We start from the raw sequence: 72,089 nt of genomic DNA on the forward strand, positions 1-72,089 counted from the left end.
TTTTTACTCTGAATCAAAAATAAAAATCTATTGATATCAAATTTCTTTGTAGCCAAAATGCATAGTGTGTCATGGTCAATGTATTTGTGTTTATAGATAATGTGTAGGGCTTAAATCAGGCACATAATTCCTAACCTCTCTGACTGAAAAATAGGGATGATTTAACTCAAATATAGGAGAAAGAGCGGTTCCCATAGGAGTGTGTTGTAAAATTATCAATTTACGTGTAGAAAAATGGGGAAGCTCTTATTGTAGTCCAGGTGCAGCGACCCAGAAAAAATGACTTCGTTCAACCCACCCCGCAGAAAAGGTTTGACTGCATACGTACCACTAGCACTGCTACAGGCGCCAATGCCAGTGGTGCGTGTTATAGTCTTAGCGTACAAAGACTTTTTCCGCGACAAACATCGGTTTTTGCCTGCAAACTAACTTTTCACGCTAAGCTGGGGTCGGTGTAGTGTAGTTTCCGGACGTTTTTATTTCGTCTTTATTTCTCCGAGTTGAAGCAAGCCAAGTGAGAGTGCATACCCAGGGATTGTGACGCCCGAACCGTTTTTTGTGGCAATCATTGAGCATGCACCCTCACTCGGCTTAGCGCAATACAGCGGGTTTCTGCACAACACACAAGCTGTAACTCAGAGAAATAAAGGCGAAATAAAAACAGCTAGAAATTATGACTAGGGTCGGTAACGCTTGTCGCTATTGGGGCACTGAAAATGACAAAATTATCACAGTTTTTGCATTTATTTCACGAAGGATTCATCGAAACGCCTTAAAACTATATATGTGCATGTTGCTAGAGATGTCAGCAATACAATGGGATACATTGTAAGGTATAATATTGTGCATGGTTACCATGGTAACCGGATGCCTACAGGTGATTGGTAACTCCCAAAAATATCTGGAATTTAGACAGGTTTGTTTCTTTTGCCTTTCGTGCACATCACTCATTGTAGATGAGCTCTACACTGTAAAATTAGTCTGGATAAAAAGGGAAAAGATGCCCAAGATTTTTCCCTCATTCTCTCCTCAGCATTAATTCATTACTGCACTTTTTGAATAAAATTTACATATCATGATATTTCATTTTGTTCTATATATATATTTTTACAATAGCTAACGAACACAAAAGTACGCTTAATTCTTTGATGAATAATCCAGCGCACGTCTATATTCCTTCTTTAGAAAGGAATTTATCGGTATTCTTGAATAAACTTCCTTTAAGAACATAAACAATCAATTGCTTTCCTCAGCTCTTTTCCAGGATTGTTTTGAATAACCATCGCTCTGTAAACACTCGAAAGAGCTACTATAGAATATTGGCTTTGCTTTCTGTATTCATCTTATTTTTAAGGGAAATTTGTGTCCATATATTATTAAAAACTATATACATTTGCCTATGCTTTGAAGTCAAATTTGTGTTGAAAGTACGACGGATGCAACTTTTTCATGCATTTTACTATTCGAGAATGATATCTTTCTTTCAATGGCCGTTTATTATGCCTTTGCTTACAAATTTTGCTGTAACTTGATAATGCTTCAAAATATTCTTCACATATACCTGATGTCGTACACTTTATGCAGAAGGAAGGACATGCTTATCGAGCTTTTTGAAATTATGGGCTTTAGTTTTTGAGTTATTGACAACTAAATTCTGATTGGATAATACTGGTTGCTATGGCAACAGGGAAAACTTTTTTAACGAAAATCAATTAAAAATTGTGTTTTTTTTTTATTGCATCTATAAGAGCAGCAGCAGCAGGCATTTTGGGGGTTACCAGTCACCTTTAGGTATCCGGTTACCATGGTAACTATGCACAATATTACAACTTACAATGAATCCCACTGTATGGATGACATCTCTAGCAACATGTACATATATACTTTTATGCAGTTTTGATGAATTCTTCATGTAATAAATGCAAAAACTGTGCGAGTTTGTCGTTTTCAGTGCCCCAAATAGCGACAAGCGTTTACCGACCCTAGTCTTAATTTCTAGCCATTTTTTTGTCTTTATTTCTCTGACTTGCAGCTTGTGTATTATGCAGAAGCCCGCTGTATATATTGCGCTAAGTGGAGTGAGAGCACACACCCAGTGATTGCGATTCGGTCGTCACAATCACCGGGTATGCGCTCTCACTCGGCTTGCTTGAACTCTTGAAATAAAGACGAAATAAAAACGGCTAGAAACTACACTACACCGAACCCAGCTTGGTGTGAAAAGTTAGTTTGCAGGCAAAACCCTTGTTTATCGAAGAAAAAGTATATGCGCGCTAAGACTACTACACGCAGCACTGGCACTGGCGCCTGTAGCAGTGTTAGTGGTGCGTGTAATAGTCTTGGCGTGCGCAGACTCTTTTATGTTTGTTCCAACAAATCATGATGAAAAGTGGCCAGTAAAATTCTACTGACACCACAATTTGGAACCACATACTACCTGGGGATGTTCACAGAGGTCCCATCTACCACCTTGTTTCGTCAAACCTTTTCTGCGGGGTGGGTTGAATGAACTCCTTAATTAAGCCTCTTACAGGAATTAGCGCCTTGACTATTGAAACAAGAGCTGGGAATTGTCATAATTCAGATTCTTTCCTCCAAATTCAGAATGCTTGGGAGCAAAACATACTCAGATATGAAACAAGCTTTGTTTGAGTGTATTGCAATACCTGTAGGTTTTATATCAAATCTCACATTTCAAAATCAAATTGTATACCATATATAATTACTACGTATACAATATTTATTTCTTACATGATACCAAGATAGATGGAAGGGCAGGAAGCCCATTCTCTGTTTCACCTCCATGAACACGTAAAATTATGATTCTAGCAATAAATTAATCCCATTATCAATCAAAATTTAAATTACATTAATATTCATTGGTGACAATCACATTACACCAGCAGTGGTACATGTATACAGTGCACTCCTGTTATAACGAATATGGTTATAACGAAATTCCCGTTACAACGAAGTAAAAATTCAGGCCGCGACATTGTCAACTCTATGTATTTTTATTGTTTATTTGTTCAGTTATAACAAAATTTCGATATAACGAAAGAAAATTGCCGGTCCAGAGGACTTCGTTGTAAGGGGAGTCCACTGTATATGTCTAACTTGCATTGTGGTCAAGACGGGGAGGGGGCATTTGTGTAATGCCATTAAACTAGCTAAAAGGGGTGTGGGAAAGAGTCACGTGTTGTGCCCATTTTGGCAGGAATGTGCAAAATATCATCTAGAAATGAGATGTGGTATCAGAGGGCATAGCTGTTAATAGTTGCATGTGGCAAGTCTTCGCTGAAGTTGACTTGGGAGGAATCGCCAAAAAGCGATATCCACGGGTCTGGTAATTTTCCTCTTAAACGCTTGAGACATCTTCCACTTATTTTGAGATATCAGGGTCTCATCAGTATGTTGCGGTTACATCATGATCATTACTGAATGTTGCAGCACTTTTACTGCATGAGTTGATAATCCCAGTTACACATGAACACATACAAACTGTATGTTGGTTATATTTCCTTTGGACTTTTGCAATGATTAGCTGAGGGAACTACCCCCATTCCTTCAAAGAGAGACAGAGACAGAGAGAGAGAGGGAGGGAGAGAGGGAAGCCTTTTCAAGGACATTTCTGCCTTATGACTTTCTCTCGTATTGATATTCCCTCTTTACATTGCAGCCACGCAGTCCCTTTTCTCCATTGACCATCAACAAATCTATTGTCCATACATGGCAAGAGAAGCCCTTTAGTGCAGCAGACGTAGAAAGTGTGTTCACCAAGTTTCAAACTCCACATAATTCATGTACTACTACACCACATTATATTCAACTTCCTTTACTCGGATCTGTTCTCATGAAAATTCCACTGTCCCTCCATGAGAATTGCCTCTCTCTGATGTTACAAGCCCACTGGCGAGAAAACGAAAAGGGAAGCACAAGTAGTGTTTACTTGCATGAACTTCTCTATCCTGAGGTTAGGCACCTGTGTGTGACTTCCGGCACCTGCAACCAAGGATTGGATATTTAACCAATCCTCTACCAGATTCTGGGATCTCCATAGACCTTGGTTCCCGAGGCAGTGGGTGGGTTAAGTCAAATCACTCGTCTGCTGTGAGTCACTCGTGTCATCATAAGATGCCGGTCAGTTTCTTCACCACCACTTCTTGCTCTGCCTGCGACATCTTGGCGTAGGATGAGAACTCCAGGGAGCAAGACGCGGTGCCAGACGTGAGTGACCGCAGCGTCGTGGAGTAGCCCTGGTAGGGATGGGAGTGTGAGGCAAAACACATCAGATGCCGTCTTCAATCCACTGACAAACACATGCACACACACAAACACAAGCACAAAGTGGGAACTAAGGCTACAAAAAGAAGTTGTGGTTGTTGTTGTTTGTGTTGTTGTTGTTGTTTTGTTATTGTTTGTGTTGTTGTCATCATCGTTGTTGTTGTCCTATCAAGAAAGAAACTAGAAATGTCGCTACGGCGACTGGTATGCCTCCGCCATAATGCATGGTTCTCTTAATAGGTCTATAGTACAATGTATTGACAATGTGTGATGACAGTTTCACACAACTGACAAAATATTAAAATGACAGGTTTGCCACAAATGTGCTGAATGTTCACTTTCCTAGAACAAGGTTCAATTGGATGAATGATTAAAACGTCAGAGTGCAGGTATTTGGGGAACTGATGATTTTTACTTGACTTTTGACCCTTTTATAAGTTTATGCATTGAGTAATTTTCAAGGTATTGAGAAAAAGTATAATTTCAGTATCAAATGGTAAAATAGTATTATCTAAACCTGGCCTTTGACCTTTGACCTCACAGTTCCACAAAGAGAATCACTGTTAGGTAGAACATGCATAAATATGTAAGTTTCATGATGATACCTTGAGTTACTTTTGAGATATGGAGGAAAAAGTGCAATTTAGCACTTTCACTTGACCTTTGACCTTTTGGCAAGGAACTTCCCACAGAATATATATTGGGTAATACATGCATACATGTACATCAAGTTAAAAAAAAATCCTTCAGGCATTGCATAAATGTAAGGAAAGTAGTGATATTTGGAGGAGATGACCTTGACCTTTGACCCCCTGACCTTTGACCCATGACCCCCAACTTCCCTAGATAATCACTGCCCATCGGTACATGCATATATACTAAGTTCCATGAAGATACCTTTAACCATTTGCGAGATATGGAGAAAAACATGAAATTTCAACCTTTTTTTCACAAAATAACCTGTGACCTTTGACCTTTGACCCCATGACCCTAAAATCCAAACAAAGTATTATCCCCCCAGGATATACCCTCATACCAAGTTTGATGTAAAACCACCACACGGTTCTTGAGATATCGACAAAAACAAAACAGGACGGACGTACGGACGGACGGACGGACGACCCGAAAACATAATGCCTCCGGCCACTTCGTTGGCGGAAAAAAAAAAAAATGCAAAAGATGGGGGACTGCTGGGAATGTGTTAACACAACAATTAAGCCTGTGACAATAAACACGGATAATACCAGAGGTTTTCTTTTATACTGTGTTACAATCAGAGCAAACATAATCATCAAAAAAGCAGAGACAGTGCTCTTCAGAGCTACATGTAACACCTCCAGCAAAGCAGAGCAGCCTGTATCTACCACAGGGGTCACAAAAATTAATCTCCCAATCTTGTGATGAACAGAACAAGAGAACAAAGACACAGCAATCTCTATCACCAACAAATTCTACTCATCTCTACCTTTCCCAGCTCTGCTTGCCACTCTAAATGTCCTTAAAAGTCCATCAAAATTGCTTGTACCGGTGTAGGTGTAGAGCAGCTAAAGCTCTGGTTTTCTGTGCAGAATCTAACTATGCCCTCTAATGATATCAGTTACTGAATGCAAAGCTTCACATTCTAAAAACAACAACAAAAAACTATTAATATGGAAACCAATCAACTAGCATACAAACATTAACCAGTAAAGAGCAATACAGACTCCCTTGTTTTAATATTTCAGTGATGTATTTCATTTTTGATTAGATCCTTGTCTTAATCCTGTGACAAATGCCATTATGCATGACACCAGTGATCATCCGGTATTATTATACTAACCATCATTTCTGCCAAGGGTGTGGTTGCTATGACAACCCTGCTGTCCATCCTGTTCTCCACATCCAGGACATGACCTCTTCTCCTTGCCATGTCACCTAGGACCGCGTGAAGTCTCTCTTCATCTGTGGTGATCTGAAACATTTTTAACCCATTGAGGACAGTTTGATTATGCAACAACATGCATTTCACATAGACGCTTGCCCGCGTATACTTGGGACTCATCCCCAACCGGTTAAAGTGAAAGCATAGCTCTCATATGCCTGCAAACTGTCAAAATTTGCTCTCAAAATGTAAACATATATGTATAAGAAATATGTAAAAGAACAACATAATATCATTCAAGTTGGGAAATGACAAAAATATGAAATATCATGACAAAAAGGTTCAATGGAAGTACTACTGTCTCAGAGCATGACAAATCGTGGTTGCTACATAATTTTTTAATCATCAAGTTAATTATCAATAATAAACACATCAGGCCACAACAGTATCCCCCAATCTTCAGTGCTGGAATAAGTCACATGCAGCTTGAAGGGACATATTATTGCTAAGGCACAATTGCTCATCTGGTTACATTCTACCTACCCACTACTGAATGGGGAGGGCCCTTCAGGAATAAAAGTCAAATGCATATGATCAAAATTATCTTTTGATCTCAAAATACTCCAAAACAAATCATTATCCCATCAGCCAGACAAATTTCTTGGTAGACCCTTGTGATATAGAGCAAGCAAAGTCCAAATGGTGGAAGATATATTGTGGGCCCTTCTGAAAACTATGTTTTAGATTGAAGTCACACAACTTTCAGAGACACAGCTGAAATTATAGTCAGACCTGTATTAGTGGCCACCTGCTTATAGCGGCCACTACATGAAAAATCCCTCGCACAACATTGCTGTATTATAGATCCTTTATATAGGGGTCACCTGCCTAACATGGCCACTCATTTTGTATCCCATGGTGAATATCTAACTACATATAAAGCAGCCTCAAAACTTTAGCTGAACAGTTAAATCAGCCATAAAGATGTTAGCTTTTACGTTCATGGCGTGAATTCTTACCGAGTTTGTCAAAAGAACAGAAGTGGGCTATAGGAAAATTTAAAATGAAGTAAATTGTAAAAAAAACCTTTTATAATAGCTGCTCAAATAAACTTATTTGCTGTTTGTTTGTTTGTTCTTTTAACAAAATGCAGTATTTTATGCTATTATACAATGCAAGTGTTGAAATTCAAAATGGCCATCGACCTGTCTATAGCGGCCACTTTTGTCATTTCCCTTGGGTGGCCACTTAAGGCAGGTTTGACTGTATAAATCTTTACATTGTTACTTTTAAGGGATAAACCATCTTGATAGAGTACTGCTTTGTATGACAACAGAAATATCAGAGAAGTAGAGCACAGAAAATTTGGGGGGAAAAATGACAGGCACACAACACAGTTATTACAGTACCTAAAAGTTGTGACTGGTAAGGTGTACATGTAAATTGTCACCTCTGTGTGATCTAGGTGTTCAGCAGCTCTCAATTCAGTTGGTGCACAAAAGTTCCCCATTTTCACTTTTCTCCCTTAACCCGTTGAGGACGAGTCCCGAGTATACTCGGGCAAGCGTCTATGGGAAATGCGTGTTGTAGCAAAATCAAACCGTCCTCAACGGGTTAAGAACCCCTTTTCAGATCTGTTCTTGGTATAAAAAGTGTAATACATTTTTCATGTCCTCCTCAATGGAAAAGTTCTGTCTGTGCCCAAATGTTTGCGAAAAGGAATGCAATATGGCAATACGGCCTTGAGATGGCAAAAACAATGTACATCGAAAATTCATGAAAATTGACTTAGTCACATATTTCAGCTTATTTTAGTACAATCTAACTCTTGACCAAATCTTGAAATCAGAACCCATTCTGTCACTGAGATAGTGTACATTGTATGACGCTTCCTCCCAATTGGAATTTTTCAAAGTATGTTCAACTTGGCAAAGCAATGTAAGCGACGATATGTTTGCCCCTGCTCAACACACTACAGGCATGGACTTGGCAAAACAACGTATCTACATGCGATGTGTTGTTTTGCCATCTAGTACATGTTTACACAGTAATAGGTTGCGCGCCACGCGCGACTGCAGAAGCGCACACATATTGACATTGTTATACATTATATGCATGCAAGTGATCAAGACTTACGTACATTGTTTTGCCGTATCAATGGCAATAGAGTGGTTATGTTGAGATGGCAAAACAATGTATATTTTGATTAAATGCAAATTATTCTAAAAATAAAAGGTCTAGTGAAATAAATCTGCATGCACTGCATTACTGATTCTGTTTGTCCTTCTAGGGTAAGATATGAAGTGTTGAACGAAAACAGAAAAAGAACTGTAGGTTTGCGAAACTTCAAGCTCGATTGGTAATGGAAATGAGGTTGGATGTACATGTAGATACATGATTTTGCCATCTCAAGGCTGAATATGAGAATTCTAAGCATGGAGAGAATGACAGTCAGACAGACAGACAACCAGAAGACAACTTTGAATGACAACTTTTGAATACAATGCCTCTTGGAACATCAACCAATTGATGTATGAAAAGACAGCTTTAGAAATGACTTTGGAAAGGTAACAAACCTCCACATTCATGACCGGCTCAAGGACGGAGCCGCCAGCCTGAAGCAATGCATTGTGGACTGCCTGAGAAGTGCATGCTGCCACCATTGCCAAAGATGTACCAGGCGCAACAGAGAGACTCTCGACCGTCACGCAGATGCCTAAAACGGGGAAACCGATGACTGGACCTGTAAAATAACAACAATTACAATCCATATCAGGATGCAACAAAGAAAATTAACTCAAAAGGAAAATGCATGCAATATAATGCTGCTTAATCTCAAGTACTGTAAAACAAGAAACATTCGCAGCATAGAACTTCCACACATCGCCTCTAGCAGTCAATACATTGTGTAGATAAACACATTCGCATTCATTTTACTTCCACATATCTTGGCTCCACAAGAAACTCTCAAAAGTTTCGGGCACACACACAAAAAAGTTTGGTTTTACAGTAATGATTCTGCATAAGGAAGTGTGCTGCTCTATATGCTAGTCCTTACCACCTAAATGAAGTACAAAGGACTGTACTTGGTTAGCTGCACATGTGTTATCAGATCTTCATATAAAACTCCATTGACTCACTGTTCGTAATAAGGTCACTATATCCTACCCTGTCTGCACGCAGCGAGTGCCCCTTCACTGGCCGCTTGCTCAATCTCGTCCAGCATCTTCTTCGCTCCCCCTTCCTCATTGACCACTCGCACCTGAACGGGAACGTTATGGTCATCCATGGGCTGGATAGAGACGGTCACTGTTGCCTGGTGACGCTTGCTGCCCAGGACCTTGTCCAGTGAAGCTGTCCATTAAAGCAGGAATAGTGTATGTCACACACAGGAATTCTCTACTCTGCAGCAACGCATACTTGTTATCACTACAGTGACTGTATGGAAAATACATTCTAATGCACGGATAGTATTTTGTAGTAAACATAACCTAGAAACTTCTTTTGCAATTAATACATAAAGATTGTACCATACGCATCTTGCACATTACTATTGTTCTGTAGTTTCGAAACCTTCTGCAGGATCTTCGTGCAAGGTCACATGATCTTTTTGAAGTATAGATTATTCAGTAAGCATATGAAGCCATTTTGAGCTTGTATTGTCCCAAAGAAAAGCACAGAGCGAGGTACATGTGGTACTTGTAAATCACATGCATGGGGGTAGGGGGTAGAGGTAGGGGGTAGGGGTAGGGGTAGGGGTAGCGGGTAGGGGTAGAGGGTAGCAAAATGATACTGAATCCTACCAGATCCAGACCCTGAGGCAGTGCTTGTCTCCCTGTAGCTGATCTGCAGGGGACCCAGCTCCACGTCAATCTTGTACTCCTTGCGTATCCTGTCCTGGATGATATCTAGGTGCAGCTCCCCCATTCCAGACAGAATTAACTGGTGGAAGCATCGCATGGGTGGGAGGCAGAAGATTGGGGACAAATTCAGTTGATAACAGGTGTCAATTATACTACATATCATCCTTGGGGTGACAAGACCTTATTGTTCAGTTGACAATGATATACTGTATACGCTATAATTTTCGCGTACATAAATTTTCGCGAATTGCCGCTGTCACACATTTTCGCGAGTGGTTAAATTCACGATTGGGGAACCAGAGAAAATATGAGGTGGCAAAGAAAGTGTGAATTTTCAACTTACTAGCAAATAAGAATGATACTAGTTATACACTGCATGAAAAAAAAAAACTTACCAAACTCTGCGAACTAGTAAGTTAGAATTCAACATTTTTGAAGTGGTTAAGTCCATCGCGCTAGATTTCTGAGTCTGACGAGTGGTCCCCTTGCGATAATGGATTGGCTCTCTACAGTATTCGTAAGTAGACGTGGACGTGTGTAAACAAGCTTAGCCAGTATGGTCTGTTCGGCAAGCCATGACATGGTATACAGTACTAGTACTACAATGTTCGTATCATCAAGGCAAGGGATTCATTTTGGAAGGTAATATTTTCGCGTGTTGTTAAAACCCCCGCGAAATATATAGCATATACAGTACTCAAAACCTCCTAACTCAATGAATTTTGAATATCCAAAATACTAATATGAGTTTAAAAACATTACACTTTATCAATGCCCAACATACATCGTGTAATTGAAAACAATGTTTCTACATTATTCATCTTATGAATGTCAACACTGATATTATTTTGCAAAAAAAAAAATATTGTGAAATTGAAGATTAAAGCTTTTTTGCCCTCTTAATGAAAATCAATGTATTTTTTATACTGAGGTCTTGTCATCCCAAGGACAATATGCTCTTTCTCCCAAATTTATTGAGAATAGGCAAGAATTAGCATACTGAATAGGAAAAGACAAACTGATAAGATTTTCCACATAAATTTCCCAACCCATTAGTGTGGTTTAGAATCATCTTTAAAGCATCTACTTATGATTACTGAAAAAGAAAGTGGGCAGTCTTTCTGTTATACTTCAATTAATTTCCACCTTATCCTCCAGACACCATACCATGCATCAAAGACATATTCCATGTCTCGTGATCATGACTTGAGCCCTGGACAGATGCCAAGTTACACAGGTTATCTCATTATTGAAATACATATCACTGATATAAAAATTGCAACTCCAATGCATACAAAAAAACTAATACGGTTTTATTCAGAGCAGATTTCAAATTTCAAGGCATTCAATCCATCAGCCCCGAGGCATTCTACAGTTTGGGGGAATCATTGATATGAACTATTAAAGTACACTTCGCTTGCATTCTTCTTGCACAAATGAGTGAAGTAGTTATCTGTCTAGACGGCATAGGTGAATTCTATTCAAGAAAGCTAGAGCCACACGATTTTTTGTTCTTTTTTGTTCTTTTTTTTAAAACTATGACAATCATTATACTAGTCCCATTAACTCACATCAGGCATACAATCATTTCAGCTGCACATCTTCAGCAAATATTTAACTCAACTTTACTTGCTATAACTTGATGATGAACGAGTGGGAACGTGCCAAATTATTGATCGTGATCAGGTTATCTTATACCAACACTGAGATGCTACATTGGGGCAGTAACCTCACATATTACTGTTCTCTGGTAAACTAAACAAAGATATTTCCTAACAACGAACATGCAGATGATATTGCAAATCTTTCAAAGAGAAGACGTCATACCTGGCCTGTGTCCTCATCCATCTTGACTTGCAAGCTGGGATCTTCTCTCTGCAAGCACTCCAAGGCAGCTTCAAGATCTGTAAATATATGGTATGGTTGATATACTTCACTTTCGTCAAGGCAAGGTGAGAGCCAACTCTTTTAATGTGCACTCTCTCCTTCTCTCTCTCTATTCCTATACATGTATCTTTGTCTCTGTCTCTCTCTCTATCTATCTGTTAATCCATCTTTCTTTTCACTAACATTGTGTGCTCTCTCTCTCTCTCTCTCTCTCTCTGTCTCTCTCTCTTTCTCTATTTATACATTATATGCTTTAATATCTACATATCATTTTTTGCATAATCAGCTTTCATCTTACTCTCTGTCTTAATAATGCTCATCTTACTTTTTTCTACTTTTTCTAGCTGTGTCAGCATTCACTGGTACTCTTTTTTTCTCTCTCTATCTCTTTGCTTTTTAAGATTTCAATATCTTTAATGCATACTTCAATATGTGGAAGTCTTGCTAACCATCAAGCTCATTACTTTTAGATATAACATACTGGTGATAAGAAAAGGAGTTGTGTTTTTTTTTTTACATTGATATTTATATGCTCAAGGTTTGATATATATATTCTATACATTTTGATTGAGCATATATCATGTGCAAGAAGTTTTGGAAAAATGTTATTACACTTTGCAATGCTTGTAAAATGACACCCATGAGCATTGTAGCCACCAGTAGGAAATCAATCTTTGAAAGTGACAGTAACTCAAGATGTACAGTCATCATCACAAATGGATCACGTGACCAAGAGTGAAGAACGCAGAGTTGTCACTCCACGTGTTACTTGATTGTATGAGGTGCAATATTCCTTCATGCAAAGTCATGACCACCACCAATCACTCCCAACAGATGCTGTTTTATGTGGTAACATATTATCTATTATGCCAAACCTGTTTTTGTTTTTTGTTTGATTTGACTGATTTGTTACTGTTGTGTTATTTCATTCTAGTAACAATGTATTTGCAGCCTCTCAGTAAAACAGCCTTATACATGTACAAATGTACCTGGCTGATCGAGGGCATTTTAGCATGTGATTGAATAAAATAAAACAAACGAACAAACAAACAAATCCCCTCACCCGCTTGGTAGGCCTGGGATGGGGGCTCAATGGTACAGAAGAAGACAGGATCAGGGATGTTGACCGCCTCCAGGAGAGGTAGACGAGAAGTCTCATCCTCATCTCCATCCTCACCACCATCATCCCGCCCCACCCTCTCCTTGGACTGGGACTCCTGATGTTGCTGTCTGAGGCTCTTTCGGGCAGTGTTGTAAGAGGCTTTGGATGCAACCAGTGTGTCTCCAGTTACAGTCTTATCGTCATGAGGAAAAGAACGACAACAGCAGTATTTACTATTACAGTGCACTCCCGTTATAACGAACACGGTTATAACGAAATTCCCGTTACAACGAAATAACAAGGCAAGTGCCATAATGTGTCTCAGGTATTCGCGTACGAGAAATTGTACGCGAATGGGATATAACAGATTTTAAAAAAAGATATACATGTAACAGATAAAAAGAGATATAAAAGGGTAAAAATTTATGGCAAAAAAGAAACGTGCCATAAAAACTTAACAGTGGGCCCTTAAAGTTTCTTGACCCCTGCCTGTGACCTTTGACCTTGTGTTGACCATCCACTCCCCAAGGGACATCTACCATCCAAGTTTGGTCACAAACGGACCTATGGATCAAAAGTTATGACCCATAATAGAAACGCGCCATAAAAACTTAACATTGGGCTCTAAAAGTTCATTGACCGATGCTTGTGACCATTGACCTTGTGGTGACCACCCACTCCCCAAGGGACATCTACCATCCAAGTTTGGTCACAAATGGAGTTATGGATCAAAAGTTATGACCCATAATAGAAACATGCCATAAAAACTTAACATTGGGCCCTTAAAGTTTCTTGACCCCTGCCTGTGACCTTTGACCTTGTGGTGACCATCCACTCCCCAAGGGACATCTACCATCCAAGTTTGGTCACAAACGGACCTATGGATCAAAAGTTATGACCCATAATAGAAACGCGCCATAAAAACTTAACATTGGGCTCTAAAAGTTTGTTGACCCATGCTTGTGACCATTGACCTTGTGGTGACCATCCACTCCCCAAGGGACATCTACCATCCAAGTTTGGTCACAAATGGAGTTATGGATCAAAAGTAATGACCCATAATAGAAACGCGCCATAAAAATTTAACATTGGGCTCTAAAAGTTTGATGACCCCTGCTTGTGACCTTTGACCTTGTGGTGATCATCCACTTCTCAAGGGACATCGATCTACCACCCAAGTTTGGTCACAAACGGACCTATGGATCAAAAGTTATGACCCATAATAGAAACGCGCCATAAAAACTTAACATTGGGCTCTAAAAGTTTGTTGACCCATGCTTGTGACCATTGATCTTGTGGTGACCATCCACTCCCCAAGGGACATCTACCATCCAAGTTTGGTCACAAATGGAGTTATGGATCAAAAGTTATGACCCATAATAGAAACGTGCCATAAAAACTTAACATTGGGCCCTAAAGTTCATTGACCCCTGCCTGTGAGCTTTGACCTTGAGGTGACCTTCATATATGGTAAAATGTGAAACTTTGTATGACCCCTCTTCCCTCGAAGTTTGATTGCAATTGAAGCCAAGAGTAAAGAGTTTAGTTGAAGTTTTTGTAGCGTTACGGACAGACGACGGACAGACAGACGACGGACGGACAGACGACGGACGGACAGACGACAGACGGACAGACGCCGCGGACGATCCCTTAGTCTCCCCTCACCTCCAGTGGGCTCGACAAAAATGGAGACCGCAACATTATCGGCTCTATTTTTTTACTGTTTATTTGTTCTGTTATAATGAAATTTTGTTATAATGAAAGAAAACTGCTGGTCCCAAGGACTTTGTTATAATGGGAGTCCACTGTAGTGATAACCCTAAAAGAAACTAAAACAAAAACAATACAAAAAACACCATGGCCCGAATTCACGAAGGTGGTACAAATGAAACCATAGTTTAAACCATGGACAAAAACCATGGAGCGCCAAGTGTCGCACGGAATATTTCATTGTGAAATCAGTCATTTCGTCGATGAAATGATTATTTTGTAACGAAATGACAACATTTTGTAAACTAAATGAATATTTCGTCAACGAAATGATAAATTCGTTAACGAAACGGTCATTTTGTTGACGAAATGACCAATTTCGTAACGAAATATTCCATGCGACACTTGGCGCTCCATGGTTTTTGGCCATGGTTTAAACCACGGTTTCATTTGTACCACCTTCGTGAATTCGGGCCGATTAGTATAGAAATTAGAAATAATCACCATCATACACACACAAAGAAAATGCTTAATACATGACAATTTGTAAAGCAGATGAATATTTAACTTGAATAGATTTTCTGCAGTGAGATAGACCTTCAAGGTCTCAACTGATAAAACATTTCTCTGATCTTCATGTGTTGGCCACACAATGCAAGATGTTAACTCCTACTACTGCTGATCCCTTTCCTCTTTGAGTACAGTTTGATTGGAACCTTTCTAAAAGAAACACTCCTCATGGCATCTCCTTTTAATAGCATTAAACATCCTGTGTCTGAAAACTGCTACTATCAATATTGATGGAACCACTGAGCTTGAATAATGTTTTATAGTAAATGCTTGGGGAAAAAAAAACAACAACCACAGCATAAACTCAATACAATCATATTGAGTACAAAGTCCAAGATGACCATATTGTGTGAGTGTCCATGTCCTATATATGAACTCAAGTTTCAATCGTCTGCTTTCATCATTTGATATAAATATAGCCAATCCTTGTCTCTAAAAGGAAAGCATATACACCATTAAAGATCAATTGAAGAGTTACACAAAGCATCTCTTTCCCCACCTGCTTGAGACCAACAGCCACAGCTATATTGCCTGCAGACATACTGGACACTTCTTGGAAGCTGTCTGCCAGTACATACAATAACCGACTCACTCTCTCCCTGCATGGGGGGATAATCAGTATTAAAACAGTACTAAAAATTCCATATATTTGGAAGACAATGCATATACCCAGTATAAGCAAACAAAATTATACAAGGCAAACCAAGCAGACTGTTCCAGGACAGGTAAGAACAGGAGGCATATAATCTTATCAATAAAACTTTTAATTTCATAGACCTACTTTTAGGTAGCAAACCTTCACTCCAGAAATGCAATGCTGATGGAAAGTTGTATTGTTTAAAGACGCTCGGTCGTCGATTTCAATGGGGATATATATCTGTTTGCTGATGCTGCAACACAATTCGCGCAAGCATGAATATGTCTTGTCAAAAGTATTTTGAGGATCAGCGAAATGTTCCCTCATAGCATCCTAGCAGGCCGAGCGGAGACAAGTCTTTGGCACAAGTTCGGATGTGGGTGTGTGCACCACTCACATTCACGTCGGTAATTGTTCGGTTTTGCGTGAGCTGCTCATTGACTCGTATACATTTCGCAAGTGCCGTAAAGTTTTTCACAAGCGATTCCAACTTGCTAGCTCGAGCTCTAACGTTGTTAGCTAGCTACCTAACAATACCACTGTATGTACACACTGTACTAGCTAGCTGTACATGCAGTCGGCTGGTCGGCCGGGCGGTCCTACCTACAGCTGTACCTGCGCCGGCCGAGAGATACAGATATGCACAGGTAGTAACATCTTCGACTCGACCCTCGTAATAAATAGACAATTTGTAATTGTGTTACGATTTTCATCTTTGCGACGAAGAAGAATATCACGTCTAAGGGCCTACGGCTATGGCCTCAGATGGATCTAGAGGACATAATTATCATTCGCAGATTTGTCTATTGCTGACAATGAGTGACATTGAAGTGGTAGATCCCACAGGCTGCAAATGCTCTGGTTCGTGCTGGTATCGACGGGGCGAGATTGCTGCCCCTTGCCCTGCAAGAGCGGGGGCAGAGCTGCACTGCAAGCGGCACCTCTGGTAAATGGCGAGGGTCCCTGTACCAACAATAGGGAACCAGCTGTGTCAACTTCAGTAAGTAGAAAACCTAGACCTAGGGGTGGGCAGTAGTATGCCTCAAGTCCAAACTTATTGATTCATTATTGTTCTAACAGTTAATAGACCTAGAGTATTCACTTAATTTTTCGGCCTCCTAGAAGATTTTAAATCGTATTTAGGCCTAACGTTACATTTAGTAATCAGGTAAAATAATTGGGTCTGGCAATCCTTCATCAGTTTAGCGGGATATTTTTTTTGGTTGCTTGTCTAACCAGGGAGGTCTCACCTCCCTGGTCTAACTTACTTAGTCTGATCTATACTCAGATCTAGATCTATTTCTAAAGTGCTATAGGTAGGTCTAGAACTTCAGGCTTTATTCCGGGTATATCTTGGCTTTGATACATGGCCATGGTAGAATGAAGTTAGCAACCCAAAAATAATGTACCTATCCCGCTAAAGTGAATGAACGTCTAACACGTACCATCAAAGAGGTCTCAGAAATGGAGTTCCAACTGGCTGTAAACATTTAAACAGCTTCCAGTTTTCTTTTGACGTACACAAAAATTCCAAAGGTGCATTTGTGACTTTGATGATTGGGGTTCAGTGAGTCATCCCGGTCACAGAGCAGTGCAATTCAATATGTGTTGTCTTCATTTAGCAACCAAAAATGATAAATTTCCACATGTCCATTTACAGTGAATGCATTATGACCAAAATTTCCCCTGCCTCACCCACAGGTACATGTACATACTGTACAATACACGTTTTGTATCATTGATTATTGCTGATGATTCTTTTTTTTTTCTCTCTCTCTCTCTCTCTCTCTCTTTTATTTTCTCTGTAGAAGGTTCTATTTTATGCCGGAATCTAGTGTGTAGTGATGATAAAAATTTGCTGAACTGTCAGCAAAATCCGGACGAAAAACAACACCACTGGAAGCCACCCAGGATCTTCAAACTGAGAATGTGCGGGTATGTATTCTTTTTTTGAATAACAAAGCAGTACCCGCTGCATGCTATACGGATTAGAACCAACACTTGCTGTCAGGCGAAAGCTCGGTGGTCTAGTGGAGATGACGCCTGTCCGGTGATCAGGAGGTCGTAGGTTCGAATCCTGCTCGAGTATGTACACCCATGATTTTTTATCATGGCTACTACTAAAACACTGATTAATTTAGTGCTTATTTACGTCGATGTAGGGTAAATTGTCAATTAGTTGCTATGTACGAGTATTCTTTGTCATGTACTATTCTTTGTCATGCACTATTCCCAAAATTTAATACTTAATAGTTTTGAGCAAGAAATTGTGACAGTGACATGAAGAGGAACCTCAATAAACCAAGGAGTCAAAGACTGTGATTGCCTTTTCACATGTACAGTACAATACATACATGTGTGTGATCAGATATTCTTTTTATAATGCACTCCCACTAAAATACTGCTTATAGCAAAATTTTAGGAAAAAGTTCCTTATGTCCCCCCCCCCCCTCCCACTAATTTGTTCGCAGCATTATTGGAGGATATTTCTGAACTTTACAGCCCTGTCACAAACTAAAGGTAAATATCAAAGATCTTATTACAATTTGTTTAAATTAAAATTTTACGACAGCCACCGTCCACCTAAAGCCTTTTTCATATTATTTTAAACCCTAGTACTGACCCTAACACTAAACCCTAATCACAGGGGTCCCGCGTACCCTAATGGGTGGCTGTCTCAAAAGGAAGTCTTCCATAAATGGCATAACCTTTATTTAGTTCATTATTAGTAAAAAAAAATAGTAATTATTTTGTGCAAATTAGTGGGGGGGGGGGGGAACATGAGGAACTCTTCCCAAATTTTATCATGAGGTAAAACTAAGTCTCACAAGTGATCAATTACAGTATAAAATGATAAATTTAATAATTATGACTTAATAAAATTTAGATAACATGTATGTAAAATTAATGATCCTATTAAGTGTTTCATTATAATGGGGATCAACTGTACTGGTGCAGGACTGAAATATAGAAGAGCTACTGTAGGACCAGCATACACTACGTATGTGATGAAAGGGGCTTGTTAGCCAACTATCCATGTGCATGAAGGTTGAAGGTTCAAAATGTCAAGCTGTGTATTGTGTGGAGTGATTTTTTTGTTTGCGTAGCACTGTGAAATTTTATCTCAGGATAAGATGGCATGGTAACAGACTAAAGAAAATAATTAGATGATGTGCAATGTTGCAATTTTTTTCCATGATGTTTTTCCTTTTTTTTTTTGCACTTCTTATTTTGTACAAGACTATAGGATAGACGTAGCCACCTAACCACTGCAGTCTGCAGCCAACGCAATGTGTCAGGGTTTCAGATGTTTTGAGATCCAGATCATCTTTAAACCTTTTTTTTTTAATTTGTTTACTTTTTTTTGGGGGGGGTAGGGATGATTTTTTTACCTTGAGTATTAAACAAAAGACAAAGTATTCATTACTTTTCAAATGGAAGACGTGCAATTCCTCAATTGCATAAATTTGTCAATAAAAAATATGTGTCCAACCCATCTATCTTGTCTATCAATGGGTGAGGCAAACACGTACCTAAATTTAACCCCAGTTTATCCTGAATTGCTCTAATTGAGTGATTGCAGCTGGAGTTCGTCAGGTGGGGCGTTTTTGCGGTGAAAAACGCCGTCTGGATGCTTGTTCAATACCCTTGAGAGCGAGGGCGAACGTTCCGGACGTACGACATTAGCCTCCGGTAGACAACATCACGGACGCACACTCTCGCTGCTCCATGGGTGTTGGAAGTTTTGTGGTTGATGACCTGAAGTGAAATTATCCATGAGGAAATAGTCTTTTGAGTTGTAATATCAAAAGGGCATTTAAACAGTCTAACAGGTAATAATTACTACACTGTGAGGTATACATTGCACTCTGTTTCACTCCATGTAAAACAGAGTGCAATGTACTCCTCATACTCAGAAATTTGTGCAATTAATCACACACTGAACTCCAAAGGGAAGCATAATGCTATACTGCATAGGTGTCATGCAAAATTTTTCACCAATATCAAAACCAATCAGTTGACATCAAGGGTGTCCCTGCCACCACACGTAAGCATTGTTTTCGGTCCTTTGTTCCATTCTACTCTTGTAATGGACCGTTTGTAATTTCTCTGATGACAGTGCCAATGTGTGTTATGGAATAATGATGTGATTAGATTATGGGAGTCTGTAAATGACAGGACAAAGGTCTGTTTTGAAAAATAAAGAAACACGAGGTGTGCCTGATGCAGAAGCAGGACAAAATAGAACCTTCTACTTATTACGTGTTATGCATGTATTAAGCATGTATGTATGTTTAAATTTCACTTTACCTTGATTACATGACTGTTGGTGTGAGGGTCCTCCTGGGCCTGGAGGACCCAATCCACCACCATGTTCATGGCTTGCGAGGCCCTTGTGCCATTTCGCAGGGCTATTGATAACATAAAGTAGCCCCGAAACAGCGCTGCTTCATGGCTGGAAATTTGTCCAGTTGCATCGACGAGAGGGAGGAGTTGACTGTTATAGAACTCCTCCAACCTCTCGTCGATGTTCCTGGCATCATTGTCTTGGAGGCTTGTTACTGTAAAATATATGAATAAAACAAAGAAATATATCATATTTAAAATGTAGTTCTAATGACCCACATCAGCTCAACCATGTAGTAGTCAAATTTTCCTAGTTGCGTTTAAAGTCAATGCATCAGGTAGAAACACTGTGGGTATGTAACAAAAGTTCATCATGCAATGATCATACCTATCTGACTTCTCTAACTTTAGTTTTAAAAAATGGCCATTGACAGCTATTATAGGAGATATTCAAGACTAGCTTAGGCAGAAATGGGCAAATATAGAATAACCATTCACCCATATCTCCACACATGCTGTGATTAATGCCATGTCTATACCGTCTATATTAGAGCATTACGTGTGTAGTAATCCAGTTTTAATCTGGGTTTGTCCCCGATATCAGAGGTGACCGGATTATCTCACTCTTACAGCAAGCTGTCAGGAGGATTTATTGGACCTTGGTTTTCTATGGGCCAAATTATTTTTGACATGTGAAAGACACACATTTCAGTAATCCATTGCACCATCTTTCAGAGAAAATGGGTCATTAATTAGTGAAATAATGCATCTCAAAGTTTCCAAACACACTGTGTCTGGGAGATTCAGGAACCGCTGAGGTTCCGTAACCCAGTGCAACAATAGGGTTTGCTGTAGTCTTGCCTCCCAGACCCATTGTGTTTAGAAACTTTCAGATGCATTATTTCACTAATTAATGACCCATTTTCTCTGAAAGTTGGTGCAATGGACTCCTGAAATGTGTCTCTTTCACATATCAAAAATAATTTTTGGGGCAAAGATACACTTTAACCTCAGTTTCTAGACTGTGAGGCCTCCACCACGATTTTTAAGAAATGTGAAAAACTAGTTCAGGGATGCTACTCTCTGAGACATCTTACAAAGCCCCATATCCTATTTGTGGTTTTACCAATATGCACCATGGTGTGGTAAGGCTATTGAATCCCCCACCACATTTAAATATAGGGATAAGAAGTAGACAAAAGAATGTTATTGATAGAAAATAAATAATAACAAAGTTATTAGGTGTTACATATTAGAAAAGGTATAATCACATGTACTTTCTTTATGGAGAGATGACTTACGTAACTCTCTCTCTTCCCTCTCTGTCTGACGCAATTTGTGTTCCTCTGCAGGGAGGCAGCCAGCTTTCTCCATGCCACCGAACCGTGTTTTAGTGCATCGACCCCCTGGTACGACGAAAAGGCATGGCGATCTCGAGACAGAGAGAGAAAGTCAAGGAAAGAAGCCACACTGTGGCAATAACTTGCCGGAGTGCCCTCAGCCTTCGACCTCTTCTCAGAATCCACCCAGAACATCAACGCCCTTTCATAGTCCAGGAGGCCGTCGAGCTCCCCCTGCAGAGTCCAGACATCAGTATCTTTGTAACTTGGGCTCCATGTTGTTGGGTGTTTTTATGGCTCTTCATGGAGCCCACCCACCTGAGAAAACAGGAATTTCTTAAATATCTCTATGTAGTGTTCTGAGGAATAACGGGAAAAAATTATCCTTCTCTGGAGCATTACACAGATTAATATTATCTTGTAAGAACTTAATAAAATTGAGGTGCCATTTTGCACCCACACCCAGTGGTTAACTTAAATAGTTTGGATGAATTGATACAGATCTTCTAAGGTAAACAAAGTGTTGTATGTGCTGTTTATATTGAGCATTACATAACTCATTTTAAAATCATATGAGAATTGATGAGGTTGCTATTCTTGCAGGTTTTGGGGGGGTTTTTTTGGCTGTACTTATTTCAATCAGTCAGACCTTGTTTTGCAAAGTGTTAAACTTTATATATATATATAGAGAGAGTATAACATAAAAGAGAGAAAGAAATGAAATCAGAATACACAATTATATACATACATATATATATATATATATATATATATATATATATATATATATATATATATATAATATACTGTATATATATATATATATATATGTTTTACTAGAAGCCTAACTAGTGCAAAGCACAATAATGCAGTTTATTTCGTCGTAATAAAAACTGAGCATTAGGGAAACTGAGATGGTGCTAAGGTAGAGAAGTATAATAGAAGTGAACAAAAGAACTTACCCTAATGGCACATGTAGAGTTTATATTTATATATAAATCAACAATGCATTACGTGGAATTTCTGCCAAATTTTCATGAAAACTTGAAATGCCGTTTTTGTGTATTGATGTGCTTGTCTTACTAAATTTGTCTGTGAGAAGGAAGATTTCATTTTGCAGGTCCATTTTGTGGGTCTCTCTGCTGTTGTCCTGGTATGATGTCTCATTGTCCTGATCACTTTCTTCATCCTCATCTGTCGCCATTTGAACTTCTGGTGGGATCACCTCGTGTTGGGGCACCGTGCGAACATACATTCGCAAACATCCCTCCAGTTCTTTTTAATATGTAAATTGAATTATGACAAAAACTTTAAGGATAGCATCACATTTTCGTCATCACATTGTCATACAAAAATACCTGACATATATATGCTCTCTCTCCAAATTGTAGGAAAAGTCTCAGACTTACACATTATTGGACACTCCATACATGAATAAACACCTGTGGAACACCAACAGATACTGCTGGAGGTCACCGCTGATACTTGTAGACCCAGATAAGTGGCATCATGGTTGATCACCTCTGTTTGAATGTGTCTTTTACAATACATGATATTAAGTTGTTTAAAGGCAGTGTTCTTGATTTGCAAATGTGAGGAGAACATTGGCTTGGGTGTCAAAAGGTAGCAAGGAACTTACAACATAACTACAGTTGATTTCATGCTCATCCAACTAACTGTTACAAACTATTGCGAGCAATTGTGTTTATTTCCCAAATGGGGTCCATTTAATCTCATGAAAATCCAAAATGATATATAACTCCTCGTAGGTCATCAGTGTCAAATTTAAATTGCATTCTAATCAACAAATCTCATCTGATGAAGTTGTCTGCACCCAACAACACTGTTGTCTGTGTAAAACTTGAAATATGTGCAATAATAACGGCTATTCCACTTCAACTATAAAAAAGAACGTGATTTAATAACTTGAATTTTGACGTTCACTATTTCTGTTGAAATGCAGTCTCCTTTTCTAGAACTTGGTGGGAGGTAAAGAATTATATTAATGTTCACATTAAAATTATTTTTAGCTTATTTCTTTAATGTACCCTTTTGACAGTGAGCAAATTAAAAACAGTCTTTAAAAAGAATACAAATTTCGTTGTTCAATTAATATAATGACATCAAACTTTATTTCTGTGTCATTGCAATGTGTACACACGGCGTATTGTGTTTTCAACAAAATACGCTCATGCATGACATCATTTATCTATCGTTCTTAAATCATCCGACATATGTTTATAACATGCTCATGACAGCCACCATGGAATTCTTGTGATATACTATTACATTATGTTGGGGACTTCAATTTACAGCTATTAGAAGTATTGCAATGCAAACTGAAATAAGTGTGTTCCTTACCAAAAAGTTCTTCTGGAATTTCTTCCTTATACTTTCGCATGTGCACAATTTTTCCTGGCCACTGTAAAAAGAAACCAAAAATCAATGACATAATATTGTAAAAGGTCTGTTCATGTACATTTTTGTATACAGTAATGGAGTAGTACAACCTTGTCACAACTCAATACAAGGTACTTAAACATTTATTCTTGTATCTGAAATACATTATGAGTCCAGTTATGAGTCATTGAACTTGCCTATACAAAACTCAGTAATAGTTACCTGTGTTATTCTGTGCCACTTTGGAGACATATAAATGTTACTAGTTTTAATGTAGGTATTGCTGCCAAGAAGGTCGTCTTTATATTGCAAGGATAACACCTCCCCCCCCCCCAAAAAAAAAAAAAAAAAAAAAAAAAAAATCTTTTGAACTGGTATATCAAATCACAAATCATTGGTTATTACTTACCAATTGGGTGTCTTTTGTGAACTTTCTTCAGGTGGCGATTTAAATCGATCATTGCTGCTTCGCAGGAAGGAAATGGACAAGTTGGTATATTGGGTTTAGGGTGACCACCCCTACCTTGCCCGTCTTCACGACTAAGGCAGCGAGACATAGTGGTGGCATCTTCGTGCCATATGCAATGGACCTCACATAGATGCCGGGGCAGTTGTCGTACATACTTCTTGCAGCGGGGGCATTTCCTCCTCCTCCGCTGCTGTTTTGGATGTTGGATGCAATCCATACTGTCAAATAATGGGAATAATGTGTAATTTTCATTACATGTAGGTTGCTATGAATGCATAAGATTATTGGAGCAGAAAAAGAATATCTGGAAAATTGTAAGCTAAACCTTAATTATACTGAGGCTGGGCTGTAACAAAATTATAGCAACCCATTCTACCCCCCCCCCCCCCCCACGAAAAAAAAAAAAATCCACCTTGTGTATAGGATATCTGAACTGTTAGAATGTATTCAGGAACAGGAGAGCGCTGTTTGTTTGTTATTTTCATATCATGTTAATGTTATCAATTTGTGTAATGAGTGCTATTCAACATGCCGTTGTCATTATTTTTGTTTTTCAATGACATAGTTTTAATTTTCCACATTCATGTTTCAATCATCATGTGTAATACAGTTATGAAAACAGTAAGTAGGCTATAGGGACCATAGGCCTACTAGCTCAACATCATTTTGTTAATGGGTATGAACAGTTAATGCTCACATAGTGATATGCCTTTCTCAGATAATGAAAATTCTGTTAAAATTGGTATAAAGAGGAAAAGAAAACTGCAAGATCAATTCTTAAAACAGGGGTGCACACACTCTTCATACATCTCTTGGATCTGCTACTGAAACGGACACTCCCAATTTTAATTGGAATGATTGATTGTGGTTTGTATTAACACTTTGCTTTGTCTGACAACTTGGTATGATGTCTGATTCATATTTAACCACAAAAGCAAAACCAAAACACTGTAGATTTGAATAATTTTACCAGGGTCCACACTTTAATATCGTCTGTGATTAGTACGTGAAAGACGGGTTATTCAGACAATACAAGAAATCCGTTCTCAACGCATTATTTGTTTATCTTAAAATTGAAACTTGAACTGTAGTCCTGAATAAACACTTCACATTACCACCCAAAGGAAGTTTCCCTTCATTTATATTATTGCTTTAGTGTGCAGTTGACTGTAAAAGTTGTAGCGTACAGACTATCTTCTAGTGACGATTTTTACTCTTACTAGTCATCGTATTGCCTGACGAATGCTGTACAAGCGATACTACGCGTATACTAGCGGTTGAATGGAATGAAAGAGTAATTTACAGGGTCAATCCACGTCAAATCATCCAATTTTCAGAAAAGTTGTCACCTGACCCCCTCCGATTTTCTTAAAAATCGCACCAAATGTTTCCTAGAGTGTCTGACAAAAATTCTGAAAATGTTTTGCCCCAAGGTCAATTGGTTGCTAAGATACAGCCTCACATAGCAACCAATGCGCATTCCAAAATATCAGTTAAAAGAAAATTAGGCATTTTTGATTGACTGTTTTAGCATGGATATTTATGCAAAAGTGTTCATTATCTGTAAATTGAGAGAACTTTATAGTCTTTGCAAGAAAAACTGACTGTGACACGAAGTTGACTTTTCGTTAACGTGCATGAGGTCATCAAAAATGGTGTTAAATGTTAATTTCGAAAATTTAAATGCATATTTAGAGGCTAGTATCTTCCACATTTCATCACCTTACGTTCTAAAATATTATGCTGTTGAAGGCTTTGACTTGCTCAGTAATTTTGAAATATATATCCCCATTGAAATCGACGACCGAGCATCTTTAAGATATCTCAAAATTTGCCTGAAATTTTACTCACATGTAAAGAAATTAAATACAGTACATGTATTACTATGAATTCACAAGCCCGCATAAAAAATGCAATTTGCTGAGGGTACACGCTCCAAGATAACTGCTTCAAACGCGTAGGTTCTTATTTTGATGCATTCATTTGTACTGCTGATGGCCACAACTGATGGATTGCATGCTTGCACGCAATGTTTATGCGATCATGTAGACGCTAGGCGAAGAGGCTGCGTACTACATACTGGTACTTGGTGTGTGGTGGTACGGTGAGAACGGACTAGGTTGCTGTCTGTGCGAGAAACGAATGCCTATGAGTGCAAGCTAGTTTTGTTAAATTGCAATGATTTGACATTCCTATGCAACTGAACATAAATCAACGTCCCTTTGACACATATTGTTCTTGCTGGTTTTTTTTTCTACAACCCTACCTCACTTTTTACTAGACGATGCAGTAGTTAAATAATGTTGCACAAGATGAATGCAGATGCCACAGAGAGTGTATATCAAATATACACTGTATTTCATTGTGGTAAGAAGAAATATGTATACAGTGCACTCCCGTTATAACGAAATACTCGGGACCGGCAGTTTTCTTTCGTTAAAACGAAATTTCGTTATAACCGAACATCTACAATATACATAACAAAAACAAGGAAACCATGTATATTCTGTTTGTTGAATATTCATCATACACTAGAAAGCTTTGTGAAATGGGATCGTACCTTTTCATTTGGTCTGAATATCACATTTAAAAGAGAGCATAAAGTTGTTTGTATTGTCACGCATGTATAGAAAATGACGGTTTAGGATTCGGATACAGTTAGCTATTCCAAAGGTTCTTTTCTCACTAAAGTTCGTTACTCCGAAGGCTCCTTATTCTGAAGTTTCGCCATTCCCGGGATTTCGACGGTTTGTTTGAAGCTTCATTCTTCCGAAGATTCGTTATTCCGAAAAATCATAATTTTAATATAAACCTTAACAACGAACCTTTGAAATAGCGCCAGAATGTTTGTAAAAACAAACGCCATTTCATTTCCGAACTAACGGACATTTAGGTGTATCAGAATCTGTGTGTTTTGTTATAAAGAACCTTCGAAACAATAAATGAACCTTATTTGATTTCAGATTATTATGTTACAATAACGCAAGTTCCCCTCGGAAACTGCGTGACACATGGAGCAAACACACAGTGATGTGAAGCGTCATGCACAGACGCTATAAAAATACAATGCTTGTTCCGCTATGCATTTTCAGAAGTGATTCGTATTTCATTACAACGGAGAACAGATCTTCTGTTTTTCTTTGTCAGTGGCACTCGGAAAAGACTACGTTATAAAATTTTGCTTTATCCGTGTTCCTTATAAGCAAATTTTGTACCATAGACTTTCACGGTTATAATTTTGGGACCAGAAGTTTTACTTCGTTAAAACGAAATTTCGGGTTATAACCGTGTTCATTGTAACAGGGGTGACAGGGTAACAATCATAGCAATGGATTCATACGAAATATAGGAGAAGTATGAATTAAAGTTTTTTTCCATACCAAAGTCAATGATCTCTTCTGTACGAATCGAAGGTATTTGTTGATCAGATCGCTGGGAGGAAGCTGGGAGAGTGGTTGAATCCACGCTCCTGAAAACAAAACCAGAGAAAATATTGACTTGAAAATGAGTGATTAGTCTTTTGGTTTGAGTGATGAAAATAACAGTAATAATTCAGTGTTTTAAAAGCTTAATTAACTCATAATGTGCCATTGTGGAAACCCCCTGTGTGCCACATTACTCTGAGACTGCAACGTAGTCACGTTTTGGGAAAACATTGTTTTTCAAATCTATGTTACCCTGAACATGTAGTCAGCAAAGATGTAGAGAAAATGCCAAGCTTTGCTTTGATGTATATTGTATGACAAATGAATGATTGCTTTTCTTTCACATTGCCAGTAGCTGCATGATTGCAGAGGCATAACTTTTGCACACAAAACAGTTACATAAACTTAGAATTTACTCACAAATCTAGTAAGGAACAATGCTTGTGACAGTCAATCACCACTTAAACTGCAAGGTAAATTTAAATGGAACAGAATTGCAAGAAACACTTTCATTGCATTGTGGCATTTGGCGATTATCAATTAGTTTAGGCAGGTTTGTGTGTTTGAGCAGAATATGCTAACTTGGCACGCCGTCGACTGAGTCATGCGTGCGAAAATGGCACATAAAGAGTTGAAGTTCTATTGCAACCAATAGCAAACTTTAAAATTCCTTATTTAATTGTTCGGGACAGTAGAAGGAAAATATTGGACACAAACCTGGAGTATGTGTGGTCTTGCAGCTGCCTAGTGAGAACTGCACTACTGTCACCATGTGAGGTTCTGAAGGTACCTGAAAGAGTGTCCAAGATATCCGATGGCTTAGCACACCCAAGAGATGGATCTGAAGAAGAATATGTTCAATGATGAAAAAAGTACACAATCAAAAAACAAGATGAATTTGACATTGTTTTGAAACAAAGGATTACATAGGACATTACAATGTAGATTATCTCATGGATGGTTCAAAAATTTGGTATGTAGGTAGAAAAGTAAATGATATTACTGCGCATAAGCAAGTTGCATTACCTATATTTTTTTTTTCTGTTTCATTCAATTCTTTTGAAAAGCACACACTTGTCAATTTCCTGCAGTCTATTGATACATTTTGTCTTATAGAGTATTTTTTTTTTTCACGATGTCATCATGGGTGATACAAATCCTTAAAAGCTAGAATTTACACAAAGGATGAAAAGAGCCTTTTGTACAAATGTAGTACAATGATTTGACTTTTTTCCCATTATATTTGAAACTTTCTTTTCAGAAATGACATTCTTCAAATTTGTAATGAACTCCATCAAAAATGGTACCCAATGACTGCATGCAATATGACTAACGGTCATAGCAAACACAAGCAATACCTGAAGTGCTGGAACCACTGCAATCAGATGCCTTTTGAGAACAATCCTGTCGGTGTGTGCTTCCTCCTGGATGCTCAGGCCTCTGAGAGCTTTAGAAACGGAAATAAAATATATAAATACTGTTAATTTCATGGACTCATGGCTCTTTAAAAATCATACTCAGTAATTGATACATTTGTCCATGGTAATAAACACTTCATGAATTTATTGACCAGCAAGAAATTGTGCAGGTTATTACGTTCCATATAGTGGTAGACAAAAAAAAAGGGACAAACAAGTAATGAACTGAAAAAAAAAAATCTATTTTATCTGCACTCAGCCTCTTCAACGCTGATATGGTCATTGACATAATACATGTGCCCTACTTTTACATGAAATTACCTTTTCAAAAATCAGAGATTAAATTTGGGTAGAAGTGGATCAATAAACTTGAAGAACAGTAGAGGTTTATACAAGTACATCAATAGTTATTTCATGAATATGACCAGGAAGTAGTGCCTGATTTGGGTTTAATAAAAAAATGCACATGAGGACATAGTAAAAAGTTATATATTTTTCGATCACATACCACTACAAGAAGAAACTCATTTCAAATGCGGATCAAGAAACCATGGAACAGTTTACCAAGAAATGTAATAGATGCACCTAGTGTCTTCAGTTTTGAAGTTGGTTTGGACAAATTCTGGGACAATGAACCCATAAAATTTAAGCTTTACACCACTCCACCTGGCCTTAACCCAGCTCATCTCAAGGACTAAACCTGGATCTGAATACAGAGGCCAAGCATGCGTTCAGAATCTTCCATAGGTATCCATACTGACCATAGCATAGGTAGGTAGGTAATACTTGTAAATCTATAACCTTTTTCGGTAAGTTGAAGTTGATTTTATTCAAAATAAGTGGAGGTTTTTCCTGGCTAAACTTTTGTATTGCTCAAGGAATGATAATCAAATTGGTGCTCTAAAAAAAAAAATCAATCTTTGCAAAATTGCATCACGCCATCAGTCATTAACTTCTGGAGGTAAATATTTCTGGTACACTACGACAATGTAGGCCCTACTTGTTGTAGGCCTACGACATTAGGCCTAACGTTAAAGAGTAGCCTACTTCACATTTTGACAATATTGAATTCTTAATTTTAGAGCATAACACACAGCACAGCAGCAGTCTGTAGCGAGGTTCTAAATCTAACCTGACAACATTAATTAGGCCTACGTTTACAGACAGGTAGAAAAACGTTAGAAGCAGACTTTCTACGCTATAAACACTAACAGTCTCAATCTCCTCATGCAGTCTCACCAAGTCCAAGTAAGACACTGTTATTATTCTAACAACGTCAGGCTTACTAGGCGCCTACATTCTGCAACTATGTTCTAATTAGGCCTATTAAAACTAACAGTTAGTAGTCTAGAAACTCTAGATCTAACACTAGGTCTAGACCTCTATACAATTCTAACGTTAACGTGTTACGCTAGAACGTCTAACGTTACACATAACTCTATCAATCTTTTAGAAGTAAAATTCTAAACGAACGGTCTTGCTTCTATGGTTAGTTACTAGAAATCACCTAGGCCTAACTGTTACAGAGTGTTTAATAATAATAGAACTTAGAAGAGAACAATAGCTTCTACACAACAAAAATGTCACTTACACAATAAATTTATCTTTGTCTTTGATAGGAGTTAGGCGAGGCATCGGTAATTGTGGTTGCATAGGGAGAGGACTAGCTTGATGGAATTGGAAGGGATGTGTTGCTGGAAGTGGAACATCTGGTCTGACCCTAGATCCTGGCAGTGGATGTGGCGCAGCGGCTGAGCTTGGATTTGCCTGCCAACACCGACTGCTCAGCTTGTGCAGCTCTAGTGGGTGACGGGCAAAATTGGCATTGCTACGACGGTACTGATCGGGACCCAAGAAGAGTGTTTTCTGGACTTTCCAATCAGTGTAAACATTGTGCAAATAGATCCGGCGATGTTCTGCATGATCGGAGCGCTTCCGATTTCTCCTCATTTTCACGGATCCTGCATCATCACCTTCCTCGTCCATTTCGATCGTTTCTTGCACAGACAGCAACCTAGTCCGTTCTCACCGTACCACCACACACCAAGTACCAGTATGTAGTACACAGCCTCCTCGCCTAGCATCTACATGATCGCATAAACATTGCATGCAAGCATGCAATCCATCAGTTGTGGCCATCAGCAGTACAAATGGCCAGGCCAGGCCAGGCCAGCGTACGCGTAGGCACGTACGTATTCGCACATACTCCTTTGCTGAGATCACTGAGCAAACGAAAGATCCCGAATGCTCCAAAACTGTGAGCCGAACGACAGAGAATGACGTCATTACATGTGTTCGGCTTAGGAGAGAGCAACTTCGGCCGCTTTCGTGTATTCAGAACCGGTCTAGTTCGTACGTGATACTCGATCTCTCAATAACACACAGGTGAATGGGAATTTTGCACGGAACGCGCGGCGTGTGCACGATTCAGAATTACCATTGTGAGCTTATTCTCACGACGACCGAGCATCTTTAAAAAATAAAAAATAAAAAAATAAAAAACCTAAAATAAAAGACTTTTTCTGGCACAACATCTTGGAAAGTTGGAAAAAATAATGCAACTAGGCTTAGAAATTAAGAGAAAGAACCATCAACAGTCCAAGCTGTTGTTTCACCTCTAAAACAAAGTACACCGTGTACTGTATATGCCATATATTTTTATAGCGAGTCTAAGTTTTCACGAATGAAGACGTTTAGACAATTTTGCGAGTGGTTAAATTCACGATCGGGGAGTACTGTACTGAATGAATAAATGTTTACCTTTGGTACGTGTGTGTCACATTCATATCAGGATCAGAATCATTATTTTTGCATGTCTTTAATTTTGCAAATAGCACCTGACTCACAAAATTTGTGAAAATAAAAACTTTGCAAAATATCTGGTGCATGCAGAAATGCCTCACACACTTGTAGTCAATGTATTTGGCATGTCACAGTCACGGCTCACGAAAATATGGTTCCCTGTTAACTGTCTATCGTGTGCTCTGCAATATTTGCAGAACACATCAGTGACAGTTTGAGGAAAATTGGGCAATCAATTCAAAAGTAATGAAGTAATGTAGTTTCAATGCCATCATTGCTGGATAAGGAGACTACTATACTTCATGACGTCAATGCGGACAACAATAGAATTTTAACTCTGCCCTTGGCATGTCATCAAATTATCATCAAAATAGGGCACATTTCAGATCAAAGTCACAGAGCTTGTTAAGACCCAGCAAACCAATGAATGAGCAACGCTCTCTGAATATCCAGCTTACGTGCAGTTTCTACTGGCATTGTAGATGGCGGACTGCGGCTTCAGAGTTCCTGAGTAGATCCTAAGGAAGACGAGGGCACCCCGCTGTCTATCATGGATGACCTTGAAGGCGTAGACACACATATCTGTGCCATAGATCTGACTGGGTGGGAGATTGACATTGCCGATCAGAGGAAGGTAAGATGAAACCTCATCAAAAATCATTCTTCATCTGTGAAAATCTTCATTCATCGGAAGAAAAAAAAAAAGGAATTTCAAAACCAGATTTCTTCCAGCAGAGCATGACATACTGTATACATGCGCAGGGAAGTAATATTGGTGAAGCATAACTAGGAATGGACAATAACCTCCCATATCTCTGAAATCTCCAATGTATATTGTTTAAAGAAATCAATAGCCAGCCTGCTTATGGCATCAAAAATTGTGGATGTAGCTTTAAGTGTATTGGCAATTTCGCGAGCAATTCTGTAGAATCAAATATACAGAATGATTTCATGCTTAATTGCATATCTTGGCCATTAAAATACACACCTACTTCACACCTGAACATGGTGGCCTTACACATACTTGGAGGATTAATGCATAAAAATAGCTGAATTTCTATCTTCATGCTTGGTTCTACGGGATTACAACTGTGTAAAGCGGTGTAAAGCGGCTCTTGTATCGCAGGATACATAGACTGTAATACAACTTCAAAACAAGAGAAGTGGAAATGTGTGGTGAAGTTTGCACCAACGATCCACATTAAAGGGATGGTACAGTATTGGTGGAGATGAGAATTGAGCTTTTAATTTTTTGCGAGATACCAAGAAAACACTTCTGAAATAGTACAGAGCATACCATTTTAAGAGGAATTCACAGTTTATTTGATGAAAATCGGATTTGGAATGACTGGAACATCCAAAAACAAAGTAAACCAAAACGATCGTAATAAAAGGTGGGTCCCACACTTTATTAGAATCGCCCTGTTTTGGATATCTCGGCCATTTCAAAACTAATTTTCATCAAACAAACGTTGAATTACTCATTGAATTACATGCTCTTTCATATTTCATTAGAGGTTTTTCATTATCTCACCAAAAAATGTTAGAAACCTGAAATTAGGTCTCAACCAAAACAATATGATCCCTTTAAAGGCAAAACTGCAAAATTCTCCCAGATATTTAACCCTCTATGAAACCTTGGTGATTAGTTGTACCTGCCGAGCTTTTACATCAGCATTTAGTACATCCATCCCAACTTCACCTCTTTGCAAAATTAGCAAGCCTAGTCAGGTGTAGCAATGCGCCTCAGGCTATTAAAGGACAAGTTCACCTTCATAGACATGTGGGTTGAGTGAATGCAGCAATATTAGTAGAACACATCAGTGAGAGTTTGAGCAAAATCGGACAATCCCTTAAAAAGTTATGAATTTTTGAAGTTTCTGCTCAGTCACGGCTGGATGAAAAGACTACTATAGCTTGTGATGTCACATGAGTACAACGATATAAAGAAAGAATAAAGAAAATTCAACATATTTCCATTTTTCTCGCATAACAAAAGAACACTCGACTTCTCTCTTTCAGAAGGCAGGGGGAATAATATTACCCTTAACATACGTCAGTAGCAAGTCGAAGAACTGTGCACTTTATTCAAAAAGTAAAGTTTTGTGAAATTCTCTTTTTATTTTCCTTATATAGTTGTACGCATGTGACATCATACACTGTAGTAGTCTTCTCCTCCAGCAGTGACTGCGCAGATATTTAAAATATTCGTAACTTTTGAACGGATTGTCCAATTTTCCTCAAACTTTCACTGATGTGTTCTACTAATATTGCTGCATTCTGTCAATCCTTATGTATATGAAGGTGGACTTGTCCTTTAATAGGAAGGCCATCATGACACAAAAGGGATTAGGATTAGGTAATCTCTATTCACAATCAATTTCCAGACACCTATGCCAAATGGAGGAGAAATACTCCAGCATGCATGCCAATTAGCAAACAGACTACATTATCCCGTTGAGGACGGACTGATTTTGCTACAACACGCATTTCCCATAGACACCTGCCCGAGTATACTCAGGACAGCTGCTGTAAAAGGCACTTATGCCTTTAACATAAGCCTTTGTGAGCTTTCGAGTGCTAATTGGCACAGAAAAACCCATTGTCCTTTGTACACACTGTCCAAAGCCCATGGCACCGAAAGGGTTAATCAAAGGTTAGTCCACATTGTAGTGGGTATCAAGAATAGATTGCTACTATTCAGGAAGTATAAAACTTACACATGAGGCTCTTTCCTGAATGTTGGTGATGGCAAGAAACTGTTGACAGAGTCCATGAGTAGCTGCACCCCTTTGTTCTTCAGTGAGCTTCCACAGAGGACGGGAATGCCTGTCTGTGCCAACGTGATACGTCTTATTGCACTGTTGAGCTAGGTGAATGGAACAGAGATAAATAGATCATCTAGATGTTGAATGCTTGTTTTAAGGATTCCAATGTATTGCTTTTAAAACATCTTGACTTTCAATTTTGTAGCTTTGCCGTCTAACAATTGTATCAACACAAAGTGATGAAGTCTCAACCTCTATTAAAGACGGATATATGGCACATTACTGTTGTCCTAGACCTTGGCGACCATGTCATAGGTCAGGCCAATAAGACGTGTACATTGTCGGGGGGGGGGGGGGAGTAGCCAGGGTCATTCTTGGTTCTGGTCATAGTGGTCATCATAGTTGTAGCTGTATGATGTTCTGGTATCATTGATGTCACAGTCATTCAATATCATTTTTGTATGATGACTTGAAAAGTGAGATAGAACAATTATTTATATGAGCCATTTCCATGCCCTGTAGAAACCAGAGAGTGGTTTTGTGCCTCCTTTTTATCATGAAAAACAGGATTACAAGCCACTTTGGAAATGTGATTCAACAATATCAAAATCATCCTTTCCTCAATTAATACTGGCTGCAGGCATAACCTCTTCTTAGTATTTTCACATTTTACTCTTATGCCAATGTCTGCGAGAAATATCATTTAAAAGATAAACACCTCATTGAGAAATATAAATTGTGCAGAGAAACTCCGTAATTATTCCAAAGTGTGACAAACCAAATTCTAAAGAAAAAAAACAACAACAACAAACAAACAAACATTAGATAAGAATGGAATTAGTGGAAATGAAACATTGTAATCTGATTGACTTGATTGACATATGAAACAGAGAAAGAAAAGATATCTTACTTCTGCTGCTGAGACTTGTAGTGGATCAAATGCCTCGTCGCTCAGCATTTTGTTGGCAAACTCATCATCCAGGTCAGCTACCTATCCACAAAAAAAAAAAAAAAAAATCATTTAACTCAGAAACTATGCATGCCAAGAAACGCAGTGCATGGTTGACTTCGTGCCTTGAGTCCTCCATCAGGCAAAGGACAGATGAGGTAATGATGTTCATAGCAATATTAAACAGAATATTCACTTTCCTTTTTTTTTCTTTTTTCTTTTTTGATTACTGGTAGTCAAAAACCTTTCAAACCAAAGAATGTCAAACATGTTACAAACTATTCCAGTATAAGCAACAGATGTGAAAATATCTTCACATTTTCAAATTTGATGAGCCTTCGCTGACTTGATACACACTAGTGTGACGCGGCTTTAACACACATCATAGCATTTCTTTTTATTTTGTTACAGGTCTTTTTTTTGTGGGGAAGGGGTTAAAGCATCAAATTTTGTGCTCTAGCTGTATTCACACACAGTAGAAATTAACAGTTTTTGCAAAGTGATGCAAAAACCATTAATTCTTGCGTGTGGACACACACACACAAATTAACTTTCGTGATATGTATCACAATGCAAAATCAGTCCTGCATGATTTTGTTTTCAACCTCCCAGGATACTTTGCCCGCATAGTGTGCATGAACAGCACACAGAGACATCAAGGATTTTTTAACCCCATAATGCAACAACTCCTGTGTGTGAATGCAGCTTTCCATTTTGTCAGCCAGAACACATCACTAGCTGTGATTAACCCTCTCTGCACTCAGACACTTAATAGCTTACTAATTACTTGCTTTTTTAATCAGAATTTTGTATACTGGCATTCATACGCTTTGTACTTGAACAAGTTGTAAAGTTAGCAAGCCCACTCAGGTAAAACGATGTGCCCCAGTCTAATAGGAAGGCTGTTTTGACACAATAGGGATCAGGGGATTAGTTAATTTCCATTACTTGACAATTGGTTTCCATACATCTATGCCAATGGGCACACAAAGCACTCCAGTGTGTGTGCCAATCAGTGTACATTGTACAAAGCAGAGTAAGGGTTAAGGAAGTGTCCCAGCAAACTATTTAGTATAGCTGTAATCAGGTCCTAATTCTGCCATTAGAAAATGAATAGCGTGCATGACTTGAAATGTTTCAATGTAGTTGTTCAGCTACGGGACAAATATTCACCGTCATGACATGGTGTGGATCCACAACTTCGTAGATCTTCTTACAGTCTAATATTTCATTATCAGATGATAGCAGCTCCACATACCACACCTGCTGCCTCTGTGGGCATGGCTCCTCTTACCTGCTCCACCAACTCCACCCTGGCATTCTGGGCTCGTGTCGCAAGATGGGGATCATCACAGCTGGCAAGAGGGGACTGCTGAAATGTGCTGCCATCATCTGGGCCTTTGTCTGGTGGTCGCCATGTCACAGTATCCATGGCAACCAGATCAGCAACACCCGAGAACTTCTGTGATATGCCAATTGGTACCTGGATAAAAATCAGAATTGAAGGCACATACTGTATCATGGACCCAAGGTAAAAAGAAATTACAATTATCACAACTTTTTCTCTTTTTTTTGCAGTTACCATAGTGATAACACATACAGCTGATTGGTAGACAATTCTCATCTGCTGCTACAGTAAATAAACTCCCTACAGTCAACACTGCTCTAAGGTACACAGTGAAATACTGTAGTACTTATGTTGTTGTTGTTGTTGTTGTTCATTTCCATCTCTGAAGATGGCTGGATAGCCCATATTCAGCTACACTAAGCTGGTCTTCCATGGGGTCCAGTTGGATGTGGGGTGGGACCACTTCACCGGGTTAGACACCCTGCTCTTTGCGATGAATGAATGAAGCGGGATCTTTTACGTGCATGAGCTGTGACTCTCTCATACACGGGACCTCCATTTTATGTCCTATCCGAGGGACAGAGTGTTTTGCCTCTTGCTAGAGGGGACGGTATGTTTACACACAACATTGCTCAGTCCAGACTCGGGTTCGAACCCGGGCCGCGTGATCGTGAGGCAGACGCGCTACCGACTGAGCCAACTCACCGCCCTACCAATGTGATGTATATCCTATGATAAAGCTATGGCTATGGCGCTTTCAATATTTTGCGGCATATTGTAATTTATCAATCAGTTTGTACGCGGTTACGCGTTAGAGCAAAACATGTAAAGTTGGCAAGACGTCAACTGAGATGGCTGTGTGATCATCGCATACAGAGAGTTAATTTGGTCAATGCCTTCCATGTTATCTGTGAAGGATGACTTGTGACATTTGGCTCTTTTTCATGAGGATATTTTGTGATGACAACTGTGAGGATCAAATTTACAGTAAGGTTAACCCGTTGATGATGGGCTGATTTTGCTACAAGATGCAGTTCCCATAGACACTTGCCTGAGTATACTCGAGAACTCATCCTCAACCGGTTATGGTGCTCTCACCTGCAGAAGTAATGGTTTTACTTTCAGTTTGTCCCTGATGGAAGCCAGACACATGTCCAGGTTAGCTCTCGGCTTGTCCATCTTGTTGAGGAATGCTATCCGAGGGATCTTGTAGCGATTGGCTTGCTGCCACACCGTCAGAGTCTGTGCCTGAGAGGGGTGCAGAGAAGAGGTATCATAGCATATGGAAACTTTTAAAACTACTAATATGGGTAAGGCAGCAGGGGAATGAATGTTTGACAGCTTTTGCCTGGTGAAAACATGGGACAAAGTTACAGGTCATAAGGATACTCCTCTCCCACAAGCATTCACATGGTTCATCTTGCCATCTGCTGTGTACAAGTTTAACCCTGGTATTGCATTTAGCACATTCCACCAAGATATCTACACCAATTCCTGAAACTGGGGCACTTTCTACCATGTGGGGGAGGGGACTTCGTCCACTGCATGCCGCCTTACTAAAACCTATCGATGGGGTACTGTTTTTAGAATACTGTAACACAAGGAATTTTCACGTGCATTTTAATTTCGCGAATTTCGCGAGCACCAAAATTCGCGAAATTAAAATGCACGCACAAGCTTTTGTCTACACTACATGCATTGAATGCCAGTAGCAATTCGCGAAAATTTCATGCCGCGAATATATCATGTTTTACAGTATTTGACTCACAAAAAGAAAACATTGGAAGCAAGATGTTAGTCATGGATTCGGAAGTGATCATTATATTCATATCAACTCATGCACAAACAGGAAAACATACTATAAAGGGAGTATATAAAATGCAGCAGCTGCACTGCACACTGCTATACCCCTGGTATTAAAATGCATTCTTGCTGCAGTCTTTTCAGGAGCAAATTCAAACAGCAATCAGTGATGTTACATAAATGTGTGTGTACTTGTACTCAATCATGTTGAAGTTAAAATGTAATCTACTCATTTCCAAACCTCATGAATTCAATTTTGAACCAGTCACCGTACCACAGGTCGCATCCAGCTTGTCATCCAGCCTCCACAGCAGTACCCATGCAAACCATTTTGAATTTGTAAGAAAAAGAATGTGTGTTCACGTCAGACTCAGGAAAGTCAGAATCTCACCTCAACACCAGCTGACGCATCGAATACAGTGACTGCTCCATCTAGCACACGTAAGCATCTCTCCACCTCGACAGTAAAGTCAACATGTCCTGTTACATTCCATATCCACAGAACATTCAGAGGAGACAAAAAAGGGGGATTCCATCACATTTTGTATACTGTAAAACGAGGAATGTTCATGTGCATTTTAATTTTGCGAATTTTGCGAGCGCCAAGATTCGCAAAATTAAAATGCATGCGAAATTTCTTGTCTACACTACATGCATTGAACGCCAGTGGCAATTTCCGAAAATTTCATGCCACGAAAAAGGCTGTCGGCTCAAATTCGCGAAAATTTCATGCCGCAAATATATCATGTTTTACAGTAGTTTCTTGATTATGAACTTTGCGGTAATGTTAGAATTGCTGGGAAGTCAGAAGCTTTCACAATTGGTAGACCAAATAGGCAGTCATTTAGTTCTAGAGCATCATAGATTTTGTTTGGTTTGTTTGATAGTGAACCCCTCAATCAGGCTGTCCAAGATAGGATGCAAAATGACATTGCCCTATAAGGTAAGAGAAAGAAATGTGTATACAATATCACCTTTCATGTTGTGCTGTAATGGAGTTAAAAAACAACAAAACAAAAACAAAATGAAAGTAAAAAATGAGGCTATATATGAAGGATTAGTGTAACTCACATGACAAGACAGTGATTATGTTCCTGTTTTGGGTCCTTTACTTAAAATCTATGATTGATTGCACATGGAGAATCACACACAAGCCACCAAATGCACAATTCTGGCTGCGTGCTGGCAAACCTTGGCGGCCATCAGTGCTGATATCAGTCACAATTTTCGATAAAGAGCCACCAGTCTTGCAAACCAGGTCAAAACACATTCAAGCACAAATAGTTGAACCTTCATGTAGTTTGATGGGAGACTTCAGTGTCTGAGATGCCCTCACATGAATACTTTCACCCATCATCTATTGGCAAGCAGGCTGGATAGCTTTGTTTGCTGATTGCCACTAATGCTTGGAGCTAATTGTCAATGAATAGAGATTACCTAATCTCCCTTATCCCTATTGTGTCACCATGGCCTCCCTGCTGGACTGAGGTACACTGTTACACCTGAGTGGGTTTCCCAAGGTGGATGGATTACTGAATGCTGATGAAAAAGCTTGGCCAGTTAATGTAATGAATGGGCAAGTTATATATCATCAATTTCCACATATAATTGTTTGGCATTTGTTTTTAATCTGTGCTTGACAATGTGACAGTGCTGATTAAAAACGCCAAATAAATTGGTGCACTACAGTTTACCAAACTTTAATTTCAGGGCAGTACACAATGAGGAAAGTAATAAGGAGAACATGAATACATCAGTGCATAAGTGACAACCAAGATGTATCCAATGCCATTATTTTCAGAAAGAGTGTTCAGTTGATCTTAAGTTCCACCTGACTCAATATCCCGTTTACAAATTGGACAGAAAGAACATCTTTATCCTCCTAATGTTTGAAATTAATTTTCTCTCACAAAAATTATCATGATCAGTGGAAATGCAAAATAGCTTGTAAGATGAGATGGTAGGCTGCATGCTGTGACCATTGTGTTACATTCACTCTCAATCCCATGTAGCTGCACTGTCCTGAAATTGCTCTGCAAGCTCTGAGGAACTGTATACGCCAAATATTTCGCAAGGTTTTATTTTCACGAATTTTGCAAGTCAGGTGCTCTTCGGGAAATTAAAGACACGCGCAAAAATTGACTCTGATCTCGATATGAATGTGGCGTATTAGCATGCACATTTCTCTGTTCAGTTCAGTACTCCACGATTGCAAATTTAACCACTCGCGAAATCATGGGAAATCCCGATTCGCGAAAATTTAGACTCACTAAATATATGACGTATACGGTATTGGTGGAGTTCTGAAGGATGGAGATCCTACTACAATGATGCTGGTACTATCTTCCACTTTTCTGAGGAACTCACCTGGTGTATCAATGAGATTGATCCTATGCTCCTTCCAGAAGAATGTGACAGCAGCAGAGGTAATGGTGATCCCCCGGTCCCTCTCCTGGGGCAGGTAGTCGGTGACGGTGTCACCATCATCCACATCTAGAGAATGGCAATTACAAAACTGAGGGCACTCATTCCTAGAAACTCTTTCATCTCAAAGCATCCAATTATTCAAATTCATGAAATTCTTCCGTCAAGGTGTTTTTATTGATTGACAAATTGCTCTACAACGACGTAAATAAGACTTAAATAAGACTTATTTACATCGATGTAGGGCAATTTGTCAATCAGTTCTTGCATCCAATTATTGTCTGCAAACAGGGCACTTGTACTCTACCAAATGTTTCTTTTTGAACATCTCCTAAAACAGTGGCTTTGAATTATAACCACAAGATTAATATCATGGAAGACAGCACTCTGGTGTATTGAAAAAAGATAGAGGGAGGATTAATTTGCTTTTTGTTCTGTCTTCATCCAGAGAAGAATAGCCTTAGGGAAACCACTCAAGTGCAGTATCAAATATTTAGCATTATCCGACCAGCTGAATATATCTTTTCAAGTAGGCCTATATTGTTTGATGAGTGAACAAAAGTGATGATATTCTCTCATTTATCTTACCATACTATTGCTATTGCCTCCAACGTACAGTAACAGGGATACAAGTATGTTTACCTCCTAGATGTCGAGTGGTTCCAGAGTAATACAGCATGCGCTCTGTTGTCGTGGTCTTCCCGGCATCAATGTGTGCCATGATGCCAATGTTGCGAGTCTTTTCCAGATCTCCTGCTTCATTGCGGCCTAGAATGGGTGCAATTTCAAGAATTAAACGAACAGGAAATATCACACACATCTAAAAGACCAAGGGTTAAATAAAATAGTCCAGTGCTACTTCATCCAAGTTCATCTAGAATGTACTATACAGGACTCACAAATTGTGGCCATTGCCATATTGCGCATCTATTCTGCATTTATTGCAAGCAGGGTTCTCTTTCCAAGTACCGTACACCTGTATCAATTAAATGGTTGACACAGTATTAAATGGCAGATAGAATTTATAGAATTTTGTACATATCATAATAGTGCCTAACCCTGTGGCGCTCCGTAACAGTTATACGTCTTCGGGCTGGTCCTAGTTAAATGGTGCCAGGTGGCTATTACACAAACTGATTTTGATTGTATACCAAACAATACAAAAAGTGTACCTACAGATTTGCAGTGGAAAACCCCAGCAGCATCACTACAATACACTTGAGAAAGTTAACATAATTATAGCAACCATGATCATGAACTTTAGATCAAAAAGACTTGGAGGATAATCTACAAATATTTATATGTATAAATTTAGATCTGCGTATAGTGGCGGATCCAGGGAAGACCGCATCAAGCGCATGTCCCCCCCCCCCCCTTTATTTTTTGTTGAAACGAAAGAAATAAAAAGAAAAAAATGGGGGAGGGGTGCATGTGCCCCCCTCTTTACAGAATTCCTGGATCTGCCCCTGTAAGTATAATGTAGACTGGAGTATTTATAAAAGAATAATGTCACAGAAGACCTACCAGATTTAGTCCTCTGCTGACAACAAAGGGTGCATTTGACCTTTCTCCTTGCAACCTGCAGGAAAGCATGAAGACCATTAGGAATTTAAAAAGAAGAAGAAGAAAACCATAAGAAGCAATTTACCATAAACACCACCATAAACACAACTGAAGCACAAATATTGGTGCTAATCTAGCACCCATACCTCATGACCAGTAGCATTCAAGCATGGTGCACATCTTCTACAGTCTATCCACTGGCAATGTAACTGGTGACCACTTTTTTGATAAATCATGGCGATGGGCTACAACTATGCCTATCTAAATTTAAGTATTTATTTTAGATCTAGAGCAAGAGCTTTTTGCATACAGTCTTGTACTTACAGGCTGTAATGTAGTAAAAATAGATTACAGGGTCATTCTTTGAAGAGTATAAAAACTAATTTTTGAAAAATGAAGTTGTTTTTTTTTTTTTTTTTGAGTTGAATATTCATACAGGGCATTGTCCAAAGTTAGATGAATGATATTAATTTTTCAATTTAAGGCCAATAATGTGCTCATTTGAATATATTTACATAGGCATTGATCATTATAAACGAAATATGAAGCATTTTTGCTCTATTTTGGACGATGAAAAGGTGTGTCTATTAACTTCCCTTGTGTGATTTATGTTATATAGCATGTTTGTCCACACCTACTCAAACGTATTCAGCCTAAAATATTTAATAATAATCACAGGCAAGTAATTCATATACAGATAAACCCTAAAAAGCCTGAGAGGAGCACATTGTGCCCCACCCCCCATAAATTTTCATTTGCCACTCCTTAATCCAATTAATTTCAACCAAATTTGGTGAATTTTCCTCAAATTTCATTCAGAACATTTTAATACACAATTTGGCCTCATTCCAATATTGCCGGTTGCCATGGAAACTGTAAAATGACAGTTCTACTTTATCATGTCAGTCAGATTTTGCGTGTTTCTCTGTTCCAGTTTCAGTAAACAATAAAATAGTGGATGAAATGGGGGTTCTCTTGGCTGTAATTTGCTGAAGTAGCAAAACATGAAGTAACTATGGTTTTGAATGGCTCGGAATGTTATTCTTAATATGTCTTTGAGTTTTCATGTGACATACAACGTGTGTACATTGTACTGTAGGCATCAAAACAACATACCTAGTATAAAAAGAGATAATTGACAAAACAATATTTTTCAAAAATTACCACTTTTGCATATTAAAGCTTTGAATACCTACAAAAGTTCTGACTGGGTATCATTTGTTTATCATACACTACCAATCCACAAACTTATGATTCTCAAAATAATTAATATAATATCAAATACTATTTTACATATGTCTTACTCTTATATTAACTCCAGTATGATAACAAAATCATAATTCCACAATTTAGTAAATTTGTTTTAAATTACTTTATCATAATTCATAGTGATAGTCTAACGGTTAGCTTTGCTTTTGAAAAGTTTTAGGCATTTCATGCAGTATTAATTTCCACACACGTGTAGTATTCAAGTATTATTAAACCAGTAAAACTTTATACTTGCAAGATTAGAATTTAGTGCTAATTTCATATGGGATGTTCTTCCCAATTTGCAATTTTCATACGAGATGTTCTTCCCAATTTTGCCCGCAGTAAATTTAACTGCAACTGTTCACACACTAACATTACACAGTCAATGCAATCCCACGACTACGTCATCGCCATCACAGCATCTGGCCATTCATTAGCATTGCATTTGCCATACGCATTGGCATTGCATTATTGATTCGATTGCATATAATACAAAAGTAGTGGGAGGACTAACTCTTTTACTTTACCAGTGACTTGACTTTGATGCGATAAAGCCGGAGCATAGCGACCGTGATCGTGAAAGAGACTTGTCTGTCACCCGTTTGAGAACAAGATCATGAGATTCACTCGAATTTTGTTACGCAATCAACCCACACACAGCTAGCCATCTCAGCATGCATGCACCATACTTGCGGAACCATAATTGCGGAACCATGTAAGCAGACATATTCTGGCTTTCCAAAATTTGAAATAATAATGAATAAATGTAGAAGTGTTAACGTAATATTTCATACATTTACGTTGTTAATGAAACAATTACTTTTGTATAATATTTTTGTACTTTTAAATATATTGAGATTTCGATATTTACTGGATAATCTAATCTCATTTTGCACAATTACTTTAATTATTCTGAGTCAGCCTGAAGTTTTCTACCCGCGCGCTGTTGAACTTTACGGAACTTGATGACGACGTGACGAGTATACAAGTTTATCTTACAAAACCGTGCGTGTAATTCATCATCAAGACTTTGAAATGGCTGGAAGAGATGGAAATATCAGCGATATGCACAGAGAGGTACAGGTTTTGACGACATTTTGACGTTGTTTTTCAGAACAATCGTGGTGCGTAATAAAATCCGTTCGCTTGGTAATGGTCCCACATATGATAATTTGTGTGTGATATGATTCCCCATCGTTCCACTAGACGTGTATAGTGCAGTTCGGATCGGGAAACCCACTCACAAGGGGGGCCCCTCCTTATAAGTAACCCGTCCCCCTTATAAGTAACCCCGTCCCCCTTATAAGTAACCCCCGGGGCACCCCTTATAAGGAGTCTCCACGCTTTTTTGCAATGCAACGCGAAAATGAAAGGACTGCCGCAATTCGCTTGATTATGTCCATAAAGCTTCACAAGTTTCCTAGTTACTCACGAAATTTGAGCAAAATCGGTTCGAGGCATCATATCTAAAATCATGGATTTAAATGCGATGTCAAACGACCCATGCGAATGCTGAAATGCGAGCGATTACTGGCGTGAGTGTCGCCAGGCGCGGCGGCGCGGCAATGCTTGAGTGGAGACGTGGCGACTGAGTACGGAGACTTTCGTTCATTCAGGTGGCTTTAAATGAAGGAAAAATAACAAAAGTATTACGAAATAGTCAACCACCTACCTTTGCAATTGGTATGCATATATACAAAAGGATACGTTCCCATAGGGTTGTCCAGTTGAAGTCGTCCCTAAACAAAAATTTTAAGTTGAAACTTGCAAGTTTCGCCGATGAAGCTTGAAATTTCCAACAGCTCCCGCATTCAGCAAGTTGTTCAGCGCAACATATGCATACCAATTGCAAAGGTAGGTGGTTGACTATTTCATTACTTTTGTTATTTTTCCTTCATTTAAAGCCACCTGAATGAACGAAAGTCTCCGTACTCAGTCGCCACGTCTGCACTCAAGCATTGCCGTGCCGCCGCGCCTGGCGACACTCACGCCAGTAATCGCTCGCATTTCAGCATTCGCATGGGTCGTTTGACATCGCATTTAAATCCATGATTTTAGATATGATGCCTCGAACCGATTTTGCTCAAATTTTGTGAGTAACTAGGAAACTTGTGAAGCTTTATGGACATAATCAAGCGAATTGCGGCAGTCCTTTCATTTTCGCGTTGCATTGCAAAAAAGCGTGGAGACTCCTTATAGGGGTGCCCCGGGGGTTACTTATAAGGGGGACAGGGTACTTATAAGGGGCACGGGTTACTTATAAGGAGGGGCCCCCCTTGTGAGTGGGTTTCCCGAACTGAGTGAGGTGCCCGCACCTCGTCAGGGGCCCGAATACCGTCACCCCGCTTAACAATTGTTTTAAGCGCACTAAACAAAACTTTATGCCCGGGACTGTGTTCAGTACGCTTGAAAATTGGCAGGGCTACCACATCCAAGCAAATTTTGGTGAAAACCGAACAGTTTTTCGCGAAAATCTGAAATTCTAATCGGAATAGGACCCTACGTGTTAAGTATCACCACTGTCCCCGCACTCATCTTTTACGTGTACTGTAAAACGAGAAATTTTCGCGTGCATTTTAATTTCGCGAATTTCGCGAGCGCCAAAATTCGCGAAATCAAAATGCACGCGAAAGCTTTTGTCTACACTACATGCATTGAATGCCAGTAGCAATTCGCGAAAATTTCATGCCACGAAAAAGGCTTTCGGCTCCAATTCGCGAAATTTTCATGCCGCGAATATTTCATGTTTTACAGTATGTGTATGGGAGCATCACGGTCACCCGCACACGTCTTTTACGTGCTTTGTCTATGGGAGCGCGGGTGACGAGTTGCAGGCCCCTTCCTAAAGAGCGCAACTTTTTCGCATCGTTCGCGTTTGACAACGATAGCTGCAAATTTTCGATATCGATCAGTGAGCTTGTGATTCCATTGGAATTTTTAGCATTTTTCCTGTATGTGAGTTGGATTTCAAAGAATTTCAGTGGCGAAATGTGATTCAAATATGCGCAAACATTAACTATGACGAGGTGCGGGTCACCCAAGTATACTTCCAAATTTTACATCATCATTGTGATATTCATGATCATACAGTGTACACGTATGTTTACCAGATTCAAGATCCAAATTTATTTTCATTTCCATCTAATATGTTGTATAAGCACCATATATGTAATAATTGAAAAAAATGTGATTTAAAGTTTAACAAAGTAAATTTAAATTTCTAACCGGTTAACGTAGATAACAAGTTAATTTCATGATTTTAGTAGACATCTATCAATTCTAGGGCGTAGGCCTAAATTTTACATGTGAATTGTGAAAATGAGTGACAAATGAAGAAAGCACAACTGTAGGCCCTAAATTTATTTTCTAAATATTTAGATGTCTAGATCTTGGACTAGAGGTCTAACGTTTATAGACCTATTCGCGATGTTACATGTACTCTGACAGTGCACTGCTCGGGGACGTCGTGCGAAGGCGACTGGTCGGGCTAACAATAGGGTTAGGGAGACTTTTACTTGTACTTGTAGAGGCGCTGAAATTTGTGCTTCTTTTTTTCATTGTACAGAGACACCAGGGTTAACTAACTTCTATAACTACAGTGCACTCCCGTCCCGTTATTAAACGAACACAGTTATACTTAGATTTAATTATAACAAATTAATTCCGGTTACAACAAAATAAAAATCCAGGTTGCAAAATTGTCGGCTCTATGTTTTTTATTGTTTATTTGTTCTGTTATAATAAAATTTTGATATAACAAAAGAAAACTGCCAGTCCCAAGGACTTTGTTATATAAACGGGAGTCTACTTTATCTGACTACTGTAAAACGAGGAATGTTAGTGTGCATTTTAATTTCGCGAGCGCCAAGATTCGCAAAATAACATGCATGCGAAAGTTCTTGTCCACACTGTATGCATTGCACGCCAGTGGCAATTCGCGAAAATTTCATGCCACAAAAGAGGCCGTTGGCTCCAATTCGTGAAAATTCCATGCCGCGAATATCATGTTTTACAGTATCCCCGGCCCTGCACTGTACTAGTACCAGTGCTACAGACACAGACTAGTGTTACAGAAGAGGGGGCCTATGCGCCTAAGAGCTAGAGTCTAGAGAGCTGTTTCTGTTTGACAGTGTCCTAAAAAGGGACCTTTAGTGCCTAATTGGTTTAGACTTTGTGCATGACGCAAATCACACACGAACTAAATAAATTTAGCTGATTACTGATATTGTTACATACAGTGGTAAGTATTTGAATTCAATGATAAGTAAGACTTCTAGTCCTACATGGTCATAGAGCCCACTTCAATCAAGGGCAGGGTGCAAAACCTGATGAAAGTAGACTACTGCATACACATCAGCTACTGACATACCGATCTCCCAAGAATCTTCACAAGAGAGTGACGGACTTTATCTTATTTTACCTAGGTACAAAAGCAAAGGAGAAGTGTTTGGCTTCCATATCACAAGTGTTTGCTCTAGTGTCTATACACTGTCAATTATTTTGTACCTGCATTAAAAAAAAATGGTGGCCAATGCAAAAATAATGAATTATGAATGCAAATTTCCTTGCCAAGAAAAAAAAAAGGGAAAAGGAATAAATGGATAAAATATTGTGCTTTCAGCATTAGTGGTGCTGTTGATGACCCTAAGTTAGTACCTGGCGAAGCCCCATGCGTGACAGAAATCTAATTTAATGAGAGTCTAGGCAAGTCAATTTTTGTTTTGTGATGTGGTGTATGCAAGCACAAAATTCAGACCGAAAAAAGATGAATGTTTTCATTTGTATTGCTTTCAAGGGGAATATTGATTTCTGTTGTTTACTTCTTGTCGTAGGTCCGTGCCTGGTTGCAGAGAGTGTTTGGAGATTTGACCATACCGCAGTATGAAATCAACCAGAGAACTGTCACAGTGCTCTACGACCTGATGCTACGATCTGAGGAGAGAGATCGTGACAGACAGCTCCTCATTGATGATTTGAACCAAAAGACAGAAGAATACCATGCAGAAGGTACTCATTCCAAATTGTGAAAAGTCATAGAAAGTGGGGGGGGGGTGGAATGATGTGTTTGAATCATGTGTAGTATTTGACTCAAAAAATCGACTTGACTTTGTATCATGTGCACTTCCTGTGTATCTTTTCACAAAGTCTGTATTGAATCATGAATTTGCAGAAATGAAAATACATTAAAATGAACAAAATAAAAGAGGTACACATTGTACCCAATGGTTTTCACTAACCATTAAATGAATCTAGCCATGTAGACTGGAGAATCTTTTCTTCTTCTGTATTATATTCTTGTCCTTTATTGTCTCGCCTGCGTAGTGGAGGCAAGACATAGGCATCACTTTCACTATGCTGTCGTCATTGTTGTTGGTGTTGGCATTGTCAAGGATTTGGTGTACACGTGTACTCTCAATAACTTTCCATAGCTTTGAGGTATGACCACAAAACACATGCCACAGGTACATGTGCCAGTCAAGTTTGACTATTTGAGAAGTCTTACACTATCAAAGGTCAAAAGGTCAACGAACTTACTTTGAAAAACACTGTACTCGGCAATATGCAGGTAAGACATTGCTTGGTGTTTGATTTGTTAACTGTGTAGTTGCTAAGAGGGAGGAAGTCAAATAAGGAAAGGTGTTACCACTTTCAGAATATTTCTATTTGTTCTGTTTTTCTTTCCATCTGTAGCAAGCAGACTCTCAGCCATTCTTCAGAATGTCGGTCTATCCCCAGCGAGCCTCTCTCAGTCAGGCAACGTCAGCCTCCGGACACTGTCCAATGTGGCTCAGATCCTGGACCTCAAAGTAGCCTCAGATACTAAGTAAGCCAACGAATCACACCAGCTACATGGATGTTTGCACTTTTCTTTGATTGTTGCCATGTGTACTTGTATTTTCATCCTTTTTATAGTGCTCACCAGTTACACATTCTGACAAGTCCAGTTGAACCAAACCATTATACAGATAAATACCAGTACATTGTAGACGGATGCATAAGTAGACAGTGTAAGCTTGTGCACAAAACTGTTTACTGCACTTTTATAATCCACCGTACTGCGAGGTACAAGCATCGTTTATGTATGTCACAAGAATTTAGCAATGAATAACTTGAAGCTAATGTTTTGCCACAATGGAGCCTATATGATTACCACTTGTATGCCAGATCAATCTAAAGCATTTTTGCAAAATCGGTGCATCAGTGCCTCATGAACCAATGCACTGGTGTCCTAACATTTTCTCGAAATATGAATGTTCTCTAAGTACTGATTAAATTTGTGGTTTGTATTATCTATGAATTGCAGTGCAAGACTTCGAGGTAAACATGCAAATTATTTTGTTGTTGTTTGTACAGCTATTTTCTGGCTATGACTGATCTGTCACGGGAGCAGATAAAGGTGGAAGACTGCCGACATGAGGAAAATCTCTTGAATCAGAATCTCTTCAAGAAAACAAAGAGTGCCATGATTAAGAGTGATTCCCTGAAAAGGTATGTCACTTCAAGGTGAACATTACAGTAAATATATTTCAGTATGATAACAAGATCAAAGTCACATTTGTGTGGAGTCTATTTATGTTGATTTCTTCACAAGAGTTCAAGTGAATCATACTTCAGGGAGATTATTGTGAACATACCCCCGACACAAACAAATCTTTACTCAATTTCTTTCTCTCTTTTTTTCTGATGTAAGAGAAAAAATACATCCTTTTTACCATTTTAGGCGCGGCCAGACTGGCAAAAGATCGAGAAGTTTAAGATCGCGAAGTTTGGGCCATTCGTATGCGCGCAAGAAAGAGTGCGCCGTCCGATGGCTAGTGATTGTGATGTAACAATGCACAACTGTACATGACAATGGCCTCGTGCTTCGGAGACACCGCCCGCAAGCAGATCGAGAAGTTTCGTGGGAAGTTTGCGGTCACACTGGCAAAACTTCGAGATCTTAAAGATCGCGATCTTAAACTTCGCGATCTTTTGCCAGCCTGACCGCGCCTATTGTCTTATTTGTAATAACATGGCATTGGCAACTTCAAAGAGGGAGCTGTACGGACTAACTGATCAACCGACAGCACAATTATTTTTATATTTTCTATTCACAAAGTAGCAGAGGAACCATAAAGCAACTGTATTGCTTTGTGCAATTTGCAGCCTTTGTGGTTGATACTTACATGTATATTACCATTATGTAAGAATATCTTCAATTCAAAGTCTTATGTTTGATTTCAATGAATCTTCTATCAGTGTGTTTTTGTGATATGATTTTTGTGGTAAAATTTACCTATTATGTGCAACAATGAATTAGAATGCAGGATGGTACTTTACTTCAAGTCCAATTAAACTCAGGCACTTTACCCGTATGTTTGCTAAGAGATTCTAAATGGTGATTTTGGCAGGGCGATGACCTCGCTGGAAGACCAAGCAAAGGAACAGGGACCACAGCTGGAGGAGAAGACACGGCAAGCAGGCTTCTACCACAGCAAGACGAAGGAATACCGCAACCAGCTTGAGGCTCTTGAGGTAACTACACTACATTCATAGTGACGGATTGGGGGGGGGGGGGGGGGGGGAGGGTGGAGGGGAGGGGAGCACACCTGGCGCGTGCCACCTTTAATTCTCTTTTTTTTTTAAAGAAAAGTGTGCGTGGAATCGCAGGATGACCAAATGATCCTTGTCAGCCAATTGTAGTGGCACCAGAAAATAGCACTTAAGCCTCTTTTTTTTCCCCTTTTTTTTTGTCGGGTGATTAAACTTGGAAGTGGCACCAGAAATGTAAACTGCTTCCCCCCCCCCCCCCCCTTTACAGAATCCCTGGATCCGCCCCTGCATCCATAGCTGTTTTTCCTCTATTCAGCATTCATAAATGCTCTGTTCACATTTGAGGCAGGACTCCCACTCTTTTCTAGCAATTTTAGAATTAATTGCATGGTCATTGTGACCCAGGGAAAATAGTTCATTCAAGATGTAAAGCTGAAGTAAGAATTTCTTTTCCCTCAAGAGTTCAGAAAATCGTCCTTATCCGTTGAAAAATAATCTCTGTAGACATCTGAAGAATGCAGCTGACTTGAACCCATAAATTCAGCCCTGTGACTTGTTCATTTTCCACTTCACAAATGGATGTCTTCAAACAAATCATCAATGGTATAAATGACGTGCTAATCATCACAACTAGTTGGCATGCATTTGTTTCATTTTCACAAACAATTATCTTTACAGGTGAATAACATTAATGAAGTGAACTAAACTGAGCTGAAAGGCATTTCCACTGATTACAACAGCTATGTCTCATATTCCCTTTGGTAGTCTTATATCAGAAACTGCTTTTTGTTTTCAATAGGTAGTAATGCCTCTGTTTTGTTTTAGACATTAATGCTCTTGTTTTGTTTGTTTGAACAGGAGAACCTGACTGAATCAGAGGTTGATCCTTCTGCATATCATCAGAGTCTAGTGAAGTTATCTGAGGCAAGTATCAGGTTTTCCTGTAGAATTCAAATAAACACCAACAACAAAGTTCAATCATCAGCTTCTATGCATATACTGCTCAGGATATGTTCATGCACATACTTCTTTCCTTTTTCTGTTTTTTTTTTTTTTCATAGAGCAAGAACTCACCATAGATCACTGCAATATTTGATGTACTACTTTTTAGTACTCATGAGATGCTGGGGTTTAACCCGTTGAGGACAGTTTGATTTTGCTACAACACGCATTTCTCATAGATGCTTGCCCGAGTATACTCGGGACTCGTCCTCAATGGGTTAAAATTCTTTTACAAGTGCATAATATTTATATTTATTCATGAGTTCAGGTTTTCCTGTCATGTATTAGTTGTCAGCACTTAATTCCTTGAGGATGAGCTGATTTTGCTGTAGCATGCAATTCCCATAGACACCTGCCCAACTATACTCCTGACTAGTCTTCAACGGGTTAAGTGCATCAAATGTAATGTGTCAGCAGGACAAGTCAACCTCTAATCTATTTCTGGTCCATGACCTAAGATGCTATCATGATCACTATCCACTGTCACCACTCACAAACTGTCTAGAGGGTTTATAACCAATGATGCATTATTCTTTTCAAAGTACACTGTTTTCTACTCAAACCTTAATTTCAGCATAGTCCTTCCAGGCAAATTTGTCCATATGTACTGTATTTTCAGTTCGTTTTGTTTCTTTCTTTATTTGGAGGTTTGGATTTTTGCTTTATTTTGTTGTTGTTGTTTGTTTGTTTGTTTTGTTTGTCTGTTGTTGGTTTTTTTTTTTTTTTTTTTGAGGGGGTGGGGGGGGGGAGCAGGAATGGTAAAATATTTGGTTTAAACATGTCAGAAGTTCTGCTGACCCATTTCATTAGCCCGATATGTTGAAGATACAGTGCACACCCGTTATAACGAAGTCATCGGGACCGGCAGTTCTCTTTAGTTATATCAAATTTTCATTACAACCAAACTGTAAAGTATAGAAAGATATAGAAATCATTTTGGGACCTGAATTTTAACTTCGTTGTAAAGAGAATTTCGTTATGATGGGAGTGCACTGTAATGGATGAAATCTCAGATGGAATTCTATGAATTGGATGTAGGATGTACATCAATCTTACACGGTCCATGTTAAACTTACTATTGACTATCCAGCATCTGGAAACTCTCAACTCAAAGTTGGCCCCCCTGCGTGCAAAACTGGAGAGCTACAACAACCTCCCACCAAATGTGTCCCTGGCGAAGGTGAAGATTGAGGAAGCAAAGAGGGAATTGGTATGTACTTGCTTACAGGATGGTATAGTATTGGTTGAGGTGAGGATTACTGTTCCAACTTTTTGTGAGATACATGTACTTAGAAACCACTCTATGAAATGTTGAAGAGCATACAATTCTAATAAGAGGAATTCAAAGTTAACTTGAGGAAAATCAGGTTTTTTTAATGGCTGAGATATCCTAAAACAAAGTAAAACAAAGCAATCCTAATAAAAGTTGGGTCCCATCTTTTACTAGGATCACTTTGTTTTGGATGTCTCAGCCATTTCAAAACCAATTTTCATCAAATAAACTTTGAATTCCTCTTAGAATCATGTGCTCTTTCATTATGTCATAATAGGTTTCTCATTATCTCAACAATATCATCAAAAAAACATTGGAAACCTGAAGCCCCATCGCAACCGAAACTGTACCATCCCTTTTATTACCCAAGAAAAACTTTGAATGTGTGTCTGTGCATGACTCTTCATATAAAATGGAGCATAAAGTTATTGAGCAAACTTTCCAAATGTAGAAGTTGGTGTCTCACATAGGATCAAAAAAAAAAAAATCAGCTTCAGGAACTTTGATAGTGTGCTCTGTTTGGAAAGATGGCTATGTGTTGCTGTTCTATCCTATATGTTATATATATTGATATATAGGAGTACAAAGAATATCCTTACCCCCCCCCCCCCCCCCCAAAAAAAAAAAAGAAAAGAAGAAAAAAAAATGGAATAAATGTCATCCATTCTCTGTTAGCAAGGAAAATTATGATCTTGATGTTTACTTTACTGTGTATACACTGACAGGCATCTTTGGAGGCTGAATTGTCCAGGAACATTGACATGATGCACATGTAATAAGAGTCTCTTCGACGCCTGCGGCTCCTGACAGGGAACAGGAGTCAGTACTGAACTACCCTGGAGGATGCGAGCAACTCTGAGTAATGGCCAAACGCCTGAAGGAATAGATGTGGCCAAAAGAACAAGATGTTTGGAGGAAATCATAGCTTGCTTGTGAGATGTCAGCATATTAATTTGCACAGGAGACCACGTCACTCTCTCTACAAGTGTCTTCCATTCATATTTTTCTTTTACACTTCTGTTCACTTGGAAGTGTAGAGGTATCTTTATGCCGGGGGAAAAATACTCAAGGGAGGGAAGGGAGGGGCATATGGTGTCCTCAACATGTGAATTCAATTTTTGATTCTCTCACAAGAGATTAGATTCCGCACTACCAATATCTGATACTTAGTACAGCACTTTTTCCACCAGCTCCTTACTGTCAAATGATGAGATGTATTATTATGAGTTCAGGTCAAAAGTTATGAAGACCAAATATCACAGGATTTTGTAGTTGTTTTTCTTTCTTTTTTTTTTGCCATCAATATCAAAATGTAGAAATGGCCATTATAATGTTTAGTGCTCTGTATGTTATGTACAGTGCATTCCCGTTATGAGTACAGTTACAATGAAATTCCTGTTACAACAAAATAGAAATTCTGGCTGCAACATTATCATTCTATGTTCTTTATTGTTTACTCGTTCGGTTATAACAAAATTTCGATATAACGAAAGAAAAACTGCCGGTCCCAAGGACTTTATTATAACAGGAGTCCACTGTACTTTATAATAAAGCACCCTTCTTCCTCTTGAGAATTCCTTTCTCCCAAAATTGCAGACAAAACATTGTAATTTTGTATCATTTCACTCTGATCATTAATTCATGAATCTGCAAAAGGAAATCGTTTCCAATCAGGCTAATGAGCCAGTGCCGACATGCACTCTAATATCAGTCTTTAGCATCATGGTAGTTTGTTTGATAATTCACTGTCTTCAGTATCACACCTTCCCTCTGTGTGAATTGCAAGCTTTGTAATTCAAGCCTGTAAAGACACCAAAAGCTCAGTTACTATGTCACTACAACATTAACTGTATTATGTTGCATTTAAGTTGGTGTTTGGCGGGGAGAGAAGCAAACGAAAAAAATATCACTAATTTTGTGTCATTCCATTCTTACATGCTGTAAAACGAGGAATGTTCACATGCATTTTAATTTTGCGAATTTCGCGAGCACCAAGATTCGCGAAATTAAAATGCACGCAAAAGTTCTTGTCTACACTTATATATGCATTTAACACCAGTGGCAATTCACGAAAATTTCATGCCACAAAAAAGGCCATTGGCTCCTATTCGCAAAAATTTCATGCCGCGAATATATCATGTTTTACAGTACTGTAAAGCCAGAAATATTCACAGCATGAAATTTTTGCAAATTGCTACTAGCATTAATGGATATTGTAGACAAGATCTTTCATGTGCATAGTAATTTTGTGAACCTTGGCTTCTCGCAAAATTTGTGAAAATTTCATTCATGCAAAAATTTCCGGTTTTACAGTACTTTTCAGGTCTCAGAACCTTGAACAAAGATAATGTTACAGCGTAATAAAGATCACACTGAGTATCACACATTGACTTTTGAGACTTGGAAGAAAATACTGCATAATGAAGATGTTCTCACAGAAAGTTAACAATGAATTCTTTGCAGAATAATTTAATATGAATATCACAAGATGAGTACAATGTGATTCAAATTCTCAAGTCTACAATTGTATATCCATGCTGTATCTTATTTACATATACTTTGTATGCATAAATTCAATGTCTCTCCCCCCACTCATAGAGCTGGAATATGCTACCAAAAAGGGGGAAAGAATTCTTGCAATTTCAGCTGTATATGACTTTTCAAAGTTTTTCATAATCATTCAAATGCTGTGAAATGAAGCCATTGTGTGCGGTGTAAGCAATCCTTGTGTAAGACATAGATGTTCAAACATTTGTTATGCCACAAAAGAATAGTTATACATTGGAATTTAAAATTCTATTATAAGTGCCTTCAAAATGTAAATATATTGTATATACAGTTGTATTATATACACACTATTTATATCATGTAAAGAGCATTTTCTCAATTGTAATACTGTGCACTTAATAAATTCCTGCTATTAATGATGGAAAGGATATGTGGACACAAGCTTATCTCCCAGAAATAAGTGGTCTTGATTGCAGTCATTGGATTACAATGCAACGTGTCAACAAAGTAGAGCAGACCGATTTAGTATTACAATTGTATTCTTCTAGTCCATGGACTGGTTTCCTAAGTTTAAAAGTCATCAGCATAATATTTTGAACATTTACTTGAATATGTGTGCATTAAACATGTTTGATAAAGGCATCAATGTGTTCATGCAAATACAGTCAAACATCTCGAAAACGAGTTTTACCCATACAGTGCACTCCCGTTATTACGAACACGGTTATAATGAAATTCCGGTCACAACGAATTAAAAAATCACGCCACAACGTTATCGGCTCTTTTGTTTTATTGTTTCTTCATTCGGTTATAACGGAATTTCGATATAACGAAAGGAAACTGTCGGTCCCAAGGACTTCGTCATAACGGGAGTCCACTGTAGTTACATGTCCCAGAGCCTTTCAATACAAACAAAATCTAGTTAGCCACAGAAAATGTAATGATAAGGTCCCGAGCTGCTCTTGGAGCATTAAATGAAAACATTAAAAGCCTGGCACCAATTTATAGTTTTCCATAAAGAGAAGACTGAATTCTCACGAAGACTTCTTTAAAGGTAACTTTTGGAACAGCTTATCAAAAGGAGAAATTAAACTGTAATTGAACTTGCCTTCAAAGATAGGTTTCCCACATTCTACAAAATATGGCACACTGTAAATAGCAATGGATGGAGAGAAATGACTCTTTACGATAGGTATTGGATGTTGTTGTTTGTTTGTTTTTTGTTTTTTTCAATACCTGTAGATTACCTTCCCGGTGTGTGTGTGTGTGTGTGTGTTTGTGTGTATATACATATGTATGTGTTCTCTACCTGTAGTACCTTCTGGTTTGTGTGTGTGTGTGTGTATTGGTGTTCTCTCTGTACTTGCTCTGCACTGACTGCTGATATTTCCATAGAAATGGGGGAAAGAATTGTCTTTTGCATTATCATTATATTGAATGTGCAAGTCAACAAGTGTGTCAATGTCTGTGCAGCCTGTTTGCACAGAGTACAGTATGCGAAACCTCTTAAATGTTTTTGTTTTGTTTTGTTTTTCCACCTGGGTACACCCATTTACCACCATCCACCTATTTAAAATAACATGTTGCAAACTGGCTGTGTCATACCAGGCCAGGCCTATATCGCACTAGATTCATTCTTCGTGGTGTGCTCGAGTTTGGGCAGTGCTGCAGAATCCACCTTGAAGATGTTTAGGTTGATAGAAAGCTTCAGGCAGAGAGGTTGGTCTGGAAATGAGCTTGGAAGTTTGGTGTGAGTGAGGCATGTCAGAGAAGAACATTCCATCCTCCAAAGGTTGGTGAAGCAACTGATGTTGAGTTGGACTGTGAAACTAAAGTTAAGGGAATAAGAAAACAAAACCCACCATCAAAAGGAATGAAATACCACATTTACTATCACAAGATATAGGTGTATATGCATAGAAATGTTTACACGTACAGTAGATTGCAGTGCAATTTGTAAAGTAAAAAGGGTAAAATATGCACTTATTGTTGTTCAGAGATGAAAATATTAACCTGTAACTCAGGGGTAAATGGAAATGGATACAAAGGGAAGCATATGACAACTCACATGAGGGGTATCCTCCTCCTCCAATTGAAACCCATTCTCCATTGGATGATGCCATGGGTTGGTATCCAGGTGTGGTCTGCTTGCTGGTGGTATCCACTCAGGTATCTGCAACAACAACATAGTAAGAGGATACAAACTGGTCTCCTGGAATGGATTTCCATCCACATTTTACAGTGATCTTTCCAATAGGGCTTTCAGTGGGCTTTGGCTGGCAAGGAACTTACAAAGTGGTGGCATGATTTCTTGAAGTTCATAATTTTCTCTAAAAGTGATGAAAAATTCAGGGCTTTTTGATCACCATCATAACTATGACTGAAAAATTAACACCTCAGCCCATTCTAAGAACCACTACAAACAATTTCAATACTATCCATATTGTTTATTGAAACAATGACTTGATCACTGTAATTGGATTACTAGTATTACACACAGCCTACGTGTCTTTTGACTTATACCCTATTCCCATTATATTGCAGTGTTATCAGGATATCATTCACATGTAACATATTTGATCTAACTGTTGAAAAATAGTTTATACATGTATGTCATGTTTCTGTCCAGCATAAAGCACCATTAACTAGAGGCTCCTTGTGATTCCCACTGTAACACAAACTTTCAACAGTACAAGATCATATTCAAAGAACAATGAAGACAAAATTAATCAAAAATAATAATCTGTTCCGCTGACTTTTACGAGACGCACCAGTACAGTCTTACCTCAAGGTCCCACAAGGGCTTTTGAGCTGAGCCGACATGTTTCTTGAACTGTTTGAATGGGGCTTGAGGTGTGTACAGGTGCTCAAAGCTGGCATTAAAGGCCGATCCCATCCAGTCTGAAGGAGAGCTCTCACTGGGCACAACTTGAAGGTTCTGAGAGGTCAGTGGTGCTTGATGACTCCAAGAATCAGAAACTGGCAAATCCTCAGCCCTCTTCCTCTCATATGCCATGCTTCCCCTGTCCAGTTTTGGAATACACATATAAGCATATATTGCAGCATCACGGTTTTAAGATTTTACAAAACTTCAACCAGTTTGATGTAGAAGAAAATATATGTGCTGTAAAGCTTTTCAAGTAAGTTCACTCTAGTTTGATTGCTCTACGGCATACAGCAAGTCTGCTTTTCATAATATGTCATAGTACACGTTGTACGACTTCATCTCACAAATTGGACCAAAACCTTTACTGATCTGACACTTTTTGTTAAAGAGCATACAACCCAATTAAAAAGGAAACAAAAGTACTACTAGAATACTAGAATAAATTGTAAGATTTTGCACACTACAGCTGTATGTGATTGCAGCTATTGTGAACTTGATGATTCATATTACAAACTGTTGGCATGACTGTTTTCTTATTAACATGCTTGAACACTCACCAGGTGTATGATTTTTGACCTGGCAGTACCAAGAGATTTTTAATGCTTTTAGTCTGGAACTTTGTTTATGGTAACGGTTTTTTGTTTTGTTTTGTTCTGTCTGTTCCCTTTTTCTTTTATTTTCCACCAGCAGTGTGTCTGACAAAACAATAAATATCATGAGATCTGAAGTGGACATATCAGCACTAAACCCATAAAGGCATTATGAATATGAAATAATCATCAATGTCCATACAAAATCACGACAAATGTGTAAGAAAGCTTCAGTAGCACGATCTCACTAAAGTCAAGTGATATCATGTTGTCAGACGAACGTTAGCCATTGAAAAAAAATGCTCATTATTATTTGAGAGGAGTCAACTTAAGCTTTCTGACAATATTCTTTCATGGCCTTAGACTCTGCACATGGCCTTGGAATTATAAGTATAGACAAAGAATTAACCTGCAAACAGTTCCCCTTGCACAGGCATATCAATATGATAACTAAAACTTTTGATGGATAATTACGAATGAAGTCCTGTGGTTCTTGAAGTTTGGTTGTCATATGGTGAAACAGTTTAACTGTACATGGAATGTGGTACCTTGTATATGGTACAACATACAGTGATCCTCCTGAAAAAAAAAAAAAAAAAAAGGTTTGTAGTACAGGGTCCAGAAGTTGGGTAGAAACTCGTTAATACTCCTTCAGTAGAATAATAGTTTAACTGATAGGCTGACTATAATAAGGGTCAGCCAATTCCCTTTCCCCGTCTTCTTGTGCATACTTTTTGTCAATGGGGGTCAGATGCTCAACTTTCCTCTTGAGGTCCAGCAAGTGCCCCTGGATGGTTTCTGTCTGTCCAAAGCCTGACAGTGTTCTCTTACGCTTGCCTGATGACCGCTGACAGAGCTGCTTCGGGGCGGGAAGGTGCTCCCTGAGGATTCCCAGGGGTGTCCTTCCGCGAGATGATGACAATGCTGGCTGACCGAACTGCGATGATGTTGGCTGACTGGACTGTGATGATGTTCTTGACACCGTCTCACTAGATAGACGCTTTTGTCACAAAGAGAAATGTACAAAACATCAGGACAGAGAAAAGTACAATTATATACATGTACATCACAGGAATTCATGTTTTGAACTACAGTTCGCGATAAGTAAGACAGAATTTGTTGTGTATGCCCACTGCACATTACAAGAAACAACATCGGAAGCTGTCTTGCACACAAGTCACATGTTCCCATCATGACCACAAAAGATTTAATTGATAATTACCATAGTTACGGAAGACATGGATGATTTCAATAGCCACATGGATTCAAATGTGCTATTTCCTCAAGTAATCTGTATCCATAGCATAAGACCTCACAGGCAAATTAAACAAGGGATACATGATAGCTTTGCCTAGAGACAAATTCAGTTTTAGCATCCTGGAGCCTGTCTAATAAAGAGGTTGGCAAGCATTGTAAGTTGTAATAGTCATAGTTACTGTGACAGACAGCAAACATTCAACTTTTTTTCCAGGAGTTTATCTTAAGATGTAAACCTACTGACAGTATTGTGATTTACAATCTATTATCGTCCATTGCAGTATCCATGGTTCAAATGTGCTATTTCCTCAAAGAATCTGTATCCAGAGAAGGAGATCTCACAGCCTAATCAATCAAGGGATACACCATAGCTTTGCCTAGAGACAAATTCAGTTTTAGCATCCTGAAATAATTGTAAGCTGTAATATTCAGTTACTCTGGCAGTCAGCAAACACTCAACTTTTTCCAGGAGTTTATCTTGTAGAGATGTAAACCTACTGACAGTATTGGGATTTACAATCTATTTTATTGTTTATTGCAATATCCATGGTTCAAATGTGCTATTTCCTCAACTAATCGGTATCCAGAGCACGACATCTCAGGCTTACTACTGTCAAAAGGTAGACAAACGTGCACACACCTATGCTTGGAGACCAATTCAATTTTAGCATCCTGGGGCCTGTGTATGAGAGCTTTGCAATAATTGTAAGCTGCAATATTTGTAGTTACTTAGGCAGCCACCAAACATGAAATTTTTTTCCAGGCGTTTATCTTCTGAAGATGAAAATCTACCAACAGTACACATATTGTGATTTTGAATTTTTTATCATCCATTTGAATAATTATTTTGATCTGTATTAAATAAATGATCAATTTTTAGACATTCATCTAGAAGTATTCCCTTTGAGGCATCTGCTTTAACTTTTGGCAAGGTTGTAGGGACAACAGTGTTATTACAGAAGCTTGCATTATTTTATTTTAGACAACATTTATTTTTCACATTGATCAGTCCACTTAGATGTTGTTTCCAGTTGCAAGCTCACTTTTTATTTGAAATGACTAATGACTGGGCAAACAGAATTTCCATACAGTTTCAGTGGAATTTCAAGAACTGGCAATTTTGCTGAAGATGGCTTCCAGCAGCATGAATCCATAGGATGTTGAATACAAGACTCAAGAAACCTCTTATCGAAATCAATATGAATCTGTCTTACAGTGATCTGCTTGATATGCACACACAGTAGAATTATTCCCAGTGACCATACCATGTTTGCCATAGTCATGACTCATAATTATGTGTTTGATTTTTTTCTTTTTTCTTTTTTTAGTAAGTGTAGATTATGAGATCATCAGAGCAATCAATATATGGCAATATGATTTTTAAAGAGCACATGACCAGCAAATTGGTGTTTGGGCAAAATGAGTTGAAGTTTTTTCACTCAAGGTATGGTACATTGTGTACTTTTTTTGAATGGAAACAGCTTCTAATTTCTAGAGAATCTTTCTTACCATTCCCATCTGATCAAAACCTTCATCTGACACACCAACTAATGATGACAACCTGTGGGGGAAAACAAAACAAAGAAAAACTAACCCACATATGAGAGAAGTTACTTTACAAATTACTTTGCTCTCCAGTATGCCTATTTTAAAATTTGAGACTTTCATTGATCTCTCCCTAGCTTTCTCTCTCTTTCCCTCTGTCTCTCTCTCTCTCTCTCTCTATATATATATATATTCCTTATTCCACCTTTTTTGTTTTGTTTTTGTTTTGTTTTTGGGAGGTTGGTTGGGGTTTTTTTTGGAGGGGGGGGGGAGGATTGGGACTAGCAACCAAAGGAAGACAAAATACAATAGTATGAAAATGCCTTTTGAATGTATTGCAGTTGGTGCAGGTCTATGATTCCCACTCAGAGTGCATGATGGAAAGTTGTCAGGATATTATTATCAAACATTGCACTGTAAGTCTTTTTCGTCTTGCGGGTATACCTAATGTGATCATAACTGAAAAAAATTAAATCCAATTAATTTTTTTTTCATGTATTTTTCATTCACACTACCATGACTGCCCTCAAGCTTTCAACTGTTACAGTATAAAAAGGGATGTCTCAAATGCTTGATAGCTGTATACATTTCATGCTTTGTATGAAATGCTCAATTTGTAATGTGCAGTTCATTAACTGCAAGACTCCAAATCCACATTATGTTCTAACTAGATTATGATTTGATAGCATATTGTGAGCTTTACAGGAACTCAGCTGTCCTAAGAATTTAATACTCCACTGCACTGGAGTTACTGAGTACATAATCTGTAAAACAACTTTTAGCAAAGGTGTTTTTTTTTCCAAGTGCTGTTCCCTTTTAATCATCAAATATTAACAAATAGTTTATGAAAAGAGTTTCTTTGTGTCTTCTTTAATTTACAAAAGTATGATTATTATCTGGTCAATATTTTATACATGTAATGCTAGACAGATGCAAAAATTGACAAACTAGATATCTTTTCAATTGAGATTTTTACCTTGGCTGGTGACATTTTGTCAGAAGCCTGTCAATCAGACTGTCCTTGTGGCCGACTTCACCTCCAACAGTAGCTGATGCTGGCAATTTGCTGTTGTTCTGTCTGAATCCTATCGTTGCTGAAGCCCTTTTGATAGTATCTGAAGATCTGATTTCAGCAGTGTGTGTGGAATGAAATCACTTTAACACAGTTAGATCTAATAATGATACAACACCAACAGCATGCAACAGTTGTGATTTGCTTTGTCTTTTTATCATTCACATACTTGCCAATTCTACCGCATTTGGCAGTAGAATTCAGTATCTTCTAACACAGTCAGACATACTAGACGTACTTCAAGACCGTTCTAGTTATTTACTTATACTGTAATACTTCACGTTAAACCTATAACACACATTCAAATAATGACCACTCTATTCCCAGATATCGAAGTGTTTACGTATTACAATAGTGTAGTCCACATGTCAGTTGGTTCAATTAGCTTGCTGGTTTCCTGAGCTAGTTTCTAATTCAAAGACTTCTAACGTTAACTGTTAATACTATGAATCGTCGTGTAGGGTCCTACATAATTGCGACCAGCAGCCCCAAACGCTACGTGTTTGGGGGTGCTGGTTGCAGTTAGTCAGGTCCTAACGTTACAGAGCTAACGTTACATGTAACGTTAGACACATTCTAGTTTAATTTGAAGGAGCACGAGAAACCTAACGTTAATCGTAAAGTTTCAGTCACCCTATCTGGCACTTAGATTGTACAGTTAACGTTAATTCCAATTCATGAATGAAACATCTATGATCAAGATATGATGTCACATATACCAGACAGGAAAGCAATAGACTCTATACCTGACAAAAGGCAAAGATGAAGCTAATGTATCCGAGCGACCACTGCCTTCACTACTGACACTCGTCAGAGTACAAGTTGGCCCGTGGCCGTGTGCTCCCCCATGGCCATGGCGTCGGCTTCTGAAGTCCACTTCTGTTCTCCATCTATCCTGCATTTCTTTGCCAAGGAAAACTCACTCCTTGAGCAACAAGTTTCCATATATCTCACCCTGTTTGTGTCATGCCATGATGAAACGTAAGAGAAACGCCCGATAGAAATTGTGTGGGGGATGCACATCCAACGTTTTTATCTTTTGATGACACTCGATAGGCAACAACTTCAACTAAAGTTGTGTTAGAAATGATGATATATAGAAACAAAAAAAAAGGTACCGTCACGCACGTACGTACACGTCAACACAGCATGCATAAGCGCATAGATATATACAAGCAGCACAGCTAGCTAGCTATCGATCGCGCGCTAGCGGTATAGCGCTAGTATAGCATGCATCCGATATCCGCAGGTGGTACTGGCAGTGTTGTAGCATGCATGCGCGCGCATACATGCAGTGCTCTCGATTTTCAATAAGGATAGGTGGGTCCCACCTTTTTATTAGGGTCGATTTGTTTTGGATATCTCAGCCATTTCCAAAATCAATTTTCACCAAATAAACTTTGAATTCCTCTTAGAATTATATGCTCTTTCATATTTCATAGGAAGTTTCTCGTTATCTCCCCGTATCCCAAAGTTGAAAACCTAAAGCCCCATCTCAACTTAAACTTTTCCATCACTTTTAGACACAAACCTTTTACTAGTAAAGCAAAACTTCAGGGATGTCCTGGGGGGTGTTTCATCAACGTTTGTCGGCGCTGACAACTTGAATCACCATGGTAACAGTCGGTGACCAGAGCATCTCAGCCAATCAAAACCAAAGATTTTGCTGAAATTGGTCAGCACCGACAGTTGTCGGCGCTGACAAGCGTTAAGAAACACCCCCCCCCCCCCCAGGGGGGGGGGGTTTCATCAACGAGTTCGTCAGAGGTTTTCACCGACAAATTTGCTATCAGCCAATCAGACGCAAGGATTTCAGTAGCTTTTAACAGTTGTCGGTGTAAATCACTGACAAAAAGTTTCATGAAACACCCCCCTGATTTATATTTTCTCGCGTCCATGGTCTCGCGGACGATGGGGGCGCCTTACGAGGACTTTCTGCTGCTGCGCTAAACATACACAATTTTGCAAATAAAATAATGAATCGCAATGATATTTTGCTGTACAAAAAAGAAAAAGAAAAAGAAGAACCCTGCCTGCCTTATCACATTATATTTTTAGATGCGTTGATATATTGACATTGTAAAATCAAGTCGACGAGGATGAAGCTGCACTGTATAGCGCGTCTCTTGAACTTCGTTCCCTCACTGCAAAGGGGGCCATCACACCTTAAGTTACTCTGACCCCCCCCCCCCCCCCCCATTTTGCAGGTGTACAGTTAGGGTGATGGAAATGACAACGATGGTGAGAAGGAGGAGGAGCAGGAGGAAAAAGACAAAGAGGAAAACGTTCGACCCTTTAATCTGAGACGAAGGAATATAAGAAGATAGAAGATGATGAAAATTATGAAACAAAATTTAAGCGTCAACGTTATAACTTTCAAGTAACATTTTTTTTTTTTTTTTTTTTTTGCATTTGGGAGTCATAATGCAACAAGATAGGTTGAGTGGAAGAACATTTTGAGATTCGAGCTCAAGATTCGACAAGAAAAATGTCCATTGATTGATATGGAGTGCTTCTATATTTAGTGTGGAGCATGTTGCACTTCGGAAATCAGGTCATTCCTTGTCTGCACACTCCGCCATTCCCCCCCCCCCCCCCCCCTTCCCCTTATCTCCACATGCAGGCAGCCTTGTTTGCATGTCGTTTGTTGGCCGCCATTGCCAGTCGGGGTTTTCGCGGAGTTTATGATTTCACATCATCTGAACCCCGTCCTGCTAAAAAACTTCGTACTCTGATCCCCCTCCTTGTTTTGAGAACGTCCATCATGCAGGAAGTCTACATAACTAAACTACTTTTGGCAAAAATACTTAAAGGGAACCAAATTCAAAGAGCAATGTGGATTGAGTGAAAGCAGTAACATTAGTAGAACACATCAGTGAAAGTTTTAGGAAAATCGGACAATCGACAATGATCGATGCAAAAGTTAGGCATTTTAAAGTTTTGATGTTGGAACCGCTGATTGAGGAGACTACTAGAGGTTATGACGTATGCGTGGACAACAATAATTATAAAGAAAATATAGGCCTAGAGAAAATTCCACAAAAAATCAACCTTTTCTAGCACTTAAGAAAGAGCACTTGACTAACCGCTTTTAGAAAGCAGGGGGAAGTTGATGGAATGTGTAATTTTCATGAAAATGTATTTTTGTGAAATTCCCTTTATTTTCTTCATATTGTCGTCCACACATGACGCCATAACCACTAGTAGTCTCCTCATCCAGCGGTTCCAACACCCAAACTTTAAAAATTCAAAACTTTTGCATCGACTGTCCGATTTTCCTTAAATTTTCACTAATATATTTTAGTAATGTTGCTGCTTTCGATCATTCAATCCACATTTTCTTGGGGTTTGGGTTTCCTTTAAATGTTTGTGGTCTCGGCGCATGCTTGCAGTATATATCAATATACAGTGCAGGTGCTTCTATATGCAAATTAACATCTCCGTGGACCTGCCTGTGTATAAACCAAGGAGTTTAAAAGGTTGTATACCTATCCCGCGTGGATTTACCGCGCATTATCTGAAAATGTATAGGCAGGAACGATATTTGTATTTCTTTCTCTTGGGGGGGGGGGGGGGGGGATAAAACCTGTTGTATTCATAGGCCCCGTAAGCCTGTTCTGTTGAAAGGGAATTAAACCCCATTTTCTGTATTTATCTATTCATTCTATTTATTTTGATATTCTTTTAGCATGGTAGCCCTTTCAGTAACTGTTGGTTAACTGTTCTATCAAGGTGCCCTGCTCACATTATGTACAGATAAAAATGTCATGAACATCAAAACAAAATACAAACAATAAAATAGCTTACACTACAAATCAACCACTAATACTTCAAAACAAAAACAAAAAACTCAAACATTATTGCTATTACAGCTTGATCAGAAAAAAATGCTACTTCACCTACCCCCCCCCTTACGATTGTTATTATTCAATACCTTCAAATATCAAACTTCACTATCAGTTCTTCATACAAAAAAAAAAAAAAAAAAACACTTATGAACTTAATGATATGAAGACCTGAATATAAAAACGACCCAAGTCCAATTTTTGGCCAAATTCAGTTTGACATGGGAAATTGTAGCTTATGCATGGACTCATCTTGTGTATAAATGATGAATCCTAATTACCCCCGGAAGTGCCTGAATTGAATGAGTTAAATCTTATATGAATGTAAGAATGAAGGACTTGGGTCATTCTTACATTCATATTATAGCGCCCTCTCTCATCCTATTCTCTCATCTCTATAGCAGAGTATCATGTGTATGATTCAAAGAACGACCCAAGTCCATCACACAAAGTGGCCTCTCCACAATTAATGTAAATGTTAACTGTGATAATAATATATGTTCTAATTTGTGTATACAATGTTGCCTTAGAATATTATTGGACAAATAAAAAAGATATGAAGTTTTTTTAAGCTTACTCGAAATGGTCTTCCATGGACTTGGGTCGTTCTTATATCCAGATACTCATATATAACACAAAATAACATAAACACACAAATCTCAGTTAATTTTAATACATTTTCCATATTATTCCTCTATGCATACTTTCATAACCTATCAATCATGCTGAGTACCCTGCATGATTTTTTGAAAACAAACAATGACTGCGTATTTCGAATAAAATTTGACAAATTATTCCACATATTTGAAACTTGATAATGAAAAGAGTTCTTAAAATAATCCGTTTTGGGTGTATTTTTAAACAAGGGACAATTGACGGCATATTGTACATTAATTGATACTGCAATAGGCCCATTGGTATAGAACACGTCAGTGAAGTTTGTGGAATATCTGTCGATCCGTTCAAAAGTTATGAATTTTTAAAATGTTTTGTGACACCTTCGCAGTTGATAAGTATACATTATACTTCGTGATTTCATAAAGGGTAAAGATATAAAACAAAAGACAGTTCCACATTATTATTTTCATTTTTCCCCTAGCTATACGAAAGCGATACTTGAATTGCCTCCTTCAGAAGGCATGGAAAATAAGTAGTGTCAGTAATAAGTCGAGGGAATGTGTTCTTTATATTATATAAAAATGTGGATATGAAGAGTTTGTTTGCAAAAACCGATAAGTCCATTTTTGAAGATTTTGAAGTACGAAGAAAGCAGACAAGCCACGTCTTTCTTGTAATCACAATTGCAATAGAGGGCGCTCAACTCGAGAATTTTGAGAGTTTGTCGATCAAAGTACACGAAAAGCACAACTTACAATATAAATAGTTTACTCATAGATTATCATGTACCGTTGTTTAAATTTGTGCAAATTACTTGTGCATATATGAGAATGGATTAAAAACATTTAAAAAAAAATACCTGACTATCATGATGTTCTGATATCAATGAAACTTGAATGATGATAACATGTTAGAACACACACACACACACGCACACACACACACACACACACACACACACACACACACACACAGTTGGTGCTCCCACAGCTGCACAATGTCGTCTGCTGTGTAACGTTCTTAATTTTGTAGTCGGTTCGTGCTTGGCAGGAAACGCAATAAGGTTTTATATTACGTTTAAGGTAATGCTGAGAATAAAAACATGATTATTATTGTTGATATGAAAATACTACATCAGATCTGTAGTTCGTTTGCCTTGCTCGATCTACATGAGCATAGAGGTAGGCCTTTATGATGGAGGCAAACGGCCCTGACTTGAGTATAGAAGAAAGTCGCTTCTCAATACCTCTCTAGGGAAGAACACAGACTCTTTGCTTGTGGAGCTGATTTCCCTTTCTTCCTGTCTGGCTATAAAGAACTTAAATCTTTCAAGAAAATGTCTGGCGCCTGCAGGCTAGCGATAACTGGCTGTAAACAAGTCATATTTGCAATCCCCCAGCGATATCCTACGCTTTCTCTTTTATAAAGGATTTGAAGCTAGATCTCACCACAGCAGAGGAAAGCCTTTCTTTTGCACTTTCTTAAACAACGTTAAAATGACCAAAATCGACCTCTCAACTGGCAGTGTTCCTGACACGACGGATAGCCTGGTCTATACGTGGGCGGGAATTTTTCATTAGTGATGTATTGAACCTGTCTGAACACTGCAACCACTTTATGAAGTCTTTAACAAAAAATGAATGAGTGGTTGTCCATGCCTACCTGGTACTGCGCTTACCTTACACAAAGTTTGTGTAAGCTAACCGTGATTAAGTATACTAGGTAGGCATCAAATGGACAACCACTCATTCATCATTTCGTCGACTTTTCTCTCCTGTTTGAAACAGGAGAGAAAAGTCGACGAAATGATTGGTCGAAATTCAAAAGCCTTGAATCGCAGGAAATGTGTGGGGATGGGGGTGAGGTATTACGCAGACCAGTGGCGGATTCAAAAAGGGGGAGAGGGAGAGCACCAGGCGCCCCCCCCCCTTCATTCTTTTTTCTTAAAAAATAAAAGTGTGCATGAAATCGCACGATGACTACAGACACACACACACACACCCACACACACACACACACACACACACACACACACACACACACACACATATATATATATATATATATATATATATATATATAGGGCCTATATCCCTACCGTGTGACAGACACCTCAACTGTGTCAGGATAAGGTGCTTAATCAGGTGTTTTGTTGTTGTTGTTGTTGGTGGTGGTGGTGGTGGTGTTTTTTTCTTTTTCTTTTTTTTATGTGCTTGTCAGCTGATGAAACCCGGGAGTGGCACGAGAAAATGAGAACCAGACTATCCTCTGTTTTGTTTTTATTTTTTGTTTGCAAGCTGGCCACCCCCCCCCCTTTTTTTTTTTTACGCAATCCCTGTATCCGCCATGCAGACAGACTTGAAGGGCTAAAACGGAGGGTCTAAAGGGCCTCCTCTGATAAAATAATAGGATATTTAGAGTAGGAACAGACATATAAATTTACATGGAGAGCAGTTTGTATCAGTCACACTATTGTTGTCTTGTTGAGTTATCAATGACAGACCAGGGTATGACACATTAATCATTGCAATGGTATCCAATAAAGCAAAGTAACATAAATATATAATTATTTTTGTTGACAGATCTCCTTAATCGGACCAATACGCTTACATGCACGATATACACACACTTAGTGTAACAATAATTATCACAGGTCATCAGCAACATCCCAGAAACAGACAAACGAATTGATGATGAATAAGCACACAGACGAACGAATAATAAAGCGAACGTACTAAAATCACAAGCTGTTTATGTCTTCTCGATTTGGAAGCGAAATATCATATATCCAGAAGGGAAAATTAGTTTCGTCGGGCAATCTCTTCGATCTTATGAGCACATAAGGGAAGCAAACAGAAGCAACGTGGTGCGTATATCGTATCACGAAACATCAAACGCGAATCAGTAAACACTTCAGTTGTCCGCTGAGGTGTGTGTTGCGACAGTTACGTGCACAGTCGAGAAGATTCTATTTCGAGAGTTGACGAAATCGTTTCTATATCGGACTAATAATCAAAATGATGCGGGTTGAGCAGGCGTCAAGATGTAATTATGACGACAGCAGTGCCTTGGGTCAATTAGTTGCCATGGCATTTTCATAGAGTTCGGGTTATGTGAACACCGTCCGCGGCAGAATCAGGACTGACACCGCCGTTATCATAGCCTTTAAACAAGGCGACTCGCTCTGCGTGCCCCCGTATAGCGCGTTTACCCACAAACCTGTTGGCCGGCGAGTGGAGCGAGCCGCCTTTATCCACTCGTCCGGGGATGTGTATTTTTGTCGTTGTTGTTGCTTTATATTCTTTGACAAATTTGCGTACAAATTTGACGCAGAAAATACACACGGCACCAAGGCAAGCCTCGTTATAGAATAAGAATAGTTACTTAATATTAACGAGGCTTTAATATTAACGAGGCTTGCCTTGGTGCCGTGTGTATTTTCTGCGTCAAATTTGTACGCAAATTTGTCAAAGAATATAAAGCAACAACAACGACAAAAATACACATCCCTGAACGAGTGGATAAAGGCGGCTCGCTCCACTCGCCGGCCAACAGGTTTGTGGGGTAAACGCACTATACGGGGGCACGCAGAGCGAGTCGCCTTGTTTAAAGGCTACCGTTATCATGGTTATAGCGGTTTATAATTCGTTTCTCCTATACCATCAACGCAGTGCCTCACAAATCAAATCACATCTATTTCTAGAGCCAATTTATATTTTCTTCTTGAAAGCAATAGTT

The 72,089-nt window shown here is 38.7% G+C and overlaps 2 protein-coding genes and 1 long non-coding RNA gene across 3 annotated transcripts; 1 reads left to right on the top strand and 2 right to left on the bottom strand.

Moving 5' to 3' along the window:
- Positions 1 to 4,127: 4,127 nt before the first annotated feature.
- On the bottom strand, positions 4,128 to 44,865 carry LOC139729587 (ribosome-releasing factor 2, mitochondrial-like). The gene is made up of 19 exons (XM_071640510.1): positions 44,749 to 44,865; positions 42,932 to 42,986; positions 42,050 to 42,175; positions 41,351 to 41,476; positions 39,375 to 39,463; positions 38,279 to 38,428; positions 37,127 to 37,315; positions 35,794 to 35,874; positions 34,836 to 34,984; positions 32,574 to 32,714; positions 15,777 to 15,876; positions 13,118 to 13,190; positions 12,959 to 13,036; positions 11,836 to 11,912; positions 9,949 to 10,087; positions 9,314 to 9,499; positions 8,722 to 8,888; positions 6,104 to 6,235; positions 4,128 to 4,256 (listed from the first exon to the last, which is right to left on the bottom strand). The coding sequence occupies exons 1-19, from the start codon at positions 44,782 to 44,784 to the stop codon at positions 4,128 to 4,130; spliced, it is 2,223 nt and encodes a 740-aa protein (XP_071496611.1). The 5' UTR covers positions 44,785 to 44,865.
- Positions 24,594 to 28,741, bottom strand: LOC139729575 (uncharacterized). The gene is made up of 3 exons (XR_011710877.1): positions 28,613 to 28,741; positions 27,851 to 27,939; positions 24,594 to 24,688 (listed from the first exon to the last, which is right to left on the bottom strand). It is a non-coding gene; the product is annotated as an uncharacterized lncRNA (long non-coding RNA).
- A 318-nt stretch (positions 44,866 to 45,183) lies between the features above and the next one.
- LOC139729577 (HAUS augmin-like complex subunit 1) lies at positions 45,184 to 55,053 on the top strand. Its single transcript, XM_071640500.1, has 8 exons — positions 45,184 to 45,298; positions 49,054 to 49,228; positions 49,913 to 50,045; positions 50,576 to 50,710; positions 51,613 to 51,736; positions 52,613 to 52,678; positions 53,847 to 53,966; positions 54,755 to 55,053. Exons 1-8 carry the CDS (start codon positions 45,257 to 45,259, stop codon positions 54,803 to 54,805), a joined length of 846 nt encoding a protein of 281 aa, XP_071496601.1. The 5' UTR covers positions 45,184 to 45,256; the 3' UTR covers positions 54,806 to 55,053.
- Positions 55,054 to 72,089: the final 17,036 nt, after the last annotated feature.

This window comes from Diadema antillarum, unplaced genomic scaffold (assembly GCF_040938485.1).
Source record: "Diadema antillarum isolate AM-2024a unplaced genomic scaffold, OU_Dant_1.0 seq00000247_RagTag, whole genome shotgun sequence".
NCBI classification, from domain to species: Eukaryota; Metazoa; Echinodermata; class Echinoidea; order Diadematoida; family Diadematidae; genus Diadema; species Diadema antillarum.

Excerpts from the sequence above, each read along its gene's own strand:
- LOC139729587 (XM_071640510.1), bottom strand. The coding sequence starts at position 44,784 with ATGCTCCGGCTTTATCGCATCAAAGTCAAGTCACTG. Across the intron at positions 41,477-42,049 it reads AACCACTCGACATCTAGGAG|ATGTGGATGATGGTGACACC; the intron begins GTAAACATACTT and ends GCCATTCTCTAG. Across the intron at positions 15,877-32,573 it reads AATGCCAGTAGAAACTGCAC|GGAGAGAGTGAGTCGGTTAT; the intron begins GTAAGCTGGATA and ends CCCCCCATGCAG.
- LOC139729577 (XM_071640500.1), top strand. The coding sequence starts at position 45,257 with ATGGCTGGAAGAGATGGAAATATCAGCGATATGCACAGAGAG. Across the intron at positions 51,737-52,612 it reads ACCAGCTTGAGGCTCTTGAG|GAGAACCTGACTGAATCAGA; the intron begins GTAACTACACTA and ends TTGTTTGAACAG. Across the intron at positions 52,679-53,846 it reads GTCTAGTGAAGTTATCTGAG|CATCTGGAAACTCTCAACTC; the intron begins GCAAGTATCAGG and ends TTGACTATCCAG.